The sequence below is a fragment of the Bos taurus genome, chromosome 20 (assembly GCF_002263795.3).
Source record: "Bos taurus isolate L1 Dominette 01449 registration number 42190680 breed Hereford chromosome 20, ARS-UCD2.0, whole genome shotgun sequence".
NCBI classification, from domain to species: domain Eukaryota; kingdom Metazoa; phylum Chordata; class Mammalia; order Artiodactyla; family Bovidae; genus Bos; species Bos taurus.
Window position 1 is genome coordinate 20917430 of NC_037347.1, and position 72089 is coordinate 20989518.

At 39.8% G+C, this 72089-nt stretch overlaps 1 long non-coding RNA gene across 1 annotated transcript; it reads right to left on the bottom strand.

Moving 5' to 3' along the window:
* Window positions 1–2091: 2091 nt before the first annotated feature.
* Window positions 2092–27248, bottom strand: LOC132343183 (uncharacterized). Its single transcript, XR_009491889.1, has 2 exons — window positions 26943–27248; window positions 2092–2472 (listed from the first exon to the last, which is right to left on the bottom strand). It is a non-coding gene; the product is annotated as an uncharacterized lncRNA (long non-coding RNA).
* Between the last annotated feature and the right edge of the window lie 44841 nt (window positions 27249–72089).

Below are 72089 nucleotides of genomic sequence, written 5' to 3' on the forward strand. Positions count from 1 at the left end.
TAATGCTGGGTAACACACAACCGCACAGTCTTGATGAATTGCAACAATAAGCATTTGTTTCTCATATTAGCTGGGATGGCTCTGAGGCTCTCAGATGATTCGGTCCTATGTCTATGCATCAGCTGGAGGTCTGCTGATCTAGAGTAGGTTTGCTAGGTGAGGGTACCTCAAGCTACTGGTCCAGCCAGCTTCAGATAAACTCAGGTAAGCTCCTTGTATAATCATTCTTAGAAGCAAGCTAAGGAAACCTGCAGGCTGGGAGTGATGCCAGAAACCCAAAGAGCAAGTGGAACCATGGCCCCCCTCCAATTTTCTAGGTTGGAACAAGTACACTCTCATCTCTGCCCATTGTCCTTTGACTATAAAACACAAATGGCTGAGTCCAAGGGTGAGGAGTAGGGGGTCCACCCTGACTCTAGTAGGAGGGGCCCCAAAGTCACATGACGAAAGGTGTAGACACAGGGCATCATGCAGGAGTAGGGTCCATGGTTTAATCTGCTACAGAATTCCAACAGGATTGTTCCAGTGCTGTGACTGAGGCACATTCCTTACTCTTTTCTAAATCTTGTCTATACTTTTGAGTTAATAATAATAATAATCTCTACCACATGAGGTTGTTTTGATGATTAGGGTTAAAATACATGTGAAAAGATTAACATACGTTCTAGCACATAGAAATACCAGCAGATGGTAGAGGATGGTGGTGGTGGCATTATTCCCAGTTCTCTTCCCACCTCTCTGAACGCATCCTCTGCAGGCTACTCTTCCCTGGCCTGATCCTCACATATCTGTACTTCCCAGGATTTCAGCCCAAGACCTCTTGTCTTCTCCCGCCATGTGTGCGGCTGGGTGATATCTTTTATATCCATAGTTATCCATAGCATAAAGCCATGTTGATCATTTATCTCAAACCTCTTCCCCAGACCTCTGTGGAAGTCCTTGGGGCATATGCCCGTGTTCTATCTTCCCTCCTGGTTTCCATTTTTCTACCATGGTACTTTTCCTGCAGTTAGAGCAGTGCCTTGTGTCCCCAGCAACCTGTGTTTAAAGTAGATAGAGTCTAATGGAAGAGACTTCAGGGGCAACAACTGGTCCCCTCATTTACCTGCTACTGACAGAAATAAGCACAATCACTCTTTAGATTCACCCAGCACTGTCTACAACTCCTTTGAATGGGCCAGTTTATCCTCCTACTCCACAGGAAGGCTAGCTTTTTGCATTAGGACTGAACTAAAAATGCTGTCTGCCATATCAGTTAAAAGAAGGATGCTGCGGCCCTCAAGTCACACAGTCACACCCCTATGGTGCACCCTGAGGGGACCCAGGATGAGCAGCACAGGATGCTGGCCCCAGATAGCTGAGGTGTACATCAAAGGAGTGATTTTAATAAGCCCAGACTCTTGCACCCTCCTATACATAGAAACGTGCTAAATTCCTTAACTGGAGATATCTGGTTTTCTTTAATTAACAGTAAACTTTTGATATTCCGTCCATCCTGGTCTTTGTTACAAAAACTGTATATCCTGGCTGTGCCCCTCGCCTCTTTGGAGTGGTCCTTCAGAGTTATCTGAGATGCTGCATCTCGGGTTTAAGTCCTGAGTTTTGTCCGCCAAGTAAAACATAACACTCATTTTTATAATTGTGCATTTTTTTTTTCAGTTGACAGGACTGATGAAAATGCCTCTTAAAACACAAACATGGCAAGAAGAAGGAGTAAGACGGAAGTCTATTTTACCCACACAATTCATCACTGAAGATTGGTTTACCTGGCTAGCTTAGTTAAGTGATCAGACCAAGGGGTAAAGGACAGGTCTGGTGTATTTGGACAAGAGAGGTGGAGCCTGAGAGACCTGGGAAGACCGGGATGGAGGAAGCTATGTGAGTGAGTGGGCGCTGGGAACAGTCAGGAATGGAAGAGCTAAGAGCTCCAATAAGCAAATAAATATAATTAATTATAATACATAGTTTCAGGGATTTCCTGATGGTCCAATGGTTAAGAATCCATGCTTCCACTGCAGGGGGCTTTCAGCTGTTCAGAAAAAAAGAAAAAATTAAGAAGAGGACTAAAATTGAAGCTGAGAGAAGCATTAAGGGATTAAAAAAGGCATTGTTTGTAGAGTCTAAGGAGAAAGGAAATATTTGTTAAAAATTAAAATGAAAACTGTTATAGCACAGTCCCAGTTCAGGAATACTTCATGGCAAAAATAGAGGCCAGAGAGGGCTGGAGGAGAGCAGAGGTGCTTCCAAAGCGTGGCTGTGTGAACCCGTCTCCTTATGACAGTTGTCTGTGTCTGATGACAAAGGCGTAACGTGATGTTCTGTCCTTCTAGAGGAGGTTGATGCTGGCTGCCTCAGCTAAGCAGATGGCCCACGTGATTGTTGACACAGGTATTTCTTTCTACTCATCAGGTCTGGAAGAGCATTTAGCAGATGTCTTCCATCAATGTGCTCTGTAGAATTCCATCTTATAACCTATTGAAAGAGGAAAAAGGAAAATTTCTTCAAAAAAGACACATGGGCACTATCTTTATAACCTAGAGATGGTGGTGTTTTAGTTACTAAGTTATGTCTGACTCTTGTAACCCCATGGGCTGTAGCCTGCCAGGCTCCTCTGTCCCTGCGATTTCCCAGGCAAGAATACTGGAGTGTGTTGCCATTTCCTTCTCCAGGGGATCTTCCTGACCCAGGGATTGAACCCGGGTCTCCTGCACTGCAGGTGGATTCTTTACCAACCTAGCCACTAGGGAAGCCCATAATCTCAGGATAAGAAAGAAAATATCTAAAAATATAGAAATCACAAACCATAGATGAAAAGAATAATGATTGGCTCCATTAAAATTAGTAACATTTGTAAAATAAAAGAATCATACAACTCACTGTGACTTTTATTATTTGCTTTGGCAGAAGACAGCATTGTAAAACACTGCTCTGCAAAACTATCTTGGTGTCTTGAATTTACAGACAAACTTGGATTTGAATCAATACAAACTTGAATTACTATGTTGATAATATATCTTTACATTTATGAAGACAATACAGCTTTTCATTTATATAGGTATCTGTTTATGTTTTTTAAATAAAGTTTGATATATTTTTTCATAAGCTCTTATATCTTTTATTAGATTTACTTATTCCTAGGCATAAAATAACTTTTGTTATTACTGTAAATATTTTAAAATATATTTTCTAATTGTTATTGGTATATAGGAATTAAAAATTATATACTGTATACATATAGCATTTTTAGTCCTAGTGGTTTCTTTACAGGTTATTTTAGTTTTTTATTTCACAAACATTGTCTGTGAATAATGACAGTTTTGTTAACGTCTTTCCATGGTAGTTAATGAGGCTTGCCTCTTTCATATGCATTCTATCTTCTGAAATGATAGCTCCCAATTTTGTTCACCAAAACCACAACTGAATTTCCTAAATTCCTTTGTATTGCAATCAGGGGAGGTGCTTGGGTACACAGGCTCCCCAGTGGTAAAGAGACAGAAGCAGGAGACATGGGTTTGATTCCTCAGTCAAGAAGATCCCCTGGAGGAGGAAATGGCAATCCACTCCAGTATTCTTGCCTGGAAAAATTCCATGGTAAGAGGAGACTGGCAGGCTACAGTCCATGGAGTCATATAGGGTTGGACATGACTGAGCATGCACGCATGCACACTCTTGGTATATAGTTCTGAAGTAGAAAATTTCTAAGAATTTTTTGGGTGTTTTAAAAGGGACAGGTTAATTTGGCATCTTAACTTTTGCCTTTTACCCTTTGCCCAGAATGTGTATGTGATGCCTAGGAATGCAGCAATTATCTTGTGAACATGAAGACGAAATCTGCACACTGAGGATGACAGAAAAGAAAGATAAGATGCCTGATGACATTTCATAACTCTGTAAAAACTTTTGACCATCTACTTCTAGACCTCTTCTATAAAGCGAGAAAAATAAACCCACATTTGGTTAAGTGCCTACCCGAGGTTTAAAATAGACAGCTGAACAAATATACTTTTAATTTCTTAGCTTTTATTTATTTTATCCTGTTCTAGTGTTTTGTTCTATTTGGTTTCCCTGTTTCTAAACTGGCTCAATTTCAATTACTTCTTAAGATGGATAGTCACCGTAACCTTTTCAATGTATTTTAAAAATAATTTTTAACAGGCAAACAGTGGGTATAATCTTTACAACAAGGTAAATGCAGAAGAGATATCACATTTTTGTATATGAGTTCATTTATCAATTGAGAATTAAAGCTGGCTGAATATATTTAGTCAGCTTGTACTATTCAAGCCAGTAGGGATTAATTTATTTTTTTAAACAAGAATCAGTAATAAAAAAGTCATAGCCCTTCATCTTCTGTTACGTATATATAAAAATCACATGCACACTTGCTTGGTTATTGATGATCATATAAAAGACAGTAGTGTTAGCTGTTCAGTCTTGTCTGACTCTTTGCAACCCCGTGGGCTGCAGCACTCCAGGCTCCCCTGTCCAGGGAATTCTCCAGGCAGGGATACTGGAGTGGGTAGGCATTCCCTTCTCCAGGAGATCTTCCTGTCCCAGGGATCAAACTCAGGTCTCTTGCATTGCAGGCAGATTCTTTACCATCTGAGCCACCAAGGAAGCCAAGAGTACGGGTTTTGTATTCTGTCAGCTTTGCCCCAAATCCTTGTGCTGCCGTGTTCAACTGTGTGCCCTTAGACAAGTCACCTAGCCACCACTTCCGTGATGATCTCAGAGTCTGTCAGGGAGACTATGCACACTAAAATATGGTTGAATATTGAGTTACGGGAATAAGATAAACTAAGGCTGGAGGTTATGACTTTAGGTGTGATCAGAGTGCTATAGAATAAACAACGTAGGCTTTGGAGCCAAAACAGAACTAGAACCACTACATTAAAATGATCCCATAACCAACAGTATTTGACCTTGATTTTTTTTAACTTTTTCTTCTATTTCCTGTGCCTCTGTTTTTTTATTTTTATTGTGAAGGACAGTTGATTTACAATGTTATGTTAGTCTCAGGTGTCTAGCAAAGTGATTCAGTTCTATACATATATACATATAAATGTGTGTATATTCTTTTTCATATTTTTTTCATTATAGGTTATTATGAGATATTGAACATAGTTCTCTGCACTATGAGAGTAGGTCCCTCATTGGTTATCTGTTTTATATGTAGTAGTATGTCTCTATTAATCCCAAACTCCTCATTTATCTCCCACCCCACCCCCTTTTCCCTTTGGTACCCATAGGTTTTTTCGTTTGTCTGAGTCAGTTTCTATTTTGTAAATAAGTTCATCTGTGGCATGTTTTAGATTACACATATGTGACATTATATGGTATCTGTCTTCCTCTTTCTTACTTCCTCCTGTGCCTCAGTCTTAAAAACTAAGCTAACATATGAATTTATTTTTTTGAGGGTTAATCTTGGCTTGCGTTGGGAGATAGTATGTTCTTCAGGGAAAAGCACAGAATTCTAGCTGGAGTCCTTATTAACCAGAACCCCTTACTGATTCTGGAATCTTGGGCAGGTTATAGAGCTCTTAGAACTTCAATTTATTCATGTATGATTTCTAATATTACTTGCTTTAACTAATGTGTAGAATTTTCATGATGATCAAAGAAAATAATTCCCATGCAAGTTTTTTGGAGCACTACTCAAATGTTACAGAGCCTTTAGCTTCACGATAGGTTTATAGGACATTCTCAATAAAAATCAGATGATTGAATTCTGGATCCTTCCTTGGTTTTATGTTAGAGTTAGTTGCTAAAATAATTTATCTTGAAAGTATACAGATGTAGCATCCTGAAATGTCCAATAGGTTTGACCTCTGTGAACTCTCTATTGCTGCATCATTTTTATTCTACATTGTACTTTCAAGATTCAGGGAATGAGACCTGTAATACTAGAATAACCCACACCCCAGCTCATCAAAGAGGGAAAAAATGTCTTCACCATTTGTCTCAGCTACATTTCACTATCCTATTTCTCATGCAGGCTCAACCAACAATTAAAATATCCAGTGGGTACCTGTCTTGTCAGCACCAGCTGACAGCCAAACTGAGCTCTACTATTCTGAGCTTGCAAAATATTCTCAGCTCTTAGTTTTCTCATTCATATAACACTGTGAAGACTCCTAAAGTGCATATATTAATGTTAGGCATCACCACTATTACTCCACCTGTTTGTTCATAATGATTATTCAGTCTCATGAAAGCTACTGTTCAAATATGTGATAGAACTTCATACCCATGGAAATTATTTGCATATGGAATTATCTTTCAAGTAAAGTATTAGTGTCATTGAAGCTTATAGCTCATAAACTAGCCTGGGATTCTCCCCAGTCACTCACTGCAGGAAATAACCTGGGGTAGATCTCAAAACTGGGCAAAAATATAACTCCTGTGTCTCACATCTTCCATACCTAGGAGAATTAGAAGCAGAGTTTGGAAAGAGAATTTTAAAGTTATTGATTGTGAATGACTGTTCCTTACAGAGGAAAAGAGATTTTAGATGGCTAATGATTTCAAGTAGGTGATTCTTCACTCTACTATGAACGCCAGTCAGATTTAGTTGAAACCATTACTTTCTATTATATCCATGTATCGACTGTCATATTGCTTCTTTCTTTGTCATGTCTTCTGTCTCTTGCTGTTTTAATTTCCAAATTTCTTGTCCACATACTTATCCATTTACCTGTATATTACTGCCTGAAAACCTGCTTCCTTTCTGATTTCCTTACATTAAATCCATACATCTCTAATCTGTTTTATATGTCACTACAGATAATTTTTTTTCTTTAAAAAATCCATTTTGTTGTGTCTCTTGAACATTTAAAAATCCTTAGTGGCTCTTTCTGTTTTTATCATGGGAATGAGAGGGAATGGAGAACCAAAGATGGCTCTGAGGTTTGAGGTACATGAAGCTGACATTCACTCACACAGGGGTCCTGGGAGAAGGAGACAGGTTTGGGACCCAAGGGAGATCATGAAGGCAGTTGAGTTTAAGGAAACTTGTGCAACACAGAGGAAATAAATGGAAACTCAGATCTAAGGCTCAAGAGAGAAAACTAAGCTGGGAAAAAAAAACATATAGGAGTCATCATGATACTGAGAATTATAAAGTCACAGGATAAATGGAACTGTTCAAGGAAAGTATACAAAGTGAGAAAAATAGCCCAAGATGTATCTCTAATAATAGAAAAATTTAAATATCTGAAAAAGTTCACATGTGGAAGAAGAATCAATTTAGCATAATTAGGGCCAATAGGAAAAGGCATAAGAAATCAAATTTTATCTCTTTATTTGAGAGAAATTGTACTAACTGGATCTGTCAATGGCAGTGAATTCACTATCCTAGGAAGCCCAGAAGCCTGGGCTGCCTCAGGATAGTTCATCACTATGTCACAGAGAGAATACCTCCTCTGAGGAACAATGCTGATCAGAGAGCTTCTCAGGTTCTTTCAACCCTCAGATTTTGTGGTTCAACATATGTTACACTCCACCCGCACGGCCCCTCCCACCACCCACCCCCCGCCCCCAGTCTGTAAACAACTTGAGCACCAGGATTAGTTCTGAGAACACTGAGAAGTATTGGGCATTTTGATTGCTAGAACTTTGAAAGGCTTTATAATATAAAATTCACAAATGCTTTTCCAACCATACCTGTTTAAGGAATAGTGGAAAAAACATGTGCAAATAGGAAGAAGGAGCTAGGACTACTGGTGGAAGAGAGGTGAAGTGGACAAATAGTTGAAGGAGAGAGATAAGTGCTAGTAAAGGGGAAATTTGTGGTTGCTTGCTGAAAAAAATCTGCATTCTAATATAAGCACTGGGAGATATTTGAACAGTATAAAATGCCTTTGTTGTGATAGTCTGTGGGAGTGCCTGACATATTATTAGGAGCAAACAATACACACACACAAATGCTTATAGACAAGCACATAGACACTTCTGAGTTTCTCTTTTTCTGCCCTGCAGTAGTCTCCTTATCAAAAAGAAGATAGTCATATTAAAAGAGGGTATCCTCCATGATGTTATTTTAAACCAAATACAAACCAAACCACATGTGCACACATACCCTTAAGCTTTAGTGCAAGGCACAAGGGAAATCACATTTTATAGTTAACTAGGGCTTCAGTCCGGAGAAGGCGATGGCACCCCACTCCAGTACTCTTGCCTGGAAAATCCCATGGACGGAGGAGCCTGGTGGGCTGTAGTCCATGGGGTCGCTGAGAGTCGGACACGACTGAGCAACTTCACTTTCACTTTTCACTTTCATGCATTGGAGAAGGAAATGGCAACCCACTCCAGTGTTCTTGCCTGGAGAATCCCAGGGACGGGGGAGCCTGGTGGGCTGCCGTCTATGGGGTCGCACAGGTCGGACATGACTGACGCGACTTAGCAGCAGTGGCAGCAGGGCTTCAGTCCATGGGGGCACATAGAGTTGAATATAACTGAGTGAGCACACACATGCACAGGAAGCTCTTTTGGCTTTTAGAAGCTGAAAGCATCATAACTGGTCAGTACTTTGGAAAAGAGCAGAGTGCAGTCAATTGGTAAAATAGTTTCTTCAATCAGCACCTTCGGTGACATGTGGTGCCAAAATAAGCAGTTGATTTTTCGTTAAAACCTGAGTTTCCAAAGGAGTTCCTCTAGTTGCATTAACTGAAGCATGCACCAGCTAAGGCAAATTGCAGTTTAGAAATGTGATTTTTCCTGTTTTTTCCTATATTTTAAAAGGCCCATGAAACAATGTAATTTCCCTGCAAAATGGCTGCATTTCTTCCCCGTCTTTGTTTTGTTGAAGACAATTATAGTCACTAAAGCAAACACTTATGCCTTAGATCTTTTGGTGCAGAAATAATCCCTTTGAATTGGGTCATTTTGCATGTGTCTGGCAGTCATTTCTAGGGCTCAGCCAGTAGCTCATTTCAAAGGCAAATGATAATTTGCAGATTCCATGCAATGCAACTGAAATTAGTCTTGTATGTCCTAAATATTTTGTACTTTGTCTGCAGCTGCCAAAAATGATCATCTTTTCTTAATACTGAGCTAAATTGGGCTAAATCCAATTTAACAAATCTACCATGATTGCATTTAGATTAATTGTTTAGAGAAATACCACATTGTCTTCTCAGAAAACTAGGCACTGACAGATCATGGATCCCAACCCTTCTCTGTACCCTAGCTGTAGTTGCAAAATGACTGGGAAGGAAGTAGATTTCCTATGGAGGAAGAGGCAGTCTTTCTTGCTTCATGGACCAGGCTGAGAGCACAGGACATTACTGGTAAATAGCCTGTCATTTCAAAATGCATGCAAATTTTGACTGGTGGTGACAGGCAAGACTGTCAGATGACTGCTTATAAATCAATTCCTTAGAATGAGAAGATTCTCAAAATCACTGACTTGGTCCCAAAGAAAAACTGGAACCTGTTCCCACTCCCTCCATTGACCCCAACAAACAATAAACAAGAAGTACCACCATCTTCTGCTGCTACTGCTGCTGCTAAGTCGCTTCAGTCATGTCCGACTCTGTGCGACCCCATAGACGGCAGCCCACCAGGCTCCCCATCCCTGGGATTCTCCAGGCAAGAACACTGGAGTGGGTTGCCGTTTCCTTCTTCAATGCATGAAAGTGAAAAGTGAAAGTGAATTTGCTCAGTCATGTCTGACTCTTTGCAGCCCCATGGACTGCAGCCTACCAGGCTCCTCTGCCCATGGGATTTTCCAGGCAAGAGTACTGGAGTGGGGTGCCATCGCCTTCTCCAACCACCATCTTCAACAAATTTCAATTCCAATAATAGTAATAAAGAGCCAATATGAAATGATGCTTACGTTGTATCAGGTACTAGTCTAAGGACTCTGTATGTGCAAACATATTTAATCCCCACCAAGCCTAATAACCAGCTTACATGTGGGGATACTGAGGCTCAGAGTAGTTAAGGAAATGGCTCAAGTTCATGCAGCTGTTAACCTGGGGAGTTAGGATCTGAACCAAGGCAGTAGAACTCCAGTATCCTAGCTCTTGACCACTTTATTGAAGTTACTTCCATTTTTTGGTGTCTAATAATTCTCACTATTGAGAAATCGTTGTTTAAATCTTTTTTCAAGCATTTCTATTATTATTCAGGCTGTTTTCTTGTGGGCATATTTTTACCTCCCCGATCTGCTTTTCTCTTTCCTATTTTCTATCCTCCATTTGGTCTTCTATCAATGATTATGCACTAAGTACTTTTCTATGCACAGTTCCCTAACAGACACAGTTTTAAAAGAAGCAAGCTTTGCACACATGCTCCATGTTAGTTCTTTGACAATTAACTCTAGTAACATAATATTCATATTATATGTCATATATTTATAGAGTATTTACATGGTATGAACTTACTTTGAATACATTTTTTACTTCTTCTTAAAAAAAAATCTTAATTTTATACTTCCTGATCTTTTCCCCCTACCCAACCCCACTCCAACAGTGGAGCCCCACTGCCTTATTTTAACTCCTGGTTAATTTCTTGAGTGCTTACCAAGTGTCGTGGATTGTTGTTTTCAGGTCTAATAAATATAAGCACTTCAATTTATCTTTAAGAATTTTCTCTCCTCATTTCCTTTTAAAAACAGTCTCTAAAATCTTAAGTTCCTCTAGACACCAGGTCACATTTCTTATAGGTTTCTGCTCCATCCCCCCCGCCACTTTTGAAGAACTGACCCAAGTCACTCCTTGTCTGAACAACTGCAACAAAGAATAACTAGCTGCCTTACCTCTCTCTGGTTATTACTTTAAACCCATTTTCTACCCAGATATTATAGGAATTTCTCAAAAATACCAATTTGTCTTTGTCATGTTCTAGCCTAAAACCCTTCAGCAGTTCCCTAGTGCTTATCGGGTAAAGCCTCCAATCCTTTCCAGGGATCTTCCGGCCATATTCCCAGACTTGCATCCTCTGTACAGGCCCTGAGACCTTCCTTGCTGTCTCTTTGCTCATGCTTTCTCTCCATGTGAGCAATTTCCCTTCTTCTTCACCGAATTAACTGCCTGTCACCTTTGCAGAGGTAGCTCCCAGGGTATTTCCTCTAGGATGCTTTGGGTCTCTTCCCTAAAGAATCTTAACTGCAGACCTCTCCCACTGGATCAGCTATTTCTTTATTTAAAAAAAAAAAAAAACCTTTTAATTTTATATTGGAGAATAGCTGAATAACAATGTGATAATTTCAGGTGCACAGCAAAGGGACTCAGCCATACACATACATGTATCTATTCTCCCCCAAACTCCCCTCCCATCCAGGCTGCCACATGACATTGAGCAACATTCCCTATGCTACAAAGTAGGTGCTCGTTGATTATCCATTTTAAATATACCAGTGTGTACATCTCATGGGTCAGCTATTTCTTTCTGTGTTTTACCCAATCACACATTTATCACCTGGACTCTAATGATCTGTGTCTTTATCTGTATCCTCCACTATATTAACTCTTAGTCAACTTTCTATCCATTAGGTCGTGTTCATATTCAAGTGCTTAGCTCAGAGTGGTTGTAATAAATATTTGTGGGAACTGATGTTTCCCCATATTCTTCAATAAAGGAGGAGAACAAGAGTAGACACCACAATTCTAGCAAGGATTGATTATTTTGTGACGTGAAAGGAAGATTGTTGGAGTCGCATAGACTCTGTTCCTTTATTGCGCATTTTAAAACTTGACTTTCTTTACCAGTACTGTCACAGGACTAAATCACCCAAGAAAAGATAACAAAATGATGATGTTAAAGCCTCATTCTTTTTAAATTTAAATTTCCTTTTGCCAGAAAGTGTCAGTGCTGATGATAGAATCAGAGACCTAACTTTTGCTCTCTTGCTGAGCTTAAGGGAGTCACAAGTAGGTCAAGTGTCTCACTCCCTGAGTCAATGGCTCTGTTTGAAATAGAATGCAGATGGATAAACTGCTTCTCTCAAGCACTGCTCAGACAAAGCCGACATTTCAATATAAGACCAAACAAAGCTAGAAATCAACAAAGATGCCAATCCTGTTCAGAAAAAAACATTTGTGACAAGGATTTATGATGAGGTAAGGATATGGATGTATTCCAAGTAGGTTTCAAAGAAAGCGATGCGTTACCAATACTAGGGAAAATAATTCAGTTGTGCACGTTTGGCCTAAAGGAATAAACTTTGTCCATAAATATGACTTAATTAATCTTCTGCAAAAATGCTGCTGGCATTCAGTTGTCAATATTTAAAAGTAATATTTTATGTGATGCTTTTTAAATGGCATGACTAAGGAATGGCTGTGAGGAAAATTCAGTTCTCGAGGAGCAAATAAAACAAGTTGGCCTTGCACAATCTGGTTGCCTCCCTCTCTTTCACCCCTAATTCTTATCACTCCTGGCCCAAACCTCTAGATATCAGCCACAGTATGCTATGTCTTGCCCCTATGCCCTTGTTGTTGTTGTTATTCAGTCGCTCAGTCCTGTCTGACTCTTTGCGATCCCATGGACTGCAGCATGCCAGGCTTTCCTGTCCTTCACCGTCTCCTGGAGCTTGCTCAAACTCATGTCCATCGAGCTGGTGATGCCATTCAACCATCTCATCCTCTGTTGGCCCTTTGTCTATGGCCTAGCACATCCTATTCCCCAAATTCTGTCTGTCCTTGTCCATCTTCTGTGCTCTCATTATATCCCTTGCAGCCCATTATTACCATACTTACTGTGTCTGAAAAGATTTTATTTTGTTTTTGCTCTTGTGGTTGTTCAGTTGCTAAGTTGTGTCTGACTCTATGCGACCCCATGAACTGCAGTACGCCAGGCTTCCTTGTCCTTCACTATCTCCTGGAGCTTACTCAAACTCATGTCCATTGAGTTGATGATGTCATCCAGCCATCTCACCCTCTGTCACCCCCACCTCCTCCTGCCCTCAATCTTTCCCAGCATCCAGACCACCTTACATGCTACCTTACGTGTATGCAGGTTTCTCAAGAGGCAGGTAAGGTGGACTGTTATTCCCATCTGTTTAAGAATTTTCCACAGTTTGCTGTGATCCACACAGTCAAAAGCTTTAGCATAACCAGTGAAGCAGAAGTAGATTTTTTTGGGGGAATTACTTTTTATATGATCCAACAGATGTTGCAATTTGATCTCTGGTTCCTCTGCCTTTTCTAAATCCAGCTTGTACATCTGAAAGTTCTCCTTTCATACTGTTGAAGTCTAGTTTGAAGGATTTTGGGCATTACCTTGCTAGCATGTTAATTGAAGTATAGTTAATTTATGATGCTGTACTAATTTCAGATGTATAGACTGATTCAGTGATTATATATATGTATATATATATATACATTATGTAAATTCTATTTTCAGATTCTTTTCCGTTATAGGTTATTATAAGATATTGAGTATAGTTCCCTGTGCTATACAGTATATTCTTGTTGATTATCTATTTTATATACCATAGTGTGTGTTTGTTAAACTCAAACTCTTAATGCATCCCCTTTCCCTTCGACAACCATAAATTTGTTTTCTATGTCTGTGGCATGTATATGTTTATCCCAAACTCTTAATTTATCCCTCCCACCTCCACCTTTTCCCACTGGTAACCATAAGTTTGTTTTCTATGTCTGTGAGTCTATTTCTGTTTTGTATAAAAGTTCATATGTATCATATTTTGGATTCCATATATAAGTGGTATCATATGGTATTTGTCTTGCTCTGTCTGACATACTTCACTTAGTATGATAACCTCTATGTCCATCCATGCTGCTGCAAGTGGCCTTATTTCGTTCATTTTTATGGTTGAGTAATATTCCATTGTATATTTATATACCACATCTTCTTTACCTATTCATCTGTCAAACAGTTAGGTTGCTTTTATGTCTTGGTTATAAATAGTGCTTCAATGAACATAAGGGTACATGTATCTTTTTGAATTATAGTTTTCTCCATATATATGTCCTGGAGTCAGATTGCAGGATCATAAGGTAACTCTACGTTTAGGTTTTTAACAAACCTCCATACTGTTTTCCATAGTGGCTGCACCAATTTTTATTCCCACCAACAGTACCCTGTCCAGTATTTGGGGCTTCCCTGGTGGCTCAGAAGGTAAAGAATATGCCTGCAATACAGGAGACCCACGTTCAATCCCTGATTCGGGAACATTCCTTGGAGAAGGAAATGGCAACCCGCTCTAGTATTCTTGCCTGGAGAATTCCATGGACAGAGGAGCCTATCAGACTACAGTCCATGGGGTTGTAAAGAGTCAGACACAACTGAGCAACTAAAACACACACAGACTTTTTAATGATGGCCTTTCTGACTGGTGATTTTTGATTTTCACAACTGGGTAGGGAGGAGGGGCTTGTGCTATTGACATCTCATGGGTAGAAGTGAGGGATGCTGCTGAATATTTTACAATGTACAGGTCCAATAAAACAATTCACTAAAGCTGATGTTGATAAACTTCAGTTTAGAATATTTGCCACATCAAATAAGCTGGGCTAATGTTTAAGGGAAAAGGAAAGTGAAAGTGAAGTCGCTCAGTCGTGTCCGACCCTCAGCGACCCCATGGACTGCAGCCTTCTAAGCTCTTCTGTCCATGGGATTTGCCAGGCAAGAGTAATGGAGTGGGGTGCCATTGCCTTCTCTGAAGGGAAAAGGAAGGATCTATTTAACCAAAAAGTGTGTTTTTAGCAATTTCAAAACTATAATGATAACATTTTTGAAAGTGATTCTTAATCACTTATAAGGTCTGTTTAGGTTATGACAATTCAGTAAACCCAAGTTTGCAAAAAATTTTTTAAGAAAAAAATCTAGATCAGCTTGATTTTATTTCCAGATATAATACTTAAAAAAAACCTCAGTTTGACGACTGAGTCTAATATATATATATTTAATTTTATTTTTGGCTATGCTGGTCTTTGCTGCTGCACGCAGGCTTTTAGTTGTGGAGAGGGGGGACTACTCTCTAGATGTGGTGCTCAGGCTTCTCATTGCAGTGCTTCTCTTGTTGTGTAGCCCGGGTCCTAAGGCACACAGGCTTCAATAGTTGCAGCACACAGGCTCAGTAGTTGTGGCTTATGGGCTCTAGAGTACAGGCTCAGTAATTGTGGCACACAGACTTAGCTGTTTCATGTCATGTGGAATCTTTCTGGACCAGGGATCAAACATGTCCCCTGCCCTGGCAAGCATATTCTTACCCACTGTACCACCAGGGAAGTACTGATATTTTTTTCCGAGAAGGAAAATGTTAGATTCTAGGAGGACTACACCTGCTAATTACACATTCAATTTGGATAGGATCTGAATTTTTCTAAGGGTTTAAAATATGGCATTTTGCTTTTTTGATAGGTGAAGCTCATTGTTTAAGGAATTTAGTTCAGTAAGTGTATGTACTCTAGGAAGCATTCCTAACACCTTCCACTGGTCTAGGCCAAGGAATGTGGTACATCTGGAATAACTCCCCTCAAAGGAGGAATTCCTTTGCCATTGTATCTCTTTCTTTTCTTCTTCTTCTTTTTTAATCTTTTGAGTTGTTCTTTTGGCTATTGTGCATAGTACTGCTATGAACATTTGTGTACAAGTTTTGTCTGAACACCTGTTTTCAGTTCTTTGGGGTTTATACCTAGGAGTGCAGTTGGTGGATAATATGTTTCTTTTAACTGAAGTATAGTTGATTTACAATGTTATATTAGTTTCAGGTGTACAACATATTGATTCAATATTTTTATAGATTACTTTATTTAAAGTTGTTATAAAATACTGTCTGTATTCCCTGAGCTGTATATTACATCCTTGTATCTAATTGATTTCATACCAGCAGTTCATATCTCAATCTCTTTTCCTTATCTTGCCTCTCTGCCCACCCTCTTCTCCCTGGAAACTACTAGTTTGTTCTCTGAGTCTGTTTCTGGCTTGTTAATATACATTCATTTGTTTTATTTTTCAAATTCCACATATAAGTGAAAACATACAATATTTGTTTTTCTCTGTTTGACTTACTTCACTAAGCCTAATACTCTCTCCAGGTTCATCCATGTTGTTGCAAATGCCAAAATTTCATTATAACTGAGTAGTATTCTATTCAATACTACTATATATATACATATATATATATATGTATATATATATACACACACACACATTTTGCCTATGGTAAATAATGCTGCTATGAACATATGAACATTGGGGTGCAATTTTTCAAATTTGTGTTTTTATCTTCTTTTAGACATATACCCGAGTGGAGTTGCTGGATCATCAGTTCAGTTCAGTTGCTCAGTCATGTCCGACTCTCGTGACCCGATGGACTGCAGCCTGCCAGGCTCCTCCGTCCATGGGATTCTCCAGGCAAGAGTACTGGGGTGGGGTGCCATTTCCTTCTCCAGGGGATCTTCCCGACCCAGGGATCGAACCCGGGTCTCCCGCACTGCAGGCTGGTAGTTCTATTTTTAGTTTTTTGAGACCTCCCTGCTGTTTTCTACAGCGGCTACACTAATTTACCTTCGTATCAACAGTGAACTAGGCTTCTCTTTTCCCCACATCCTTGCCAACATTTATGATTTGTTGTCTTTTTTTGTATTTCTCTGTTCTTGTTTAATCTCCCCTGGGAAAATGGACTCTGTTCTCCTATGTAGAAGCAATACAGGATAAAACCTGTCACTGTTTTATCACAGCTCAAACTGACTAAGTTCTTTGTTATTATGGGCAGGGAACATATTCAGGATGGAGTTGGCCTATTGTACAAATCAGATGTAAGGAATATGTTTAGTTCTGCATATGCTGGTTCTAATCTTCAAATCTGCAGCTATCTTAAAAAAATTCTTCCAGATTTATAAATTAGAACATTATAAAAACTATCTTGCATAGTCATATACCCAACAGAAAGAAAACTCACTATATAGAAAATTTGAGAGTCAATGCCTCTCCAAATTGAAATGCTCTTGAGCGATTATGGAGGCCTTTCCATCTTGCATGCCTATTTAAGATGAAAGAGGAGAAAGGAAAGTTTACAGCAACCTTGCTAGCTAGAATCCTGGATTTTAAAAGCCCTTTAAGAGCATTTAATGTCTATGCTTCTATGAAATAGCCTCTCAGTACACAGGCAAAAGAACTCTTTCTACTGTCCCTTCTTGGATTCTTAAGCCCCTTCAGGCTACAAGGGCATTAGTGAATATCTAATAGTTCTGCTTCGTCACATAGGGAATGGAAAATCCGACAGGCATTAACAGTGCCAAGGCAGGGTGGATGTGGAGGGTGGGGTTACTTGAGGTTGTGTGGGGAAGGGAGAGGCCCAAGATTCTGAGATGTGTTAAAGCAGAATTACCCATCTTGTCCTTTCTGCTTCTTCCATTCTTACTTACAAAGAGCCATGTCTTGATTTGGCCGGAAAGTAAAAGCCAGTCTGAAGGATTATGCTCTGATCAAAGAGGATGCAGGAGGTGGGGAGATTTGGCCCCATTTGCAACTCAAGATTTTTCTCTAGGGGGAAGGCAAGGGAGCACTGAATCTATTTGCCTTCTTTATTAAACATCAGCTACCCAAACAAAATTGGCTTGTCTAAAATTCTGTGTTGGTATAAAACTTCCAAGTTCTAGTTATCATAGCTGGTGATGGGGTAAAAGTAGAAGAGAAATTCTAGAAAAGTCATTCAGTCTAGTTAATATTATAATAAAGTTCTAGTAATAGAAAAGAGCTGCTGCTGCTGCTGCTGCTGCTTAGTCGCTTCAGTCGTGTCCGACTCTGTGTGACCCCATAGACATCAGCCCACCAGGCTCCCCCGTCCCTGGGATTCTCCAGGCAAGAACACTGGAGTGGGTTGCCGTTTCCTCCTCCAATGCATGAAAGTGAAAAGTGAAAGTGAAGTCGCTCAGTCGTGTCCAACTCTTTGTGACCCCATGGACTGCCGCCTACCAGGCTCCTCCGTCCATGGGATTTTCCATGCAAGAGTACTGGAGTGGGGTGCCATTGCCCTCTCCGAATAGAAAAGAGCAAGTGCATGCAAATGAAATTACCTTAGTATAAAAAGCTGGAAATATAGTTTTGAAATATAATTTTGTATTGAGAAAAGTGATAGCCCAGTCCAGTGATGGTATCACTAAGGTGAATGAGATTCCTGGAATGATGTGAGGACTTTTTCTCTCTCTTTCCAGTAGAGAAACCTAGATTAGTTTTTCTATATTCCACTTAGTATAGCCGTTCTAGATAGGAGTTTCTCTTTCAAAATGAATCACTGTACAAGATATCTTGCTGATATGGCGGTTAATAGGAGAGCATTTCATTTTAATATTTCCCAGTAGAAGAAGGCATGCCTTCTTTTCCAAGAATGCATGGCGAAGGTATTTGGGCCTTGCATTGCTGTTCAGTATCCTTAGGCAGAAATATGACAGATTTGCACTCTATTGCTGCCCTTTTCAACAATGCATGCGTCATCTACAGGAATGAGTGAGTCTGGATCACACCACCTTCAATCTTCTTGTTGGCTGTGCATTCTTGGTTTTATACTCACCCAGTCAGGCTGAAGTCATAGCCTTTACATGTTAGGAGGAAAGAACACCTGGATAGTGGCCAACGATAATCTACCTTATCTACTCAACTAAATTCCATGTAATATCCAACAACATATACTCCATCCTCCATAGTTTGACCAGGCTTTGGAGCTATTAAACTCTTTTATGTTCTTTACTTTGAAAGTAGTGTTGATGTGCAAGATTTGTATCTAAGATTTTTCTCTGGGCAGTTGGTCAACTCTGCATATAAGGAATTAGAGTGAATTGACGTGTACCTTCTTGAAATTAATTTTTAATTCTTTATATTTAGCATATCATATATGAATAGAGTGATCATATAATTTATTACAGGGGCTTCCCTTGTGGTGCAGGTGGTAAAGAACTCGCTTGACAATGCAGGAGACCTAAGATATGCGGGTTCGATCCTTGGGTCGGGAAGATCCCCTGGAGGAGGGCATGGCAACCCACTCAGTATTCTTGCCTGGAGAATCCCATGGACAGAGGAGCCTGGCGGGCTACAGTTCACAGGGTCACAAAGAGTCGGATACAACTGAAGTGACTTAGCACGCAGCATGCACGTAATTATGGTATTAGGAAAGCTTTCGTCTGGGAAAATGGTCAAGGAGAAGGAATACTTTGACAACAAACACGCAGTGAGATGGCCCCAGGCAAATTGAAACTATAGGTCATCTTACATATGGGCAGAGGGCCTGGGAGCAAGGGACTGGACTCCAGACATGTATTTTAAATGAAGGGTATGACAGAGAACTGCATCTTCTCCTCAACAAAGGCACAGAGTGTTTTTTAAATGAAATCTATGCCTATGAATTGTCCTAAGTTGTTTGGTCCAAGAAAGAATGAAAGCCAGAAAGTAGAACCTGTAGGATGTTGGCTGACCTCCCAGATCATGGGAGATCTCTGGAGGTATAAGAAAGGTCTCTGCTAGCATTTGATTTCAGTTAGCTTAATGGAGAAAGCTGAATTTGGAAAGATGGGGCTGAAGAAATATATTCTTTCTCATGGTTCAAAGAACATATCACTAGTTCATCTTTAACACCAAAGGAAAAGTGAGATTATAATCTTGTCATTTTCACCAACATCAACCATGGTGTTATGAGTGAATTCTCCCATTCCTTTCTCCTTTTTCTTTTCACAGGACTTGAAGATGTATCACTGATCTTAAAACACCTATAAAACTTACTCTACACCTATTATACCCTATGATAATGAAATTCTTAGCAGCATTAGGACTTTACTGTGAGTGCTTGAATATACATGTGTTTTTACCGGCTTTTTCTACTTTGTTAAACTCATTGGCTACTTGGTGGGTTGGAGCTGTTTCACTGACTTAATTCGGAATTTGAGTTTCTCTCTAATGTTAGTTAGAAGCTATTTGGCATTGATCATTCCCCTGGCAATAATCCTAACTAGAATTTGAGTGGGTCATGTCATGTCAACTTTGCCAAGCTTTGGAGATCTTGTGCTCTGATGTGACTGATTGGTGGTTCCACTGCCTTCTTCCAAATGGCCTGACAGATGACAACCTTCTGCACTTAATAACTTCTCATTTCTCTGCTGGAATAATTTTTAAGGTATTTCAAATGGCAATTGGTGAATGACAATTTTGATTGAAATTTATTCACAGGTAGTACTACAATTGTTAAATATTACTACAAATATCTCAATAGAGGTGATTTTACACGGGCAGGTACCTTTTTACATAATTAAGTTTGCACATGTTCAGGTAGTTATCACAAAGCATAAGTTATGCTTCTAGGGGCTGGCAAGTGGCTTTTCATTTAATTATGCAATGAATACCTGATTTCAAAAAAATCTTAAAATGTTGACAAAATACGCCCATAAAGCAGGAAACTATGGTCGTGTATTTGTCTGGTTAGCTTTGCATAGGAAATAAAAGCCAGTGAAACAACCAAATGGCTAGAATTTTCATAGTGACAAAATAGACAAGGTAACAAAATAAGCCTTCACTTATGCTTTGGTTGTTTTTATCCTGCTTTTTAGAACATGGAATAATTTCAGGTGATTACACATTTTATTTTTAAGAAGCTGGACTATATGGTTATGACTTTGTAAGGTAGTCAAATCAGTTTTAAAATGGTATATTAACAACAGCAACAATGGATAACGTATGAACTGCAAACAGTAATGACACATGGATCTAGGGATAGTGTGAAGCATGTGGTGGGGCCTTGTGACCTGATGGAAAGGATGGCTAGATCTGCTCAGGATCATCACCCTTTCTTCTCCCAAATGATGACATCAATTTGCTTCTCATTATCTTTAAGGGACTCTGCACAATCCTTTTTTAAGAGTTATGCTGAGAGCTTCCTCCCTGTTTACAGAGCCTGTGTGTTGCATTCTGCAGGCTTACCCTCCACCTGCTGTATTGATGTATCTTTGCGTATTTTACAAACTTAGAATGGCATTTGTGCTGCTTGGCTTCAAACCTTGCTTGGTGATTATGACAACAGAGTTGCTGCTGGAGAACTAGTGGGAGCTTCTTGTTTGCAACTGAGTAGGAGGTGGCACCTGCTGGGCAGGACAGTGAGGGACAGTGAGGACAAGGAGGCACTCCCCCACATTTCTATTTCTAATGAGTCGTCTTCATGCCGCAGAGCCTATTACTGCAGAATATTCTGCCTTGTTCATGCTCCCCTACTAGTTACTGGATGTTTTAAGAGGAGGCAACTCAGCATTGCCAAAACAATGTGGCCACCTATTTAAAAATCAACTGTCTCTTTGGGTGATCGCATGACATCTATCATCTGGAACATATATGCTCCTGTATATTAAGAATGTACTCAAATATATCAGGCCCAAATGTGCCAAGAACAGACACCATAGGATAAAGATGTCCCATGACGTTGTAGTGTCTTAGCCTGTCGCGTGTCTCAACAAGAGCAACCTTGAGGCTGCCTGTAGATTCAGAAGCTAGATGGCATCTCAGGGAGGTTGGGTACACAGGTCAAGCTGAAGAGTGGGTGTGTCTGAATAGGAATGAACACAGCAAAATCTTTGTATCTAAAAATGAAATAAAAATGGAAGATTAAATAGAACTGAAATAAAGACCCTCCTCCTGTGAGGCTCGAGTTCACTAGACAGAGAGAGGGCTCAACGTAGAGTGATGGGCTGGCCAGAGACAGAGCAAAAACAGCCCCCTGAACAATGGAGGAGGTGGAGGGTCAGTTTGATGCGGGTCCCTAATGGTGTAATTTAAGTTCACCATATGAACAAAAGCTTATGAAACTCCCAGAATTATGTGGAGTCATAAAAACATGCACACACACACGTCCCAGCTTCGAGCAGTCTCGCTCATCATTCTTTAAAGACACTTTAGATGCTGAAAGTCCTAGCAGTTGGAAAAGCCACCATTTGCACACAGCACTCACCAGAGCTGTCTCTCACTGACTGGATGTCCGTCCAGATACATGCATTCTTCACGGGATTCTTGTTGATGCTACAACGAACCGCACCATATCCCCACGCCTGTGGAATTGCATTTGCCACTTCTGCTTTTACAGATGAAGATAATGACCCCTGAAGAGTGATGTGCCAGTTAAAACCTGAGGGGAAAATGGTCATTGGAATCCAAGACCTGACTTGCTTTTCTTCGGCCCTGCCTGCTGTTTTGGGCTGTGCTATTCACAGCTCTCACACTTCACTTCCAGGATCTAGTGAATCTTGATATCGAAGTCTATAGAAACTTCAGGAAAGAAGACCTTTTTAGTTTATTTTTAGAGATTTACTGCAGATGAAGAACGACCAGCCCCAGATGTGTTTTCTGAGTTGGCAGACCACTGCCTGCAGGCGGGTGCTTTTGTAGTCTCGGTCACTCTGTTCATGTTTTTTTCTGTTTCCTCCCTTCCTTGCTTTGTTCCTTTCCCCAAATTAAACCTAGACATGACATACGCTGATGAGAACAGGAAGAGGAGGAAAAGGAAATGCTTTTGATGCTTTTCCCTTGGAAGGTCTCATCCACATGAAGCTCTCACTCCACTGGGGTTGGAAGGTCTATGAAATAGCCTTTTTGGGAAGGCTGGTCCCCAGGGAGGCATCTTCTGGCTTCTCTGGTAGTCACTGGACAGGCCGCATCACTCTGGTGCTGCAAATCAACGTGCCCTGCCCCTAACAGAGAGAAGCTCACAGCGTGGGATAGAAGTGTTGGTGAGGAGATGGAGCTGAAGGAGCTCACCGAGAAAGAGGAGTGAGAATGCAGGGCCTACTTTCCTGCTGCGAGGAGTAATACTGGAAGCCTGGGGCAGGCTGCTCTGGGGTGGGGTGAGCTGGGGGAGTGTCTGGATGCTAAGACACTCATCCTGCTGCTCTGCACTGGTCCACCCAGAACCTGCCTTTAGTTTAAAGGGGAGTATGCTGGGTTTTACATTGAACGGCTTCTACTTCCTCCATTGCTTTGAATGGATATCATCTTACATTTTCCCCCCAGGGTAGCTTCTGGTGTTCTCTTGGCATGATTATCTTAATTTCACACTGATTCTAAACTCAAAGTAGGAAATGTTTTAGGCTTTATTAGTTTTAAAAAGCCTCTTTTTAACATCCTGTATGTTTCAAGATTCCTTTGTTTTTCTGTGGGTAGCCAGAGCATTTAGAGAAGAAAAGAAAGTTGTAGCTGGCTGTGTTAGCTGGTACCATCACATTATTAGACAAAATCATAATTAAAACACTTACTCCAACACTATACTCTCTGCTTTGATTTGTGCACTAACATGTAGTTAATCTATTGGCTCCCAACACATGCATGATTAAAATGATCATCACTCTTTTCAGTATGAGAAAGTGACGTAAGTTAGATATTGCAGAGAATTTGCAAAGAATAATCAAACAGAAGCTTATAAAATGGTTAAAAGATTTAAAAGAAAAAATCACTAAAAAATGGTATGATTAGAAAAAAGAGAGGAAGCAACATATTTAAATAACTCCGTATGCTTTTCAAATTATAGACTTTGAAAGGTCACAGTGGAATTTAACAGGCTTGTGTTGAATACTAATGCATTATGCTGGTTGGTTTTCCAGCTGGAAAAGAGTTGGTTCATTTTGCAGTTCTGAGATGAAGTAGCTGGAAGCCAACCCCATGAGCATGCATGAGTGTGTGCAGACAAGTTTTACTGGTATGGGCATTGTTGTGATAGCCTACATAAGGTGTATCAACAGATGAAGGAGCAAGTAATTGACAGCAACAAAACAAAGCCAGACCAATCCCTGGAATCATGTCTGTCCACAAGAACTTTTCAAAGGGCTGATATGCTGGGGTTTTCATTACTGGCCAGAGGGTGATGGTACTGGCAGTTTTACCCATCTCAGTGTTATTCATGTAAGACACTCAGGGTTACCTTGTGGTAAAATATTACAGAATAATTGCCCTAAAGAGAGTGCATTCCTAAAGTCAGATCCTGTTTCAGAAGGAGTTAGTGAGATCCACTAATAAAAAGAAGTGTTTGATTCTTAATTTCTTCTTACCAAAGAGCAGTGTCCAATAGAACCAGGGTTTACATTCTGTTTGTACCACTCAGAGTAACCTTGAGCAAATCCCTTAACCTCTCTGAGCCTCAGTTTTTCTCACCCATAAATGAAATTAGTGATAGCATTTCACACAATCATTGTGAACTTAGAATTTTAGATGCATGACCCATGCTTAATATAATATTTTAAGAAAGCTTATAAGCGACCTCTAAGTGAGGTCTGTGAATTTGACTCCATAGACATTTACTGCGCACCTATCACTATTGTGAGGTAGTGAATAAAGATTTTGGACAGAAAGATGAATTATACAGATTCCACTTTCAAGGAGCTTGCAGTCTAGTGCAGTGGAAGAATGATGCATGGTCTCGACACGGTTGATGACAAAAGTGAAGTACAAGCAAAGTGGTACTGGATGGTCGATAGGGGAGCAATAGATTCTGATGGGTGGGACTGGAGAAGACTTCACTGGGGAGGTGGCATTTGAAGTGATGTATGACTAATGGGTGTGTATTTTTCCCTAGTTCAATTTGTCAGCTCAATTTATTCCTGATCAGTTTGTCATGATAATTACGATGGCAGTGAATGGCACACCCTGGCCTAGGTGTCTAATTTGGGACATAGAAATCATATTCCTTCTTCCATATATTTTGTCTATTTCATCATCATCAATTGTATTGATTATCCATGAAGTAATATGGGCTCGAAGAGGGAAGATGGTCTGCAAAGTCATTTTGGGGGGATAGGAAAGAAAAGGAACAAGCAAAGATTTTCCATTCTCATCCAAGATTCACTGCTACCTAGCAACTAAACACTCAAAGACAATAACTTGAAGGGTGTTTTAAAAAGAAAATTAATTGAAAGGCAAGGTCAGTCAGTTCAGTTTAGTTCAGTTGCTTAGTCGTGTCTGACTCTTCGCGACCTCATGAATTGCAGCACACCAGGCCTCCCTGTCTATCACCAACACCGGAGTTCACCCAAACTCATGTCCATCGAGTCGGTGATGCCATCCAGCCATCTCATCCTCTGTTGTCCCCTTCTCCTCCTGCCCCCTATCCCTCCCAGCATCAGGGTCTTTTCCAATGAGTCAACTCTTCACATGAGGTGGCCAAAGTATTGGAGTTTCAGCCTCAGGGAAGGTGGTAAGTAATAATAGCTAATGTCTACAGAGTTCTATGTGGCAGTTGCTTTTTTAAACAATTTAAATATATAAATTTATCTATTCCTCATAACATCCTTGTGAGTTATATATCATTATGCTGCCCATATCATAGCTCAGGAAACTGAATTAAGAAAAAGTTCAATAAACTGTTCCTGAGACCACACTGCTAAGTAGAAAGAATTGTGCTCATGCTCAGTCGTGTCAGACTCTTTGTGACTCTGTGGACTGTGCTCCTCTGTCCATGCAATTTTCTGGGCAAGAATACTGGAGTGGGTTGCCATTTCCTCCTCTGTGGGATTTTCCTAACTCAGGGATCAAACCCATGTCTCCTGTGTCTTCTGTATTGCAGGTGGATTCTTAACCTCTGAGCCATCAGGAAAGCTCAGTAGAAAGAATATTAATTTGCAAATTTGGAGACTGTGTCATTTTCAGATCTGAGTAAGAGATCTTGGACAGATCAGCTAGATTTGCAAAGGAAAGCAATGAAGTGAATTTTCTTCTTCTAATTGTGCTAAAGCTTTTTATAATCATTGTTAGATGTTTTAAATATTTTTATATGTCATGCATTTAATATTTTGATTTAAAGAAATTTAATTGAAAGTAGTGAGGGAGGAAACAGAACAGGCTCTATCTTGAAAGCAGGACTCCATCTTGGGCCGGGCTGTGGACTTTGAGCCATATGCCCAGTATCTATGGAAACGACATACCATCTGCAAAACCAGGCCCCCAGTAGGAAGAGCCCCAGGGCTCTCCATTGCCTAAAAGAATACACTAATTATCTGTGTAATCCAACAGAATCATACATTCTATTATGCTTATTGGGGTATGACCACAAGCCTATTGATAATTCTCCACTGTTAATTACCTAGGCTTAAGGCATATGAATCACAGGTTAACTTTGATTGTATCTTTCTTTTTCTTTTGTTCAGACTAGTTTCAGGGAATTTGAGGAGGTGGGTTTGGGCACCTACACTTAGGGTATATACTGCTGCTAAGTCATGTTCGACTCTGTGCAATCCCATAGATGGCAGCCCACAGGCTCCACCATCCCTGGGATTCTCCAGGTAAGAACACTGGAGTGGGTTGCCATTTCCTTCTCCAATGCATGAAAGTGAAAAATGAAAGTGAAGTCACTTAGTCGTGTCCAACTCCCTGCGACCCCACGGACTGCAGCCTACCAGGCTCCTCTGCCCACGGGATTTTCCAGGCAAGAGTACTGGAGTGGGGCAAAAACTGGCCGGGGTCCTTGGCTAAGAGAAGATTCTGCGTTGGGCCCGCCGGTGTAATAAACTGCACTCCACTATCTGCATTTTCCTTCTGAGTGAGTTTGTTTCCTGGGAGGCGTGGCTACAACAGTAGCTCTTCATATTTCTTTGCTTTCCATTGCAGGACAGTTAAGAACATTCATACAAAAAGGTTTTATTAAGAAAAATTAATAAGAACTTCAGTTAGCAGAAGACAAAATGGAAAATATACCCATAACGAGGGATGTGAGAATCATACCTATTGATTTTTTCCCCCTTGCATCTCTGCTTCCTATTTGTTTGCCTACATTTCTCTCTTGCTTCAGAGTGTCTCCTGGGGATAATTTTTGTACTCAAATACATTAGAATTTACATATATATACTCTTAGTTAATATAGGACAACGTGGTCATTATTTTTATGCCATCTTTTCCTTAAAATTACATCCCTATTTTCATTGGGTCCTAACAAGACAAGTTAAAGAACTGTATTTTATCATCTGTATGAATGAGCAATTGAAACAGAAAGCTGAAGGGGACAGGTGAAAGATACTCACATGATGAGAAAACATTAAAAAATTGCCTGAGTCAAAATGGCAGCTCTCTTCTAGGCTTTCTCAGAAGGCTTCACGTCAGTGAACTGGAGAAGAAAGGGTCACACAGTCTGGCTGCCGCTCCGATGGAAACCAGCCTTCCTGTAGACTGGGCTGGCTGAGTTACTCGGCCTCTGGCTTCCCCACACAGGCTGTGTTGTCAGAAAGAAGCCCAGAAAATTGATGGATCAGAGTTGTCTCACTCTGCAAGACTCCAGGGAAGGCTTCTGGGGTCCCACTTGGTGTCATTTCAGCTCATCCTGGAGGCAATATTCTCCTCAGAAGAACTTTAGAATAGAGCATTGTTTGAAAACAAAGGCTTGGAATTGGCCCCAAACAAATGCATGAGATTTGGAGAGGAAATTTAAAAACTCCATGGGACATGATATTTTGCCAGCTTGTTTTCCTGAGAAGCCTTTAGCCTAACACAGCCATCTCTCCTGTACTGAGATATGAGAAGTTAATAGAAATTCTTGACGTCTTACATTTGGATGGACAGTCTTCTCCCTGACTTACTCTTAAAATGCACTTTCTGATTTTAATCATGCGTCTTTCCTTCTGAAATGTCTGGCTTCCTTAAGGTCATTCCCTCAATGTAAACCATTCATACTTTGTGTTTTTTTTTCTGCTTCTCAGAGTGTTTTGATTAGTCAGGACAGCTATCCCTTCCCTTTGTGATTCACTTGTTATCCCTCCTCTTGTTTCCATTTCTGGCACACTTTAAACTTTGCTTCTTGACCCAGGTTATATTCCGTTCCTCACTTCAGTGCTGGGGAGGGATCCTGTTTTATGCACCTTGTTCCAACTGGTGGCTGCTCAGCCATTAGGAGTGATGAGGAATGTCATGAGTGAGACTCCCATGGTCAGCCCATGAACTCACATGGTGCCTGGGCCAGTCCATGGCTGGGTGTAATTTTCCACTGCAGCTGACAGTGTACTGCAGACACATGCACAGTGCCCCTGGGCTGTGGCCACATCTGTAATGGAGGTGGGAGTAGGACCAACCCAACTGCAGGGCCACTGCAATTCTAGAGCTCTAGTACCAATGAAATTGATCATGCTTTGATGAAGAAATGGGAAATAGGCAAGTCCTCAATTCCTTTCAGACTAACATCCCTCTCCTACATACACTCTGCCTTTGATGATGCTCTGGAACAGTCAGCAGCTATCACCACATCTGCTTCTCTTTTGCTTTTCATCCTCGTGCCTTAAAACCCCCCACAATCACCAGCAGTAGAAATGGAAATTGAGTTACCTATATTTGTTGATTTTACCTTTTTCTTTTTTTCTATCTCCCTGTCTTTCTTCCTTCCTTCTGCTCTTTCTTTCATTTTTATTCTGCCTTTCTTTCTGTCTCTCCTCACTCCCTTTCTTCCTTTCTTTTTATTTAATGGAATGTGGAATACTTTTTCTTAATAATAATTAAAAGATTTATTTAATCTCTTTATTTAAGATAAGCTTGTTTTAAGCCATTAAAAAAAAAATCCAACGTTGTAATCCACTCTGTTTCATGTTACTTTTGAAATGGAGCTATCTGTTGCTTTTATGACTATCCCTAGTATTGCTTGTTTTTGACAGAATGTCAATTACATGAAGTTTTTGTAGCTTCTGGGACTTGAGACACAAGATAGAATACCAAAGCTTAGAAAATTCTATAAAGTGTAAAAATACCTGTTTCTCTGGATACTGACATGTCCTTCCACATTTCAAGAATGCCTTTCATATTTAAATCCTTTTAAAGAGTTATTCATTATTTAAAACGGCAACATTAATACCTTTCTATTGTACCTGTTCAACAATATTGAGCTCCACATCCAAAGCTAGCACACAGTCACCAACTCTTATTATCTACATCCTTGAGTAATCACATTATAAGAAACAAAAACTTAATGTGGTCCATTTTCAAGGACAACTAGCCCAGAGTGACAGCCTGCTGAAGAAATAGCCCTTAGGATACTTGCCTGGGAAATCTAAACAAAGAGAGAGTGGAATGCCTAGGACTTTTTCATGGGCTCATTCTATTGGTGAATTCAAAACATAAGACTGGGAAGAAGTGCATGGCAAGGTTAATAAATCCAGGTGACATTCTGGAAAGGTTATTAACCCTGTAGTACTCAGCCAGTGAGGAACTGGGGGAGGAACTTGCCTGTGGAGAGGATAAAAAACCCATTGTAATGACGCTGAGTGTGCCTGCCCACCAGACATCAGCTCTTGCAAGACCATCAGTCATTAAGGCCTCACTTCTTGCTGCGCCTGGTTTGTCCCCAAGTCTATTTCTTGGATTTGGGCCGGTGGGCTTTATTTCCCACAACATAAAAGGATTGGCGTTTATTTTCTATAACTTTCTCTAGGTGGCTCAGTTGGTAAAAAATCTGCCTGTAGTTCAGGAGACTTCCTGCAGTGTAGGAGACCTGGGTTTGATCCCTCAGTTGGGAAGATTCCCTGGAGAAGGAAATGGCAACCAACTCCAGTATTCTTGCCTGGGAAATCATGGATAGAGGAGCCTGGTGGGCCACAGTCCACGGTGTTGGGTTGCAAGAGTTGGACACACTTACTGATTAAATTACTACATAAAATAACACATAAGACATTAAAATGTATATTCACAAATATAGGGAGTTTGCTTTGTATTTTTTTGGATTTTAGTTTTGTTTGTTTTTACAAATATGTGTGTATAATTTATTTAACCACTTCCCTATTCATAGACATTAGATGTTTTTTGTTTTGTTTTACTTCCTTTTGTAACTACAAGCAATGCTGCAATAAATATCCGTCTATATTATATACATTTAAAAAATCTATTATTGCCTGGCTTCCAGATTTGGGTGATGGATTCAGAAAGTTGGTCCTTATATAAATCTGTTATGATACTTTTTCCTTACATAAAAAATTAAATAAAACCAAATCTCTGTGACCTTCTTGATAGAAGATTATAGCAGAGGATGGCATGACTTCAAATCATTTTAAATTTTATTTAGGTACACAATCTTCTTCTTAGGACAAATTACGGCAGACTTCCACTCCTCTACCTCCATCTTTGAAAAATGTAAAATCTCCTGAAAATGAATAGATTTAAGAGATAATAATAAATTATATGTTCAAACTTTAAACATGAAGACAGAATGTCAAGTAAATAGGGATAAATGTGTTAATGCAAGAAATCTATGATTTTCTAAAAGCAGATGTCAAAGCTTTATTCAGCCTAATTAAATTTTGTTTTATTCAGTCTTGCTTATTGTACTGCATGAGACCTGCTGTGTGTTGAGAACTCTTAGGAGTATATGGGACTCAGTAGGAAAGATAATGATTATTTCATTCTTCCATCTAAATTTAACTTCACTAAATCAAGCAAATATTGTAACTTTATCCAGCCTTGCTGTATTTGCCACCAGTGACTAGGTGAACAACTTGTCATTTAATCATCAATACCCTCTGGAAGATCAAACCAACCCTTAAGTACTGAATAGCCCAGCCTGGAAAGGGAAGTACCTTTGGCCTACATAGCAGCACAATGGTCTATCGCTAATTATCTGTTTAGACACACACCAGCCTAATACAAAGTCCTTACATGCTCTAATCTAAAATCTTAAATCCTTGCCAGGGCAGAAGTTCTAAGAGTTCAAAGAATATTATGAAATATTCTTTTAAAATCTTCTTTAGCTTGTCTCTGCTCTTTAAACACCTCCTGTTGACTGCTACCTCCACTCATAAGCTTATTTCCCATATTAAAAAATTTCTACTACAACTGTTGTAGTTAGGGCATAAAAATGAATTTTTCAATGCCATTTTTCTGGGCTCTCTTGGAATATAACTTCTGCTTGTCAAGAACTAATTCTAAACACACACGTGAGTAGTACTGAACAGGTAGTCACTGAGTGCCTGGTTGCAGTCATGCACTTATTCTTACAAAAAAATGATGGAGGCAGTTGCTATAATTATCTCCATTTTACAGACGAGGAAGTTGAGCCTCAGAGAAATTAAGTAACTTGCCTTAGATCACATTTTTTGGTTATTGTGGCAGAGCTAAGTATTAAACCCAGCTCAAGCTCTTTCTCCTAGAATTACTGGATATCATAGAATGACTGCTAGCTGCTATAACAAGTAGAACCACCGATACGTGACAGCTCAAAAACAGCTGACGTTTGTTTCATGCTTTCGTAATAGTCCAAGGCAGATGTTCCTGGTCTGTGGGCAGTTTTCTCAACAACATGATTTCAAGACCTAAGCTCCTTCCATCTTGTGGTTTTATTATCCCTAAGAACTCCTTCTTGGGCTTCCCAGGTAGTCCTAATGGTTAAAAAAAAACAACCCATCTGCCAGTGCAGACGATGCGGGTTCAATCTCTGTGTCAGGAAGATTCCCTGGAGGAGGAAATGGCAATTCACTCTAGTTATTCTTGCCTGGACAATCCCATGGACAGAGGAGCCTGGCAGGCTACAGTCCATAGCATTGCGAAGAGTCAGACACAATTGAGGTGACTTAGCATGCACACACAGACTCCTTCTTGCCAGGAAAAGGAGAAAGAAGCATGGAAAGGGCAACATAAGAGGTGTAAAAGGAGCCGGTCCGAGTGTTGCACAGTCTGTTATGGGGCTTGATTTCCCTGTTGAGGAGGCTGGGATATGAAATCCAGCTATTTGTCTAGAAAGAAGAGAAAGCAGATTTGAAAGAACAAGCTAGTAGTCTCTGCCACAACCTCCCTATTGATTCACTGGGTGTTGACAAAATGCATGTGTGGTGGAGTATAAGGAGGCAAAGATACAGAGAACAGAACTGTGCCCTTCAGGAATTCCTAATTGAGTTTTGGAATGAGAAAAACAGTCTATAATGAAAAACAAAGGACAAGTTGACATAATACGAGACAATTGTGCTGTAGGAATTCAAAGAATGGAAATTTGATTATGGGAGGGACTAGACAGGATTTCAATTATATCTTGAAGGGAAAAAGCAAGGAAGATTTAGTTCCTGAGGGGAAGACAAAATTATCTTATAGTGAGGAAATAGTCCATATTTCAACTGAAGTCGAGGCCTCATGTCAGACTTTATTTTTTTGGGCTCCAAAATCACTGCAGATGGTGACCGCAGCCATGAAATTAAAAGACGCTTACTCCTTGGAAGGAAAGTTATGACCAACCTAGATAGCATATTCAAAAGCAGAGACATTACTTTGCCAACAAAGGTCCATCTAGTCAAGGCTATGGTTTTTCCAGTGGTCATGTATGGATGTGAGAGTTGGACTGTGAAGAAGGCTGAGCACTGAAGAATTGATGCTTTTGAACTGTGGTGTTGGAGAAGACTCTTGGGAGTCCCTTGGACTGCAAGGAGATCCAGCCAGTCCATTCTGAAGGAGATCAGCCCTGGGATTTCTTTGGAAGGAATGATGCTAAAGCTGAAACTCCAGTACTTTGGCCACCTCATGCAAAGAGTTGACTCATTGGAAAAGACTCTGATGCTGGGAGGGATTGGGGGCAGGAGGAGAAGAGGACGACAGAGGATGAGATGGCTGGATGGCATCACTGACTCGATGGACATGAGTCTGGGTGAACTCCGGGAGTTGGTGATGGACAGGGAGGCCTGGCGTGCTGCGATTCATGGGGTCGCAAAGAATCGGACACGACTCAGTGACTGATCTGATCTGATCTGAACCACCATTTTGGAGAAGGCAATGGCACCCCAGTCCAGTACTCTTGCCTTTAAAATCCCATGGGCGGAGGAGCCTGGTGGGCTGCAGTCCATGGGGTCGCTAGGAGTCGGACAGGACTGAGCGACTTCACTTTCAGTTTTCACTTTCATGCATTGGAGAAGGAAATGGCAACCCACTCCAATGTTCTTGCCTGGAGAATCCCAGGGATGGGGAGCCTGGTGGGCTGCCGTCTATGGGGTTGCACAGAGTCGGACACGACTGAAGAGACTTAGCAGCAGCAGCAGCATACCTGGATGATAATAAAAATATTAAACTACTTACTAGTAGGATACACAACCAGTGACCACAGTGCTGAAACAACGTCTGTGATAGTCAGTGTAGCTAGTCTGACTATAAAATAGTCCCCAGTTATGCAAACACTAATTTAGGTGTTGCTATGAATGTGTTTTGCAGAGGTAATTAACATTCATGATCAGTTGATTTTGAGTAAAGGAGATATTCTATACAATCTTAGTGAGTTTGATTCAATCAGCCAAAAGGCCTTAAGAGCAGAACTGAAGCTTTTCGAAAGAAAAGTTCTGCTATGGACTGCAGCTTCAGTTCATTCCGACCCTTCTAGTTTGCCCTTCCTGCCCTACAGATTTGTGGCTTATCTGGCCAAACCCCACAAGTGTATAACACAGATCCTCGCTATAAATCCCTTATTATACGTCTCCTGCTGGCTTTGTTTCTCTGGTTGAATCCTGACCAATGTAGGGTTTACAGGCCTCGCATAGAGTCAGGCATTACGTCTTTAGGAGTGTGGAGATCTAGGGCATTCCAGGAAAGGGGCAGGATGGATGAATGTGGGAGTGGGTAGGGACATGGGGTACTATCACTTCCCAAGAGGGTAGCAAGGTATTTCCCTGCTTTCATGACCAATGCAAGTGTATGAGAGTATGCTGGTTGAATATCAGCTATTTCAAAAAGAGGGAAAAGAATGTATTTGACCCTGAAGACAGAAAGTAGCTGGAATATTCAGAGAAACTAAAAGGAGGGCAGAGAGGCTGGATATTGTAAGCAAGAGAGAGTGGAAGGAAATGAAGGAAGACAGGGCCAGGTGGTACAGGGCTGAGAAGTACAATGGCTTTTATCTCAAAGCTCAGTGGAGCATTGCAAACAATTGAGAGGCTGCTTCCTGGGTAATAAATTAGCTTGGGGCTAGAGTGAAGCCAGGTGCAGGAGGACATAGAGTGCCTAGGCAAGAGTTTATAGTGGTTTAGGTAAACGTGACAACAGCGAAGATGCAGAGAAATGGATGGTTTCAAGATACATTTGGGAGATAACAATGCGAGTCATGTGAGTGCTTGCTGATAAACAAAAAAAAAACCAAAACAGTGGAGGGAGCAGATGAGCCCCCGTTTCTATAGGGGGTGATAAAGAGATGAGTATCTGTGAATGTCAAGGGAAGGCTTTGCAAGTCCCAGTTGGTAATCCACTAAGTGTAGGTTGAGGAGTGGTGTTGTTTAGGGTTGGGGGTGTGACACAAGAGCCTCCTGCACTGTGACCAGGCATCTTGTGATTATGGGATGGAGATTTCACCTCCCCTTCAGATTTCCACTCATTCTTGCCCACACCCAGTCTTTGCTCCTCTAACCCATTTCCTTCTGCCTTGCGTGTAAAGTGCTCGTTTCCCCACGGTGATTTCCATGTTGTTGTGAAGGAGTGTGTTGTATGCTTGATTGCTGGACTTGTTTCATGCTATGGAATTTTTGAAATACCAAGGTTGTTTCTATATGACTGCCAGAAATATTGGACCAGGCCCAAGAAATGTGTTTTGTCTTCATGCAAAATGAGTGAGGGAATCTTTGACATCCTCCAGAAGAATGTTTTGTGCTGAGGCTTTAAATACACCTTAACTAATCCTCGAAAAAGATTAGAAGCACAGGGTTAGTTGACATGGACCTGCTTAAGAAAAACATCAGTGAGGCCAATAGAGTGATGTTTTTTAAGGGTCTGTGGCTACTATTGTGATTTATACTCAAATATTAAGCATTATGTGCTGAATTACGTTACTCTAAAAAAAAAATAGATGTGTTGGAGTTCCAACTCTCAGTACCTAAGAATGTAATCTTATATGGTGATAAGATTTTTATAGAGGTTATTACATTAAAACAAGGTCATTAGGAAGGACCTTAGTCCAATATGACTGGTGTTTTCAGAAGAGGGCAAATCTGAACACAGGTGTGCATAGAGGGAAGATGAAGGGAAGAGATAGAGAGAAGACTGCTGTCTACAAGCCAAGGAGAGGGGTCAAGAGCAGTCCTTCCCTCCCAGCTCTCAGAAAGGGACTACCCTGGTGACACCTTCAGCTTGAACATCTGTCCTCTAAGCCATGAGACAATAAATTTCAGTTATCGAAGCTACCCAGTTTGTGGTACTTTATTAAGGCAGCCCTAGAAGACTGATTTTGTTAAGTCTATACATTAAACATTCAAAAAGATAGGCCAATGCTTGGGCTAATCAAATTCAGCCTCTTTAACCTAGAATATCTAGATCAGTGCTGATTTAGAAAAGAAGTGCATTCATGTAGTGTTATTTTGCTGAATGAATTTAGATAAATGTTCTATAAAAATTGGCTTCATCTGATGTAAATTATATAATTACTATGTATGATTAAGGACATTTCTGGATTTTCTATATGGTCATACAGATCAACTTTGGTAGTGATGCTGTATCGTTTCAACATCTGTTGTCTTACAATATTAAGATGAGTGTCTTCTTTTTTGTGGTTTTCCTTTCACATGTCATTATCTGATACAGCCCAGTGTCAGGCTGAGTATTCAGTCTTTGTGTATCCTGATTAGCCTTGTGGACTTAGGCAGATTCCTTTAACCTCTTGGTGCGTGTACTCCTTGAAGGGTTGCTATGAAGAAAAATAAATAAATAGAAAGTAATTAGAACAATGCCTCATGCATAATAAACACCCAGTTAATGTTACCTATCATTGTTACCATAAGCCAAGCATTATTCTAAGGTCTTTGCAACTCTAATAGATGGTACAATAAAACACCTGTTTATAGATGAGGCAGTTGAAGCCATAGGCTCAGTAGTGAGCGATTTGGGATCCAGAATTTACCTGGGCTGTTTAGAGGCCATTATCCTCACCAATATACAGTAAGTCCTCATGAACAGTCTCAACAAAGCTAGCTATTTTTTTTTTATCATATCCTTATATATTTATTTTCCCAAATTAACTGTAGATTTTTCTAGAGTTCTAAAATGCCCTGGTTGAATTTCTATTGGTTTAGTTTTAAATTCATGAATTAACTTGGAAAGTATTGATATCACAGTATTTGTGTCTTCTTTTGTATCCCTCAACAAAATTATTCGGTTTTTTATGCACATCCTTTTCTAAATGCATTCCTAAATATTTTATGTTTTTGTTATGTCGAATATTTCCTTTTCCCTTTTGTATTTCCTAGAGAATGAAATTGAAGGAAAAATAAATCATTAAGTGTGAAATTACCTGATGCATGCATTATTTGACACATTAAATCTCAATTAACCCTCACAAAACGTTGGCTAAGCACAGCTCATCGCTTCCTTGGTGCATCACCTGCCTGTGCGGTGGCTTCATGGTGTCAGAAAACGCACACAGCTCTTTTGCCTGAGTTGTTTCCAGACTCACAAGCAATCATTCCCAATGGAACCACAAATCTGTGCTTTTTAATCAAACTCCCAATACCTCTTCCCTATCCACCTTCTCATTTCTATTTATCAGAGAAAATGGAGAACTCAGAAGAGACCATCCACATCTTTTCCAATCCATCTACCAAGTACCCGCCTGTGGTCCACACACTCCTCTTTCATTCCTGTTCCCCTGGATGCACTGCCATGCTCTGAGTTAGAGACCTTCTTCTCTTTGCGTACTAGGCCCATTACCTCTCACCTACTCTTGGGAATTGTTCCAATAATTCATTGCTCTTCCTCTGTTCTGCATCATCGATTTCCCCTTCTCCACTGGATCACTGTCAGCACACATAAAGCATACTGTAACATCTCCTGTATTGAAACAAACAAAACAAGAAAACAAACTTCTTTTTACTCCACACTCTCCCTCCAGCAATCACAGGGTTTCTCTTCAAGGGACTGTGTATTTTTATTGTTTCCAGTTTCTCTCCAGTTTGTATTCTCTTTCTTAAGTATATTATAAATCTAAAGATGTTTATATATTACATGGTTTTCCATCTATTGCAGCTGCTATTCTTTTTGATTTTAATATTGTCCCTCTTTCTTCCACAGTGAGAGCCCTTTCAACGTGGCTACTCTGTTCTTTTGATAATAATCCATTACTCTTTTCGAGTTTTTGTTTTTTTTTTTAAGGTTCGTGACATTGTACAGGAGACAGGGATCAAGACCATCCCCATGGAAAAGAAATGCAAAAAAGCAAAATGGCTGTCTGGGGAAGCCTTACAAATAGCTGTGAAAAGAAGAGAAGCTAAAAGCAAAGGAGAAAAGGAAAGATACAAACATCTGAATGCAGAGTTCCAAAGAATAGCAAGAAGAGATAAGAAAGCCTTCTTCAGCGATCAATGCAAAGAAATAGAGGAAAACAACAGAATGGGAAAGACTAGGGATCTCTTCAAGAAAATCAGAGATACCAAAGGAACATTTCATGCAAAGATGAGCTCGATAAAGGAGAGAAATGGTATGGACCTAACAGAAGCAGAAGATATTAAGAAGAGATGGCAAGAATACACAGAAGAATGGTACAAAAAAGATCTTCACCACCAAGATAATCACAATGGTGTGATCACTGACCTAGAGCCAGACATCCTGGAATGTGAAGTCAAGTGGGCCTTAGAAAGCATCACTATGAACAAAGCTAGTGGAGGTGATGGAATTCCAGTTGAGCTATTCCAAATCCTGAAAGATGATGCTGTGAAAGTGCTGCACTCAATATGCCAGCAAATTTGGAAAACTGAGCAGTGGCCACAGGACTGGAAAAGGTCAGTTTTCATTCCCATCCCAAAGAAAGGCAATGCCAAAGAATGCTCAAACTACTGCACAATTGCACTCATCTCACATGCTAGTAAAGCAATGCTCAAAATTCTCCAAGCCAGGCTTCAGCAATATGTGAACCATGAACTTCCTGATGTTCAAGCTGGTTTTAGAAAAGGCAGAGGAACCAGAGATCAAATTGCCAACATCCGCTGGATCATGGAAAAAGCAAGAGAGTTCCAGAAAAACATCTATTTCTGCTTTATTGACTATGCCAAAGCCTTTGACTGTGTGGATCACAATAAACTGTGGAAAATTCTGAAAGAGATGGGAATACCAGACCACCTGATCTGCCTCTTGAGAAATTTGTATGCAGGTCAGGAAGCAACAGTTAGAACTGGACATGGAACAACAGACTGGTTCCAAATAGGAAAAGGAGTTTGTCAAGGCTGTATATTGTCACCCTGTTTATTTAACTTATATGCAGAGTTTATCATGAGAAACTCTGGACTGGAAGAAACACAAACTGGAATCAAGATTGCCGGGAGAAATATCAATAACCTCAGATATGCAGATGACACCACCCTTATGGCAGAAAGTGAAGAGGAACTCAAAAGCCTCTTGATGAAAGTGAAAGTGGAGAGTGAAAAAGTTGGCTTAAAGCTCAACATTCAGAAAACGAAGATCATGGCATCCGGTCCCGCGACTTCATGGGAAATAGATGGGGAAACAGTGGAAAGAGTGTCAGACTTTATTTTTCTGGGCTCCAAAATCACTACAGATGGTGACTGCAGCCATGAAATTAAAAGACGCTTACTCCTTGGAAGGAAAGTTATGACCAACCTAGATAGCATATTCAAAAGCAGAGACATTACTTTGCCAACTAAGGTCCCTCTAGTCAAGGCTATGGTTTTTCCAGTGGTCATGTATGGATGTGAGAGTTGGACTGTGAAGAAGGCTGAGCACTGAAGAATTGATGCTTTTGAACTGTGGTGTTGGAGAAGACTCTTGAGAGTCCCTTAGACTGCAAGGAGATCCAGCCAGTCCATTCTGAAGGAGATCAGCCCTGGGAGTTCTTTGGAAGGAATGATGCTAAAGCTGAAACTCCAGTACTTTGGCCACCTCATGCAAAGAGTTGACTCATTGGAAAAGACTCTGATGCTGGGAGGGATTGAGGGCAGGAGGAGAAGGGGACGACAGAGGATGACATGGCTGGATGGCATCACTGACTCGATGGACCTGGGTCTGGGTGAACTCCGGGAGTTGGTGATGGACAGGGAGGCCTGGCGTGCTGCGATTCATGGGGTCTCAAAGAGTCGGACACGACTGAGCGACTGATCTGATCTGAAGATGTTTTTGGCTCACTTCATGTATTTCCTGCCTCGATTTGAAATGAGCCTTTTCTATAATGGGCTTGGTTCTTTCATGGGAAATGGTACCTTGAGAATCACAATTTGGTGGCTGCTGCTGCTGCCGCTAAGTCGCTGCAGTCGTGTCCGACTCTGTGCAACCCCATAGACGGCAGCCCACTAGGCTCCTCTGTCCCTGGGATTCTCCAGGCAAGAACACGAGTGGGTTGCCATTTCCTTCTCCAATGCGTGAAAGTGAAAAGTAAAAGTGAAGTTGCTCAGTCGTGCTGGACTCTTAGCGACCCCATGGACTGCAGCCTACCGGGCTTTTCTGTCCGTGGGATTTTCCAGGCAAGAGTACTGGAGTGGGGTGCCATCCCCTTCTCCGATTTGGTGACTAGAAGTTATGAGACACTGGTAGTAATTCGTACCCCTTTGGTGACTAGGGGTACGAATTACTACCAGTGTCTCATAACTTCTAGGCTTCTATAGTGAACAAAGCTAGGAAATGTGTTTTTGTTGTTGGTTTTTAAAGAGGAAAAAATTATATCATGAGTCCATACTGTTTTTACAAATTCAAATGTAAGATTACAGACTTTTAATTGGCTTCTTTGACTTTTTATTTGTATCCCATTTCTCTTAAATTGAAAAATGTTGATTCCTAGTAGTAATATTGACCTACTTATCTCACAATATATAATTTTTATTTCAAAGAGAATATAAATACTTTCAAATAAAAATATAAATAATTAATATAAAATAGTAAACCAACATTAATACTAATGAATGCAATTTAAGCTTTATCTGTCACTCATTTTGCTCTTCAGTTCAGTTCAGTTGCTCAGTCATGTCTGACTCTTTGCAACCCCATGGACTGCACTATGCCAGGTTTCCCTGTCCATCACCAATTCCCAGAGTTTACTCAAACTCATCTCCATCGAGTCGGTATTGCCAACCAACCCTCTCATCCTCTGTCATCACCTTTTCCTCCCGCCTTCAATCTTTCCCAGCATCAGGGTCTTTTCCAATGAGTTAATTGTTCAGCTTCAGCATCAGTCCTTCCAGTGAATATTGAGGACTGATTTTCTTTAGGATTGACTGGTTGGATCTCCTTGCAGTCCAAGGGACTCTCAAGAGTCTTCTCTAACACCACAGTTCAAAAGCATCAGTTCTTTGGCCCTCAGGTTTCCTTATGGTCCAGTTCTCACATCCATACATGACTACTGGAAAAACTATAGCTTTGACTAGGTGGACCTTTGTTGGAAAAGTAATGTCTCTGCTTTTTGATATGCTGTCTAGGTTGGTCATAGTTTTTCTTCCAAGGAGCAAGCATCTTTTAATTTCATGGCAACAGACACCATCTGCAGTGATTTTGGAGCCCAAAGAAATAAAGTCTCTCACTGTTTCCACTGTTTCTCCATCTATTTGCCATGAAGTGATGGGACCAGATGCCACGATTTTAGTGTTCTGAATGTTGAGATTTAAACCAACTTTTTCACTCTCCTCTTTCACTTTCATCAAGAGGTTCTTTAGTTCTTCACTTTCTGCCAGAAGGGTGGTGTCATCTGAGTAACTGAGGTTATTGATATTTCTCCCGGCAATCTTGATTCCAGCTTGTGCTTCATACTGCCCAGCATTTCTCATGATGTACTCTGTATAAAAGTTAAATAAGCAGGGTGACAATATACAGCCTTGACATACTCCTTTCCCTATTTGGAACCAGTGTATTGTTACATGTTCAGTTCTAACTGTTGCTTCTTGACCTGCATACAGATTTTTCAGGAGGCAGGTTAGGTTGTCTGGTATTTCCATCTCTTGAAGAATTTTCCACAGTTTGTTGTGATCCACACAGTCAAAGACTTTAGCATAGTCAATAAAGCAGAAATAGATGTTTTTCTGGAATTCTCTTGCTTTTTTTATGATCCAATGGATGTTGGCAATTTGATCTTTGGATCCTGTGCCTTTTCTAAATCCAATTCGAATATCTGGAAGTTACGGTTCATGTACTGTTGAAGTCCAGCTTGGAGAATTTTGAGCATTACTTTGCTAGCATGTGAGATGAATGTAATTGTGTGGTAGTTTGAACATTCTTTGGATTGCCTTTCTTTGGGGTTGAAATGAAAACTGACCTTCCAGTCCTGTGCCCTCTGCTGTGTTTTCCAAATTTGCTGGCATATTGAGTGCAGCATTTCCATAGCATCATCTTTTAGTATTTGAAATAGCTCAACTGGAATTTCATCGCCTCTACTAGCTTTTTCATAGTGATGCTTCCTAAGGCTCACATAACTTCGCATTCCAGGATATCTGGCTCTAGGTGAGTGATCACATTGTCATCATTATCTGTGTCATGAAGATCTTTTTGGAATAATTCTTCTGTGTATTCTTGTCACCTCTTCTTAATATCTTCTGCTTCTATTAGGTCCATACCATTTCTGTCCTTTATTGTGCCCATCTTTGTGTGAAATGTTCCCTTGGTATCTCTAATTTTCTTGAAGAGAGCTCTAGTCTTTTCCATTCTATTGTTTTCCTCTATTTCTTTGCATTGATCACTGAGGAAGGTTTTCTTATTTCTTCTTCCTTTTCTTTGGAACTCTGCATTCAAATGGGTATATCTTTCCTTTTCTCCTTTACCATTAGCTTCTTTTCTTTTCTCAGCTATTTTTAAGTCCTTCTCAGACAATCACTTTGCATTTTTTCATTTCTTTTTCTTTGGGATGGTCTTGATCACTTTCTCCTGTACAGTGTCATGTACCCCCATCCATAGTTCTCAGGCACTCTCTCTATCAGATATAATCCCTTGAATCTGTTTTTCACTTCCACTGTATAATCATAAAGGATTTGATTTAGGTCACACCTGAATGGTCTAGTGGTTTTCCCTACTTTCTTCAATTTAAGTCTGAATGTGACAATAAGGAGTTCATGATCTGAGCCCTAGTCATGTCCCACTGTTGTTTTTGCTGACTGTATAGAGCTTCCCCATCTTTGGCTGCAAATAATATAATCAATATGATTTTGGTGTTGACCATCTGGTGATGTCCACGTGTAGAGTCTTCTCTTGTGTTGTTGGAAGAGGGTGTTTGCTATGACCAGTGTGTTCTCTTGGCAAAACTCTGTTAGCCTTTGCCCTGTTTCATTTTGTACTCCAAGGCCAAATTTGCCTGTTACTTCAGGTATCTCTTGACTTCCTGCTTTTGCATTCCAGTCCCCTATAATGAAAAGGACATTTTTTGGGGGTCTTAGTTCTAGAGGGTCTTGTCAGTCTTCATAGAACCATTCAACTTCAGCTTCTTCAGTGTTACTGGTTGGGGCATAGACTTGGATTACTGTGATATTGAATGGTTTGCCTTGGAAATGAACAGAGATCATTCTGTCATTTTTGAGATTGCATCTGAGTAGTGCGTTTTGGACTCTTCTGTTGACTCTGAGGGCTACTCCATTTGTTCTAAGGGATTCTTGCCCACAGTAGTAGACATAATGGTCATCTGTGTTAAATTCACCCATTCCAGTCCATTTTAGTTCACTGATTCCTAAAATGTTGATGTTCACTCTTGCCATCTTCTGTTTGACCACTTCCAATTTCCCTTGATGCATGGCCCTAACATTCCAGGTTCCTATGCAATATTGCTCTTTACAGCATCAGACTTTACTTCTATCACTAGTCACATTCACAACTGGGCATTGTTTTCACTTCGGCTCCATCTCTTCATTCTTTCTGGAGTTATTTCTCCACTCTTCTCCAGTAGCATATTGGGCACCTACTGACCTGGGGAGTTCATCTTTCAGTGTCCTATCTTTTTGCCTTTTTATACTGTTCATGGGGTTCTCAAGGCAAGAATACTGAAGTGGTTTGCCATTCCCTTCTCCAATGGACCATGTTTTGTCAGAACTCTCCACCATGACCCATCCATCTTGGGTGACCCTACCACCCATGGCTTAGTTTCATTGAATTATACAAGGCTGTGGTCCATGTGATCAGTTTGATTAGTTTTCTGTGATTGTGGTTTTCATTCTGTCTGCCCTCTGATGGATAAGGACAAGAGGCTTATATAAGCTTCTGGATGGGTGAGACTGACTAGGAGAAAACTGGGTCTTGTTCTCATGGGCAGAGAGATCCAAGATGGTGGAGTAGAAGGACGAGTGCTCATCTTCTCCTCTGAGAACTCCAAAATTACCACTTGCTGCTAAAAAATCATGAACAGGAGAATGTTGGATCCCACCAAAAAAATAATCCCTGTTCCAAGGGCAAAGGAGAAGCCCCAGTAGACAGTATGGGGGTGAAATCATGTTTAGAATCAAACCCTATACTCGTCAGTGATGCTTGGATGGCTCAAACCAACTCTTGTGTGCACCAGGAGAACCCACAGAGACTGAGCCAGACCTGCTTTTGAGTGTTTGAGTGTCTCCTGCAGAGGTGTGTGTCAGCAGTGGCCTGCTGCAGGGACAGGGGCTCTGGGTGCACCAGAGCTGGGTATGGCATAAGCCCTCTTGGAGGAGGTCACCACTAACCCCACATAAAGCCATCAGAATTTACATAGGACTGGGGGAACAGATTCTTAGAGGGCACAAACAAAGCCTCGTGTGCACCAGGACCCAGGAGAAAGAAGCAGTGACCCCACAGAGACTGGCTCAACACTCAGTTGCCCATGAGTGTCCAGGAGTCTCCAGCAGAGGCATTCCTTGGTGGTGGCCTGCTGCAGGGTTGGTGGCAGTGAGTGTGGCAGTGCAAGGGACCTTTTGAAGGAGGGCACCATTATCTTCATAACCTTCACCATAGTTTGGCCTCAGGTCAAGCAACAGGGAGGAAACACAGCCCCTCCCAGCAATAGAAAATTGGGTTAAAGATTTACTGAGCATGGCCCTGCCCATCAGAACAAAACCCAGTTCTGAGGGGGAACCTCAGTCAGTCTCTCCCATGAGGATGCTTCCATAAGCTTCTTATCCTTATCCATTTTGCTCTTAAAATGTATTTTACTGCTGCTACTGCTGCTAAGTCGCTTCAGCCGTGTCCGACTCTGTGCGACCCCAGAGACGGGAGCCCACCAGGCTCCCACGTCCCTGGGATTCTCCAGGCGAGAACACTGGAGTGGGTTGCCATTTCCTTCTCCAATGCATGAAAATGAAAAGTGAAGGTGAAGTCAGTCAGTGGTTTTCTACTCTTAGGGACCCCATGGACTGCAGCCTACCAGGCTCCTCTGCCCATGGGATCTTCCAGGCAAGAATACTGGAGTGGGTTGCCATTGCCTTCTCTGGTATTTTACTAGAGATACACTAATGATGTTCTCTGAACATTACATTCAAAAGTCATTTGAAAGAACTGTCTGTGTGAGATCTTAATATGCATTTGGGCTCTTCCCCCCTCACCCCCTACATTATTTTGTAAAATTGTTTTAATCTAAATTTCTTTTCTTATGATTCTTTCTATTTATTATATTAATATTTAATTTAAATTTCATTTCACTTAATTTCTTTTGAATTTTTAATTTATAATTATGTAAAACATTTAAATGGCTCAAAATCAAAATTATGCATAAATTTGAAATTGTACAGGGCACATTCATGTAAGTCTAACTAGGATCCTGTCTCTTCTATGGTATTGCCTTCCTCTAGCTATAGGTAACTATTTTATAGTTTTATTTTTGTTTTCTGTTGTTGCTCTCTTTAAATTATAAGCATTATCTTACCTCTTCCACAAGTAGTATTACATGATAGACTACAGTATAACACTCTTCCACATGTTGCTTATTAACTGAACACTGAATCCTGGAGATCTCCCTTAGTAGACAGAGATCTTTCTCACTCCTTTTTATACCTGCATAGCTCTCCAGCCTGGTGGGAGTTCATGGGGCCACAAAGAGTCAGACATGACTGAGTGACTGAAGACACACACAGCATTCCAGCCACTGTTAATGAGCACTTAGATTCTTTTCAGTCTTGGCTTTTTCAAGTATTGCTGCAATGAAAACATCTTACGCATCTATCATTTCCTCCTTTTGTCAGATTATGTTTGAGATAGAGTCCTCAAGCCTATTCCTATGTTTGAGATAGATTTATAGATTGAGATTTCGAGGTTAAAGAGGTGAGAATAAATAAGTAAATAAACACACACACACACTATAAATATATATATATATATTTATATATATAAATTTGGACATATATATTTATGTCCATAAATATATATAAATATATATATAGGAATAGCTACTCATTCCATTCTTGTCTGGAGAATTCTGCTAACAGGGAAGTCTGGCAGGCTATAGTCCATGAGGTCACAGAGACTTGCACAGGGCTGAGAGACTTTCATATATATATATATGTCTGTTTCTCCATAGCTTTGCAATGGAGTTTTTGGTTTTAAATTTTTAGAATTTCACTAAACTGATAAATGGTATCTGAATACGGTTTTATTTTGTACTTCTCTTATTGTGAGTGAAGTTGAACATATTTTCTCTGCTTTGTATTTTGTTCACTACATGCACTTCTTCTTCTGTGAGCTTTTTCATGTCCATTTTTCTCATTTTGCTATTAATTTGCTAGTTTTCCCCTAATGCTCACCCTTATCCTTTGAGCACACGCCATGTGGTCCTTTGCATCCATCAGTCCCCCACTGCCTCCATTTAGCTAAACTCAAGGATTATTTGCTAGGTCTCGTCTTATCTGAGCTCTCACCAACACTGGACACAGCTGACTTACTCCCTTCCTACCGGCACTGATTCAGCCTAGTTATACTCCCTCCCAGAAGCGTTCAGTCAGTCTCATGGCCTTCAATATCGTCTATAGCCTGATGACTTTCCAGTGTAGAGCCTCTATCCTGAACTCTACCTCCATGTGGCCAATTGCCATCTCAAAATTAACATGTCTTAAGTCCATCTTCTCTTTACACCCAGCCTCCCGAGGTTTTTTTTTTTTTTTATCCTTCTAGTAATGTGAACAAAGAATTTGAATTCATGTTTGATTTTTTTCTTTCTTTCAGTGAAAGTGAATGTGCTAGTTGCTCAGCTGTTGGACCCCATGGACTAGATAGCCTGCCAGGATCCTCTGTCCATGAAATTCTCCAGGCAAGAATATGGAAGGTTGCCATTCTCTTCTCCAGGGGATCTTCCTAACCCAAGGATCAAACCCGGATCTCCCATATCGAAGGCAGATTCTTTACTGTCTGAACTACCAGGGAGAGTCTATAATCCAATCTCTCAGCAAAACTCATTGAGTATTTCTTCAATCATATCTGGCTTGTTTTAATGATCATCTCTCCTAGGTTATTGCAAAATCATCTTAACTGGTTTTCTAACTTCCACTCTCACTGCCTTTATACTTTATTCCAACATGACAGCCAGAGTGATCCTTTTAAAATATGGCCCTCCTCTGCTCAAAGCATTGCCGTAGCTTCTCATTTTATTTAAGAAGAAGCTAATGTGTTTTCAGTGGTTACAAATCTTAGAGGATATCCCCCTGGGTCCCCTCCCTGGGCCCAATCTCACTCTCCTGCTTTGAGTCTGGTTTACTTCTCTCCAGCCACATCACCCCTGAGCTGTTATTCCAACACACTGAGTATGTTTTCCTTCAAGGGGGTTTGACTTGCCATTTTTCTGGAATGTTCTTACCCCTCACTTTCTTCACATATCTGTTCAACTATGCTTTTATCAGTAATGCCTTCCTGCTGCTACTGCTGCTAAGTCACTTCAGTCGCGTCTGACTCTGTGCGACCCCATAGACGGCAGCCCACCAGGCTCCCCCGTCCCTGAGATTCTCCAGGCAAGAACACTGGAGTGGGTTGCCATTTCCTTTTCCAAATGCCTTCCTAGGTTACCTTATTTAAATACAAACCTATCTGCCCCTATCTCTTCGAGCTGGTAATACTACTCCCATTCTCCATTTTTCTCTGTAGTACCCAACATACTATATATTTACCATTTATTCATTTATTGTCCCTGTGTGCTCACTGCCTGGAAAATCCCACAGACGGAGGAGCCTGGAAAGCTGCAGTCCATGGGGTCACGAAGAGCCGGACACGACTGAGCGACTTCACTTTCACTTTTCACTTTCATGCATTGGAGAAGGAAGTGGCAACCCACTCCAGTGTTCTTGCCTGGAGAATCCCAGCGACGGGGGAGCCTGGTGGGCTGGCATCTATGGGGTCACACAGAGTTGGACACGACTGAAGTGACTTAGCAGCAGCAGCAGCAGTGTGTTCACTCGGATACAAACTCCATGATGGCAAGGATTCTCATCTTGTTCATTGCTGTATTCCCAGTGCCTTAAAAGAGTGATGAGCTCCACGTAGCTGCTCAAATATTTGTTGAACAAACCACTACGGACACAAATGTTATCCTCATTTTCAACTTCGGAGAATGGGGCTCAGACAGTTTAAATAACTTTCCCAAGGTCTTACAAACAGAGTCGGGATCTGTGCTCAGGTACAGCAGGCTCCCAGATGCTCCCTCCTTGTTTGGTACTGTGCCACCTCTCAGGGGGAGGGCTTTGTATGTATAGTTTAATTTTGAGGAAACAGAGTACAATAGATAAATCTTCAGAGAATTTGGGCTCTGGTCCTAGCTTGGCCACTAAATGATGATGACATCCTGGGGAAGCAATTTAAACTTTTTGGTTCTCAGTGATCACTTTAGTCTTGAGTAATCTGAAGATAAGAAAAATGTCTATAGTCACTTAAGTTTCTTCCAGAAAGCATAGTCTACAACCCTTGGCATTTACACCAGGCTTAAGTGGATAATATACCCAATTCTTTAGTTCTTAAGGTAAAAAGTACAGAGAGATCTTACTTTAGTTTTGTTTGCTTTGGTTTAAATCCTTTTGCTAAATGAAATGGCAATATACAACAAGGGTTTCATTGTTTTTCTCTGAAGCTAAAGATACAACTGAGATGCAGCTTAAAAAAAATAATAATAACTTGCTCCATATCCTTGTCAGTGTTTGATAGGGTCAGTCTCTCTCTGTCTCTCTGAAATAAGACATAACTTCCTATCACTACCCTCAAAAGTTGGTGCATGCTTTAGAAAATCTGTAAATAATATATAATACCTTGCCAGAAGAAAGGTCTTTTACAAAATTTGTTTAAAATGTAGGCATGCAAGCATAGCACAATAATTATAACTTGAAAAGCTTCTTTAAGAACATGTGGAAGATTAAAAAGACTATAAAGGTGACACATGTAGCAACAGATTGGCTGGTCTCTTAGCAGTTACTAGATTCTTCCTCTGTTTCCAGGTCTCCACTCTGCTAGTTAAAAACAAAGAGATGCTCACAGAGAAATCTCAGAACTGACAAGCTGGTTCCTGCCACCACTGGAGAGTGGCACTTGGAATTGGAATGTGTTAGGTGAATTATAAAGGAAATGAATCTCATTTGTAGTATCTCCAGTCTTTCAATTAGAGAAGAAAGAGCAAAAGCACAACAAGCTGTCCTAGGCCCCACGAACTACAGCTGGCAGAAAGTGATTATTCTTGGAGCCTGTGCAAGTGCTTAGAGGCCAGGTATGAAACCAGCTGCAAACAAGCACACACAGCATTAAGTAGCATCAGAGGGCTTGGTGCAGTGATCAAGTTTTACTTTCAGAGAACTGGCTTCTTGTTCATTCTTCCCGTATTTGAGAGGGCCAAATGGGAAGCCCCTTCCTCACCTCAGTTTCTAGAGTTTCTTGTGATTTATCCAGGGTAGGATTTCTGTTCTAGAATAATTTCTGGATGAACGTGAAAAAAAAAAATCCTCTCACTTGTCCACTGCAATGACCCAATAGGCTAGGGGGACTCACACCATGTAAAATTAGTTTCTAAGCTCCTATTTCCTCACTGAAATTGTCACTGCTATCAATAACACAGATGCTCACGGTGCCAGGCATGTCGTTTTCTGGATAATTGGTCAATTCCTTTTGTTTCCTAGTGAGCATCAGGATCACTGGTTCATATATTCAAAATTCAGATTCCTAGGCATGTCCCTTAGAGATTACAGGATATTTAGTCTTGTATAGTGCCAGGCATCTGCACTTATACAAGCAACCTAGGGGCTGGAGGTCACACTGGCTGCACCCTTCTCCCAGACCCTGTGTTGGGTTGGAAGAGGGGGTGAGAACCACTAAAAAACAAATCAAGAAGTCCCTCTCAGGTCTTCCTGGAGCTCAGTCCAAGTCCTCGCTTAAGAATGTATCTCTCTGATGTTTCTTTTCTCTTGCCAGTTGCTTCTAACATGTGGGCACTTGGAATTTCTATCTCTGCCCCTTTCTCCACACCAGCACTTATGCACAGTGGGACAGACGCCCCCAGGTGCCCCTTCCTTGCATCATCAAGATAAGCAAACATATTCTTTCCACTGTTAAAACTTGTGTCAAAAATTCTATGGATAACAAACTGGACACAGATGCAGGGAAATTAAAAACATCCTGAGTTTTATCAAAGGCCTTGTAAGCTTTATAAAGCTCCAAGTCTGCTTCCCACCTGAAGGGACTGAAGAAACTTAGGGTTTTAACCTTTAATTCTTGGGCTAGTGGCAAAGAACCCATCTGCCAACACCGGAAATGTAGGAGAAGCAGGTTTGATCCCTGTCTTGTGAAGATCACCGGGAGGAGGGCATGGCAACCCACTCTAGTATTCTTACCTGGAGAATCCCATGGACAGAGGAGTCTGGCAGGCTGTGGTTTGTAGGGTTGCAAAGAGTTGGACATGACAAACAATTTAGCATGCACACTTTAATTCTTACTCCTGAAACTTGAAATTGCCAGCCTTTTCTTCCTTCCTGCCCTGCTCCTTGCTCCAACTTTGGTACAGTCCCTAAGATCTGCAGTGTTTCAGGGATCTCTGCCAACTGAATCAGTCATTCTCTTTATTTCAACTGTTGGAGCAGTAAGACAAATACAACCAATTTTCATGTTCTTAGGAGACAAATTTCCTTAGTCAGAGGAGATTTTAATACTGGAAAAATGAGAACTATCAGGAAGAAATAACTTCTTTTAGAAATTGGCCATCATTTGTAACTGGCACTTCTCTTTATGGTTCTGAAAACAAGAGCCCATTGGGACAAGCCTTTATGTTCCTTGAAAATCTTAACAAGTCCAGATTTTTTAAAGTTAACTTGGCATTTTAAAGCTCAAACATGCCCAGGGGGTTTAAAATGCCAGTTACTTGCTATGCCATAAGGAACTCTTTCTCTTCTTCCCTCCACCCATGGTTTTTTTTTTTTTTTTTTTTTTGCATTCACATTATGTTAGGCCCCAGAGGAACAGAATTCAACAGGCCAGAAAGGATTCCTAAATTAATGGCCAATTTTAAAATATGCATAATTAAATAATATTTTTCATAATTATATGTACTTAGTCCCTTAGACTGCAAGGAGATCCAACCGGTCCATTCTAAAGGAGATCAGTCCTGGGTGTTCTTTGGAAGGACTGATGCTAAAGCTGTAACTCCAATACTTTGGCCACCTCATGCGAAGAGTTGACTCATTGGAAAAGACTCGGATGCTGGGAGGGATTGGGGGCAGGAGGAGAAGGGGATGACAGAGGATGAGATGGCTGGATGGCATCACCGACTTGATGGACATGAGTTTGAGTGGACTCTGGGAGTTGGTGATGGACAGGGAAGCCTGGTGTACTGTGATTCATGGGGTCGCAAAGAGTTGGACACGACTGAGCGACTGAACTGAACTGAACTGAAAGATAGGAAAATGGGATGGAGAACGATGGACATATCAGTCCATTAAGATATGCAGAAAGTGGAGTTTTAATTGGGAAATACTTATTTTAGAGAAAGGGCACTGCTGGAGAAGAGAGACATGGGAATAGCTATAAAATGCAGGTAAAGACTTAACGGAACTGAGGCTTGTGCGAAGGAGGGGTGAGGGTAAGCAGAGAGGAGAAAAGATGTGGAATGAAGCTATTTAAAAAAACTACTTTTGATTTTGTTTGGTTTGCAATGTCACTTGGATTCCTTATGATAATTATCTCATAAATAAACATCCCTCTGTAAAGAAACATCAAACCTGAAATGATCAGCTCTTCAGTCTGGATTTACCAGACTCCCAGCTCCATGTCCCCAGCAAGGAAAGTCCACTGAGCTCTGCCTGGGATCTCCTAACTCAGCTGTGCCCTGGTAACTCTCTCCAGATGATAAACTGGGTCGATTGTAGGGCTCCTCTGATTTTTTCCCCTCCATAAGAATTCACTGTCTTTCACCAGCTGATAATCTAATGTCTGGACATTATTATTTCACATGTTGTGCCTATTAAAAAAAAAACCAAAACTTATTTTAGGCAGGAGAATAAATCTGGTCCATTGTGGCCATGAATAAAAATGAGGCCTCATGCTTGTGTCAGGAGCCAAGACCCACTTTGCATCTGGCCACACACAACTGATTCTACTTGAGGTCTCTTCCTGAGCCTAGGATGGCACCTATGAGCTGGCTAGGGAACAACGTCTAATGTTTCTTATACTTTCATCCTCTGAGGACAGTGAATATGCAATATCCAAGAAGACGGTGGGAACAGAAGGATCAGAAGTCATGGACACAGAAATAACCCCAAAGCCAAGAGGCACAAAGAAAGTGGCAATCAGAAACCAAGTGGGAGAAGAAGCCTCAGATAAGGAAGAAGCATGGAGTAGAGAAAAGGGGAGACAGCTGGCAGCGGGCAGCTTGAGTAGAAACAGAGACAGAAATCTAAGGAAGGAAGAACCATGCGAAAGGCAGACTAGGGATTCTGTTGTGTTCTACATGATTTTCCCATTTTCTCTAAAGCTTGGTTAAACTGCTTATAAGATCTTCCAATGCTTCCTTACGTTCTTCTGAATTTTGCTAGTAATGGTCATCAGTTGAGGTAATCCAACCCCCAGCTCTTAAACTCAAAAGAGCTTGAACTCCCCTGTTGGATCACTGGTCATGGCCACTGGTTGAAACATGAGACAGGATACCAGCTATGTATACACACCAGTTACCTGTTATAAAGCCATAGAGTGGAGATCCGTGGAATGGGGGATAGAAATATGTGCCATTTCATCTCATTAATCATCCTTTCTTTGATAATTAATTATCTCTTTCTTTGATAATTCTATATTTCTATCAAAGAAAGGAAGAAAAAACTGTTTCAGGACAGATGACAGGATATGCTAGTCAAAGTGTATTCATTCCTCAGATGACAGCTGAAGCATCCCTTCCTCAGAGATACTTCATCTGATCCCTCACTCTAGGTGGGGTATCCTGTGGTGTACTCTCACACACTTGGTCCCTTTACTCCAATCATTTGTGTGACTATATAATTCGTATGCCTCTTCCCAACTAGATTGTAAGCAATTGTGGGAAGGGAACCCATAAACACACTGAATAAACAAATTGATATTTTAGTGCCATGGGAGAGCAGGATCCATATAACAGAAACTGTTAGTTTTCACCAAAATCCATTGTGGTTTTATCCTGGAGATACCTAACTCTGTATCTCAGGCTCCCTTACTCATAGAAGTGGCCATATGCTTAAGAGCAAGTCAGGTGGTCATTGTCAGGCATGGTTTATTAAAATCTCCCATATGCCCTCTCTTCCCTATATTTCCTTATTTTGAATGATTTGAATAATAAACTCTGACTTCCCTCCACTACTTTCCTTCCTTGTTCCCTTCCCTAGGAAAACCTTGGGAGACACATGGTGAAGATGATGGAGCCACAATACGAAAGGAGCCTGGGTATATGAGTCCCCACATGGCATGGAGTTACCTCATGGTAAGGGGCACCTGATTTGAACTATTAAGTAAATGAGAAACAAGCTTTCATTGTGTTTGAGTCAATGTACATTTGTGATTCTATTAATTATAGCTTAACCTGCTGCTGCTGCTAAGTCGCTTCAGTCGTGTCCAACTCTGTGCGACCCCATAGACGGCAGCCCACCATGCTCCTCAGTCACTGGGATTCTCCAGGCAAGAATACTGGAGTGGGTTGCCATTTCCTTCTCCATAGCTTAACCTACCCTATCACAATCCATATACATGAAGGTATTGGGGAGATAATAGGATGGGAAATGCATCAAACATGAAGAGCTGCAATGGCCCTTCCATAAGTAAATGTTTGGAATTAGAAATTAGAGATGCCAAGGTTCAGACAGTGCTGGATGGTAAGTTAGAGATTACTTAAGGTCCAAGGGCTTTAAAGCCTCATTTGGCAGAGTACTGGTGAATGAATCAGTGATTTCTTGATATCTCTTACAACTTTATTATTCTGTCTACCACTGCTACTTAGAGGAAAATAATTCATCCCTGTTTACAAAGGGGTACATTGTCATGGCATCATGAATGGCATCAGGCTCTCTGGAATAATTGAGAAATCTATTATCTTATTGGATGAAGTGCCAGATTCCATGCCAACAGAGCTCTTGCGGGAGTTTTATTGACTTCATAAAAAAAAAAGGCAAGAAAAAAAATACCCAGGCATATTCCCCAAATATGTTTTCAAAACTAACTTTAATAAAAATTCTTATGGCTGAAGGACATAGGAGTCCACCTATCAAATAGGAAGGATCCATTCAATCTACCTGTACCAAAAGGAATCTTCATTTTACGTCAAACTTATTTCATGCTACTATGGGGTAAAACAATATGCCATGCTCTGCTTTGGGAAACAAAACATAAATTCAGTCATTATTTATTCTTAGCAAGCAAATGATGAAATGCCTATGTATGCGGTCTTTTAAAAAATACAAAACAGCAAAAATAGCCTACTAACTCAGCCTAAAACTCTTAGATGTCTGTGCCTTACATTAATTACATAATTCAGTTTGCCTATATCTTTCAGATCATGAAAACTTTTATTAGAGAAAATAACATCTTATTTTTAAAAAATATATACTTTAAATTTGAAAAAGAATGGATACTTGTATGGGTATAAGTGAATCACTTTGCTGTATTCCTGTAACTAACACATCTTTGTTAATCAGATATACTTCAATATAAAGTAGGTATTAAAAAATAAACTACATAATCTAAAAAAGTACATGCTTTATATCAGTCAGTCCACAACTATCTCTAGCACAATATACTGTGGACCCCATAGGCAAATGGAATATGGTCCCTCATATAGTTTATAATCCTGTCAGAGAAATCCATGATGAATGTAACAAGGGATAAACAATGTTTAAATTGCAAATTAGAGGTAAGCATAAAATGAATAATATAAGAATTCAAAGGAAGGAGAGAGAGGTGCTGACTCAACTGAAAAAAGAGTTGGAGAGAGGACCTTTTAAAAGATTTGAATTTGAGATGGACTTTGACTTTGGTGAACTTCCCTGGTGGCTCAGATGGTAAAAGCGTCTGTGTACAATGCAGGAGAGCCGGGTTCGATCCCTGGTTTGGGAAGATCCCCTGGAGAAGGAAATGGCAACCCACTCCAGTACTCTTGCCTGGAAAATCCCATGGACAGAGGAGCCTGGTAGGCTACAGTCCATGGGGTCGCAAAGAGTCGCACACAACTGAGTGACTTGACTTGACTTGGATACACTATTTTATCGGTTAAGGGTCAAGTTTAGCTGCATGTAACAAAAATATTTAAGTAAGGTAGCTTAAATAAGATAGATTTTTTTCCTCTCCCACACTAAGCAATATGAAGATAGGTAATCCAGGGCTGGCACAGTAGCCCAGGAATATCAGGGCCAGTGTTGCTGTGATGGATGCTCTTGACCTGCCGTTATGGTTGCAATGCCTACATTTCAGCTCCAGCCATCTCTTCCTCAGTAATAGGCCCCTGGGCATTTGGGTCAGTCTGTTAAGGCCGGTGTTATCATCTTTTAAAAATATATATTGGAAAATAACCACGGGGCAGTTAAATATTTTCCCCAAGAAAATACAGAGTGCAGCAGCAGCCTTGGGAATCACATGAGTGTATGAATAGTTTGCTTTCAGAAACCATGCTATTAACCATTGTACTATATTGTCCTATATACTAGTCTTGGGAAAGATCACGTGGGCCCAAGGTGGTAGTGAGGATAGAAGGTAGAATAAGGTAGAAACAGAAGTTTCTACCAAAATTTCGACTTTAAACAGGAACATGGCCTAAAGATGAAGTTTATAGTGTTTGTAATTAAACATCAAAAAAAAAATCTCATGGGATTAGAGAAAGACCAAGCAAGGAAGTCATTGAAATATGATGTTCGTTTACGTCAAAGCAAAAGAGGAAAATGTAAAGAGGAAGAGGGGGAAAGACTGTCCAAGGTACTTAAACTATAACCCAAACACTGTTGCCATGGGATTTCAATTTTCTCTGCAAGTTTCTTCTATCTATCCCACCGAGTTTATAATTATTCATCACCAAAAGCTTGGCCTTTTTTTAAAAAAAAAAAAATCATTCTCCTTAGTTTTCTTCCAGTTTATCCTGAATCTCAAGGAATTTCCTTTTGTTCATTCCTTATTTCCTGTTTCTCCTCATCATCCTTCAACCTAGAGATCTCCCCAGCCTCCCGGGATCTTTTATTTTATTTAGTTAATTAATGTAATTATTTATCTTATTGAAATATACTTGACATTTAATATTATATTAGTTTCAGGTTATAAAATAATTATTTGATATTTGTATACACTGTGAAGTTATTACCACAGTAAGTAATTAACATCTATCATCACATAAAATTGCACAATTTTTTTTCTTGTAATGAGAACTTTTAAGATGTACTCTCTTTGCACTTTTCAAATATATTGTCCAGCATTGTTATCTATAGATACCATGCTGCATCTCCAGAGAATCTATCTTTGAACTATTTCACAATTTTTAATTTGGGGTTTTATCTGTCCTCAATTACCACCATATCGCTTTCCTGTGCATCCACTTGTGTCTTTTCCTGACATTACATCTGTCTGACCACTGGAGTGAGTCATTTTTATTTTGGGTAGAGGTGGAAAGATATTTGATTCATCTGGACCATGAAGTTTGGGGTTTTATGTTCTTAGTATGCATAAGAAGGGAGCTTCCTTGTTAGCTCAGCTGGTAAAGAATCCTCCTACAATGCAGGAGACCCCAGTTTTACTCCTGAGTTGGGAAGATCCCCTGGAGAAAGGATAGGCTACTCACTTCAGCATTCATGGGCTTACCTGGTGGCTCAGACAGTCAAGAATCTTCCTGCAATGCAGGATACCTGGGTTCAGTCCCTGGGTTGGGAAGAGCCCTTGAAGGAGGGCATGGCAACCCACTCTAGTATTCTTCCTGGAGAATCCCATGGACAGAGGAGCCTGGTGGGCTACAGTCCATGGGGTACCAAAGAGTCGGGCACGACTGAGCGACTAAGGAGAAGCACACAAGTGCGTAAAAAGGAATACAGGAGTAATCTCATATGTATATGTTTTTGTAGGCTTCAAGAATGCCGAATCCAGACAAGTTACATGTTTTATCAGATAATTTGTGTCAGGACTGTTAAAACTTGTCCTAAAGAAGCCAAAGTTTAGCTTCTTTGATATGTCCCTAACATGGCACCCAAAATGATTCATGATCTTGAACTTGCTTCCCTCTCCAAGTTCATGTTTTAGCCTGCTGCTTTTCTCCCCTGCATCTCCAGTTACTATGAACCATTCAGACCAAAACCCAGTGTCGGTTTATTTATTTATATTGCTGCTTTGGCATCCTGTCAATTATTGCCACCATACCACATTGCCATTGATTACATATTTGTTTGCCCAGTGGACTGTGAGCTTTTGGAGGAAGAGTACATTTGATCTTTGTATCCCTAACCAAGCATAATGCTTGACACCTGAATGACCTATGAAGCTCTTACCATGAAATATCAGTTAGCTTCACACAGGGAGAGCCCAAAGGGTGGATTTCAATTATTGTTCAGGGACAAAGTTTACCCAGTCAAAGCATAATTATATTCCAAGAAAGAACCCTGAAAACCAATGGGGAAAAATGTACTTATTCCTATTTCAATTATTTTCAAACTTAATCCTGAGAATATCATTGCTCTCATCCTCATGGAGGTATCATTTTGATTCTGAAAATCATTACACTTTGAAGTCAGAAGTATTATCACCTCAAATTCACTTACTGATATATAAAAGAATAGAAAGAAAATTTAGTAAAATAGGAGGGAAAAAACCCTCAGGCTAACGTGCAGTCTTTATATGGCTTTTTGCTGAAAATGACAGAACAACTCCCAAACTATGTCTTTCTGGTAGGAATTCAGGAGTACATTCAAAGGATAATGCAAACTGAGAGTACTTTCCAAGTTCTATTTTAACCTTTTTGTGAGGTTTAACCACAAAGAAGAGAGATTCTGTGAAATAAAAAGCCAGTTTGGCTTTTCTTTTCTTTTATTCACTATTTTCTAGGCTTCTTTTCTACTTATCACTTCACTGAATTTGTTGACAAAAGATAGGGCATAGCTGAAGAACAGTGGCCTCCAACATAATTCACAATTTATACAGCTACAGTACTTTCCGATCTCAGTAGGCAGCAAAGATCTAGAGCTGGGCCATTAAGGAAGATGAATGATTATTTAATGCATTTTAAAGGGCTGCTGGTTGGCAACCTCACATAGCTGCTTTCAAAAGTGGAGCCTTGGCAGACTTGGAGAACAGTAGCTCCAGGTCATTGCAAATCGAAGATGGTGTTGAATTCCCTTGAATCATTGTCTTTTGACGCATTTGGAGATGTTACTGCAGCAACAGAGTATGTTACCTGAAGTTTAGAAGAACGTTTGAAAATGTCAGAGGAAATGAGTAATTTTTACCTGGAGAATTAAAGCAGGTAGCCACACCTCTTACCAGAAAGTGACAGTGGTAACTACAGCACTAATTACCCCTGTCTTTTATTTAAAAGATATACACAGTCATAGCATTTGATATTAATGAGCACCCATAGAAAATCCATAAGAATCACATTTTAGGCCTTCCTCTCTTCTTTTTAAAGCACACATAAAGTTCTAATTTGGACATTCTTCTTACTTTAAAAAATGGCCACTAATCTTTTTTTCTATTTTGGTCTCTTGTGGTTCACTTTACAGACTTGTTTGCCAATGCATATGCTATAATTTTAACGTATCAATATTTTAAGAGATGGAAATTATTATGCAAACTATCTTTCGTTGGAAAGGTAAGGTGAATTAGAATAACTTTTATTAAATTGTGATTGATGATTTTCACTACAAAGTGTTTGAGATAACTGAAAGTGATGTGTAAGATGCTAGGATAGTCTTAAAAACAGAGTTACTAACGGTGATAGACATACATATACATAAATACGTACACACATATTTGTATATTTACAGACCTAAAAAGGAAAATTTGTTTCAAAAGTAGGTTGCCTTTATTTGTATGAGTGTTTCTTAACTTCATAGGTTCAAAGCCAATGATGCATTCTTCATTCAATTCTACTTCAGTTTCTTAAGTTTTGAAATCTGTCACTTACAGATAGCTCTCAAATAGAAAATACAAATTCAGCTTCTTTGAAAAAGTTGGATTGGCGACTGCAAGATATTTCTGGAGGCCACAGAGCAACTCTTGATTAGCACCTAAGTAGAACATCAGTAACTGATCACTATTGGGATATTTTGTCACGCCAAACTTTATTCTGGGGAAATTGTTAAACCTTTATATAATTTTGAAGCAGTTATGTCCTAGTTTCCTGGACCATGGTGACTTGTATGTCTAGACCTTTTTGTAGCATTCTAAATTATGTCAGCACTGCTTTCATGGAAAAATAAGGATACCTGTTGAAAAACGTGCTTCTGAATTTTCACTTAGGCCAACCAGTAAAGACAGACAGGAAGGTTAAAAACATTCCTCAGGGTTAGGTTCATATATGACCCCAAAGCTAACCACTTAAGTCTTGGGGTCAGTGGTGAATAATGCTTATTGTGTTTTTTTTTCCAGCAGCAAAGCCATTTTCTCCTCCCACTATTACCAAGTTCCCACCCATAAGACTGGGTTAGGTGTCCCATTTGTGAGCATTCATAGTACTCTGTGCCGGTCTGATGTGGTCTTCTTAACCTATGCTGTAATTATCTGATAACTTGCCCCCAGCACATACTTGTCATTTATGACAATTCAAAGATTGATTTATTAATACTGTATTTCAGTTCTAATAGATACATTTTAACATCACTGATATGTCTTGAAATCAGTGATGTCCCGTCATTGCTCTTGACCGGTGGACCATGATCATAATTGAAATAAAAGTTGTTTATGCAGACCAGCGGAGTATAATTTGGTTTTAGTGAAGCATTTATTCATTATATGAGGAATAATCACAATGTTCTCTATTCTTGCAAAGCAACCACTGATGGCTTCTATGGCCTTGCTCCTGCAGCATGTGGTCCATAGACGGCAGCGCATCAGCCCTGAATGCTCGAGAGGAACGCAGACTCTCAGGCCCCACCCCAGACTTCTTGAATCAGAATTTGCCTTTTAGAAGGTACCAAGTATTGCTTTAAGGGACCTAATAAGTGGGGATTCTTGGTAGCTCAGCGGTTAAAGCGTCTGCTTGCAATGTGAGAGACCCAGGTTCGATCCCTGGGTTGGGAAGTTCCCCTGGAGAAGGAAACGGCAACCCATCCAAATATTTTTCCCTGGAGAATCCCATGGACGGAGGAGCCTGGTGGGCTACAGTCCACGGGGTCACAAAGAGTCGGACACGACTGACTTCACTTTCACTTTCACAAGTTGATGAGGCTGTTATGAGTTCGTTGAAGTGAGGTATGGAGAAGAGTTTGCCTTTCTCCCATGCTGGAAACCATAGCCAAAGGCAGGGGAATGGCTGCAAGCCCTCAGATTACAAGGAAGAAAATTCAAGGACAAACTAAGCTGGTAACAGCAATTTATAAGGCGAGAATACCTTCTTTAAGGCACTGCTATACTGTTCAGTTAAAAGTCATGCTTTCTTTTTCAGTGATATTTAAATTATTTTTCTATCTTTGAATTCATGATATCATACAATTTGATGACACAAGGCATTTCTTCCCTCTGATGACCAGCTTTCTGAGGTAGGGATTTCTTCCCTCTGATGACCAGCTTTCTGAGGTAGGGACAGGGTCTTGGCTGAGCACCTAGCTGTGCCTCTAGCACCCAGCACAGAATGTCTGGCTAATAGAGAGCACACAATAGCTATTTATAAGGAGAGGAGTTTACACTTTTTAAACCTTTTCCTTTCTTTGAAAAAGACGTGGTAAATGTTTCTGTTGTGAATCACTAAATCCTGTGAATAAGATGGGTATGATATTATAGTTTATAGGTCTCAAAGATTAGCTAGGACATGGAGAAACATTAACTAAAATATGATTCAGTTAATCATACAGGTTCAAGCATAGGAGTTATATAGATTACGGGACAGAGATCCAGAACCTAAGTTCCAGTTCTGGGCCCATAGCTTTCTGCAAAGCTCCACCTGCTGCCCCTGTGTTTCCTGTCCTTCTAAGGAATGAGACCACCTGAGGTTTGCAAGATGAGCTCTCTACCTTTCTCCAGACCCAGCCCAGGTGTGTTGTCTGGCCTTCTAAAGCTCCCATTGTCCATCCTCACCCTACTTGGTGTATTTCCCTGCCTGTGTATAAATTCAAACTTCTTAGTGAGATAAAAAGATAATACTTGAGAAGGTAAAAGTCATGTTTTTGTCCATATTGTTTTTCAGCAATACCTACAAGTTTGCAGGGCAGCTAGTTGAAAATTAAATACAGAATTGAATTAATAAATGAAAATTGAGCTAAATAGAAAATTTGAGCCATCTTTTTTGCTCTGTTTCTATAAGCTTTAATCTTGGCATATTTAGCTCTAAGATTTTTTGATTCTGACACTAATGGCTTTCTGTCTTTAAACAAGATATTGTTTCTTTTATACTCTTTTAACTTTTTACAGACTGGGAAATAATGACAACTTTATTTCTAGAATTTTCCAAAGATCAAACAGTTCATCTATGCTTATAAAGATGAAGCATAGCTGGGATGACATTGAAAAGAAAAACAGAATTGAACTTAAGTTTCAATCAGAAGAACAATCAATAAAGATAAGTCATACAGGTGTTGGTTATGCTGAATTCTCCACAACTCTAGTTAATATTCTGATTATTTTCTTCAAAAGATGACTTCATTTTCCTTTGTTTTGTGAATTGCATACTTTTCACTAAATTGATTGGACTGTGAAAAGGATTGACAAATGTACATCTAGAATGGATATAGATGACAAGCACTCTCTTTCAGCTTCCAACAACTTTGATTCTGTGTTCCCGTTTCTGGCTTGGATTTCCAGATGTAATTGTTACACATATGTTTGGGGCACTTGAAGTAAGTCTAAAGTAACAAGTGTGTTAGGATTGTGTTCAAAACCCCATTTTAGCTGGTTTGTAGCCTCACCTTCTTAGAAGTTGATTATTACAACTGTAATTACCCACTCTTCATGACTTAGCATATGTGGAATACAATCTATTTCCAGATAAATGTAAATTAACATGCATTTGGTATTTTCAAAAGAAGATTTTTGAAATATGCAAGTATCCTTCAGAAACCCTGAAGGACTGTAAAGTCATCAGAGGATTTCCGGCATTGCCTCTTCTCTATGGCACTTCATCTGGATTTTTTTTTTTCTTGCCTCACTCTTGTATTTTAAAATGTTATTGGCTTCTTACTTCAGTCTTTTTCCTTTGCTGGACGTACACTTCTTATTTCTTTGTCAATTAGTTTACCTAAAGTCTTTTAGCCTAGGCCTGAAAGCATGGATTTATTATTAGATTATAGTGTTTTTCCTCAGAGAAGTCACTTCTGAAAGCATACTTCTTCCCCAGATACAAATGCTAAAAACTTCAAGACAGATGTAGGAGAAAGAAAGGCTAGAGTAGCAGCACTAAAAAGAACCTTAAAAATCAAAATAGTCCATACGATTAAAAAAAAAAAAATCAAAATAGTCCAGAAATTGCAAACTGATGACCCTCAGGCTCACGCTTTAAGAGTTTTATTGAAATGTGATTTACATATCTTAAAATTCACTTGACTCACAGTATTTTCTAATGAATTTGGTTTCAACACTCATAAAATCTAAATTGTTGGTTTATATTGGAAATTTAAAGCATTTAGGAACACAGGGTCTGAATTTGCATCAGGATGAATTGCATTGCCTGGAGCTGAGTTCATTTATTTTTTCTGGGTGGGACATAAAGTGTCCAGTTTGACGGTTTCCTCTGTACCTTTTCGTCTTACACTCAGCCTGCTTCATTCTTTCAGTTGCCCTCAGAATCCTCTAGGCCTTTTGCCTGTGATACCAGTAGGTCTAGTCCAGTTCCCATTTAATAAATAATGCACTTGGGCCAGAGAGGTAAAGGGAGTTGCCCAAGTAAATTAAAAACAACTTATCTATTTGGTACCTACTGTAAATTACTTTAGACATATTTAGTTAAACAGGTTTTGATTATAATTCTTACTGACAAAAATAGAATTCATGTAACAATGCTTGTATATCACTAAATTACTTCCATGAGCCACTAATGGATTTCAATCTGCAGTCTGAAAAGCGTTGCTCAAAATAATGCCTACATATTTGAATCCATCACAACAGATCCTCAAAATATTCTAATAATCTTAAGTTTTTAAGAATTAATTTAAGGTCATAGGTAGGTAGTATATTAGTTATAATAGCATCAACAGTTAACATTTATTGAGTACCTCCTACTCTGTGTAGAGATGAGAATAAGAGAGACAACTTGAAAAGATGAGAATAAGAGAGAAAACTTGAAAAGAGTACATAACAAGATAGGACAAAAAAATCACTCTTATGTGATTTAATTTTAGGTCATTAATAGAAAAGTGGGTGCTTCATTTGGTTTGAATTACAGAGATTAAAGATTTCAGAATGTGCTGGCCAGTATCTTAGTGACTAGTCGTATGTAGCTTTTTAAATTTCTATTTAAATTAATCAAAATGAAATAAAATAAAAAATTCATTTTCTTTGTTACATTGGCCACTTTTAAAATACCCAAAAAAGCTGTGTGTGGCTAGTGGCTACCATTTGGACAACACAAGTATAAAACTTTTCCATTATCACAGAAAGTTGTGTTGGACAGTACTGCTCTAGAATAATTATATCTTTTGAAGTATTTGAATCATATTTAGACAAAAATTTAAATTGCCACTCGTCACTGTTTACAATAGCCGAGACATGGAAGCAAACTAAATGTCCATCAATAGAGGAATGGATAAGGAAAACACACATGCATATCGTGGGCATTACTCAGCCATTAAAAAGAATGAATGATGCCACCGTAGCAACGTGGATGGACCCTAAGATTATCATAGTAAGTCAGCCAGAGAAAAGTAAATGCCATATGCTCTCACAAATATCATATGCTACCACTCGTATGTGGGATCTGATTAAAAAAAAGATTAAACACATGAGCATATTTGCAAAACAGAAACAGACTTACAGATACTGAAAATAAACTCACGGTTATCAAAGGGTTAACAGTGTGGGGAGAGATAAATCAGGAGCTTGGGATTAACATACATACATTACTATATATAAGCTGGATAACCAACAAGGATCTACTGTATAACTACTGGGAAATATGATCAATATTCTGTGCTGTGCGCTTAGTCGGTCAGCTGTGTCCGACTCTTTGTGACCCTAAGGAGTGTAGCCCGCCAGGCTCCTCTGTCCTTGGGGATTCTCCAGGCAAGAACACTGGAGTGGGTAGCCTATCCCTTCTCCAGGGGATATTCCCAACCAGGAATTGAACTGGGGTCTCCTGCATTGCAGGCGGTTTCTTTACCAGCTGAACTATCAGGGAAGTCCCATTCAATATTCTGGGATAACTTAAATGAGAAAAGAATCTAAAAAATAGCAATTATATGAATATGTATAATTGAATCACTTTGCTGTACACCCCTAACACAATACTGTACAGCCCTAACACAATCTCAAAAATGACAGAATGATCTCTGTTCGTTTCCAAGGCAAACCATTCAATATCACAGTAATCCAAGTCTATGCCCCAACCAGTAACTCTGAAGAAGCTAAAGTTGAACGGATCTATGAAGACCTACAAGACCTTTTAGAACTAACACCCAAAAAAGATGTCCTTTTCATTATAGGGGACTGGAATGCAAAAGTAGGAAGTCAAGAAACACCTGGAGTAACAGGCAAATTTGGCCTTGGAATACAGAATGAAGCAGGGCAAAGACTAATAGAGTTTTGCCAAGAAAATGCACTGGTCATAACAAACACCCTCTTCCAACAACACAAGAGAAGACTCTATACATGGACATCACCAGATGGTCAACACCGAAATCAGACTGATAATATTCTTTGCAGCCAAAGATGGAAAAGCTCTATACAGTCAGCAAAAACAAGACCAGGAGCTGACTGTGGCTCAGATCATCAACTCCTTATTGCCAAATTCAGATTTAAATTGAAGAAAGTAGGGAAAACCACTAGACCATTCAGGTATGACCTAAATCAAATCCCTTATGATTATACAGTAGAAGTGAGAAATAGATTTAAGGGCCTAGATCTCATAGATAGAGTGCCTGATGAGCTATGGAATGAGGTTCGTGACATTGTACAGGAGACAGGGATCAAGACCATCCCCATGGAAAAGAAATGCAAAAAAGCAAAATGGCTGTCTGGAGAGGCCTTACACATAGCTGTGAAAAGAAGAGAAGTGAAAAGCAAAGGAGAAAAGGAAAGATATAAGCATCTGAATGCAGAGTTCCAAAGAATAGCAAGAAGAGATAAGAAAGCCTTCTTCTGCCATCAATGCAAAGAAATAGAGGAAAACAACAGAATGGGAAAGACTAGAGATCTCTTCAAGAAAATTAGAGATACCAAGGGAACATTTCATGCAAAGATGGGCTCGATAAAGGACAGAAATGGTATGGACCTAACAGAAGCAGAAGATATTAAGAAGAGGTGGCAAGAATACACAGAAGAACTGTACAAAAAAGATCTTCATGACCCAGATAATCACGATGGTGTGATCACTGACCTAGAGCCAGACATCCTGGAATGTGAAGTCAAGTGGGCCTTAGAAAGCATCACTACGAACAAAGCTAGTGGAGGTGATGGAATTCCAGTTGAGCTCTTTCAAATCCTGAAAGCTGATGCTGTGAAAGTGCTGCACTCAATATGCCAGCAAATTTGGAAAACTGAGCAGTGGCCACAGGACTGGAAAAGGTCAGTTTTCATTCCCATCCCAAAGAAAGGCAATGCCAAAGAATGCTCAAACTACCGCACAATTGCACTCATCTCACATGCTAGTAAAGTAATGCTCAAAATTCTCCAAGCCAGGCTTCAGCAATATGTGAACCATGAACTTCCTGATGTTCAAGCTGGTTTTAGAAAAGGCAGAGGAACCAGAGATCAAATTTCCAACATCCGCTGGATCATGGAAAAAGCAAGAGAGTTCCAGAAAAACATCTATTTCTGCTTTACTGACTATGCCAAAGCCTTTGACTGTGTGGATCACAATAAACTGTGGGAAATTCTGAAAGAGATCGGAATACCGGAACACCTGATCTGCCTCTTGAGAAATTTGTATGCAGGTCAGGAAGCAACAGTTAGAACTGGACATGGAACAACAGACTGGTTCCAAATAGGAAAAGGAGTACGTCAAGCCTGTATATTGTCACCCTGTTTATTTAACTTATATGCAGAGTTTATCATGAGAAATGCTGGACTGGAAGAAGCACAAGCTGGAATCAAGATTGCCGGCAGAAATATCAATAACCTCAGATATGCAGATGACACCACCCTTATGGCAGAAACCGAAGAGGAACTCAAAAGCCTCTTGATGAAAGTGAAAGTGGAGAATGAAAAAGTTGGCTTAAAGTTCAACATTCAGAAAACGAAGATCATGGCACCTGGTCCCATCACTTCATGGGAAATAGATGGGGAAACAGTGGAAAGAGTGTCAGACTTTATTTTTCTGGGCTCCAAAATCACTGCAGATGGTGATTGCAGCCATGAAATTAAAAGACGCTTACTCCTTGGAAGGAAAGTTATGACCAACCTAGATAGCATATTCAAAAGCAGAGACATTACTTTGCCAACAAAGGTCCGTCTAGTCAAGGCTATGGTTTTTCCTGTGGTCATGTATGGATGTGAGAGTTGGACTGTGAAGAAGGCTGAGCCCCGAAGAATTGATGCTTTTGAACTGTGGTGTTGGAGAAGACTCTTGAGAGTCCCTTGGACTGCAAGGAGATCCAACCAGTCCATTTTGAAGGAGATCAGCCCTGGGATCTTTGGAAGGAATGATGCTAAAGCTGAAACTCCAGTACTTTGGCCACCCTATGCGAAGAGTTGACTCATTGGAAAAGACTCTGATGCTTGGAGGGATTGGGGGCAGGAGGAGAAGGGGACGACAGAGGATGAGATGGCTGGATGGCATCACTGACTTGATGGACATGAGTCTGAGTGAACTCCGGGAGTTGGTGATGGACAGGGAGGCCTGGCGTGCTGCGATTCATGGGGTCTCAAAGAGTCGGACACGACTGAGCGACTGAACTGAACTGAACTGAATTGAACACAATATTGTACTGTATAAATCAAATTCCAATAAAATTAAAAAAACAAAAATTGCTATGTGCCAGCTGTATACAAATTAACCCATGCATATTTTATAGTCTTTTTAAAAACTGATTGTTAGCTGTCATCAGCCAGCCAATATTCATTTCTTTTAGAGAAGTTTAAAAGTAAACTAATGTGGAGTTATCTTAAATGGGTTTCTTTAAGCCTATATTTCAAGCTTTCCTCCACCTTAAGAAGTTCAAGCGTTTGACATGATTAACGATCATTAATGTCAAGTAATTCTCATTTTATGAGAAGTACTTGGAGCAAAGGCAAGTGTTGATAACTTTCATGGAATTTTCCTAGAAGCTTAAAATATAAGCTGCAAGACAATGCAAGCCTCTCTGGTCTATCAGAATACTAAATCTCTTGCAGTAGGTTCTGAAGGTGAAAGCTAAAGTGGCAGATTGACACATGCCTTGTCTCACTGCAATTTTCAAGCCCCCATTGGCTTGTTAGAGGGAAAAAAACATTACTTTGGTCCTAACGTCAGGAACAGAAGAAACGATCTTAAAGCTACTAGAATTCTTCTGCTTAAGGCAAGTGATGTAGAAAACCTGATCCATCTCACCATTTTCCCCTAATATGTTATCCTGATTTGGAGAACAAGGGGCTAGATGTACTGAAATTCTGCAAAGTTTCCCTGGCTCCAGCTTCAGACTCAAGGCTCTTTCTCTTTTCATCTTTATTGGAATCTAGTTAGAACTCACAACCCCAGACCAATGCTTCTCTGCCTTTTCAACTACTGCTCTCAAAAAGAAATACCTTCTCCATTGGGATCAAGCAAAAGCACACACCTGGAACAGAAGTTTCACAAATAATATTTGTCTTTAATACTAGATGCTCGCTGACATTTTATATTTATTTGGTGTCATTATTTTAAAATGCTGGTTAAGACCCATAAATGGCTTTCATGACCACAAATGGGTTGCCAGCTGCAGTTTGAAAAATATTGCCTTGAGCAATACTGGAGTCATCTTTATCCATTCTTGGATATGAAGCCTTCTTGAAAATTGGCTAAAATATGCACAAACGTGATAGCTCATGCCGATAGGTTGATCTTTCTGAAACATGGATGGAAATACTTCACTGCAGCTGCACTTTTGACCTGAGCTTTTCTGATGATTTGTTGGGACTGATGTTTCCACTTGCCAGAAGTTCAAAAGCTCTTCTTGAAACCGGCCTGTTAATGTTTCCACTTGCCAGAAGCAAGTTCAAAGGCCTTTCTCAAACCAGCTCATTATGACTCGGGAGATAAATGGGCCCGCCTTTTGTAGAGAGCTATTACCATGAATTATTTTCCCCTCTCCTTATAGTTTATTCCAGTATAGTTATGGTAAAATTAGAAAAACAAACGTTGTTTTTTTGAGAGGCATGGAAAACATATCATCTGAAAGATTCTGTTGAATATGACACAAAGAAAATATACTATCTGATTTTAGAGAATAAAATTCTTTCTAAAATCATTTGTATTCAAATAATCTGTAGCTAAAAATATATTAATCTAACAACAATATCCATTTTAAAAATTATTCCCAAAGTTCAGTTACTATCTGGTTTATTTCCTATAAATATTATAACAAATTTTCAAAAAAGAAAAATGCTTTATAGGTCTTTGTAGTTCTCTATTATATTAACACTTTGTTTATGGTACCTTGTGGTCTATAACATAATTTTTATATTGATTAATATGATCAAATAATAGTAATAATATTCTCAAAATTATCCCAAGGCTTCAAAGGGCAGGTATTTTTGTGTCTGTTATGAAGTAGAGGAAAGACAGGAATTGACTATGGCAAATGAAGATCCTTTTAAACTTTGCCAGTTACCAGGTAGGTGGGTGGTACTGGACAAGTCACTTGATTTCCCTACTAAATATGCAGGGTGTTCTGTAATTTAAAGGAGATAATTTAAATTGCTAAGCTCAGCAGAAGGAGTGTGGTAGGTCCTGAGATATTTGTTGTCCTGAATCTGAATGTGGGGCAAGTGGATTTTTAAAGCTTCACAACCTTCTTTCTTTCCCTTTTTTAAGGCTTCCTCTGTCTTCAATGACATTTGTAACATAATTTAATGAAGAAAATCCACAAGCTAAGTCTACATATAAGTTAAGAAAATGAGAAATCAATAAAAACTGTATATTTTTTTACAGAAGGAGAAGTAAAGAAAGATTATTTCATTAATCTTCATTGATTTGGGTAATGTGGTTTTCTAGTTTGCTGAACTCAAGTTGATTTCAAACTGTTGTCTTGATTTGCATTCTATTGAGAATAGATGGCAGAGAGAGCCAGGAGTAAGAATCACAGATGGAAAAATAATATGCGGAATCCACCCTGCAATGTGGGAAAACTGGGTTTGATCCCTGGGTTGGGAAGATCCCCTGGAGAAGGAAATGGCAACCCACTCCAGTATTCTTGCCCGGAGAATCCCATGGACAGAGGAGCCTGGTGGTCTACAGTTCATGGGGTCCCAAAAGAATTAGACCAACTGAGCAAATAACACTAATGCTTCCCCAAATATATCATTGATTCCTGACAAAGAAAAAGGAAAGTATATTCATTAAATAAAAACCCAAATGGGGTTATTAACAAATCAATGTGTACATACTTCATATTGGGCATATCACTATTTGCTCTTACATAATAATGGTGATTTCAATTGCTCAGTTGTGTCTGACTTTTTGCGACCTCATGGACTGCAGCACGCCAGGCTTCTCTGTCCATCACTAACTCCCAGAACTTGCTCAAACTCATGTCCATTGAGTTGGTGATTGAATTCTTACTATGTCCAAGGCAGCATCCTAAATGTGCATAGATACTGTTGATACTGGTATTGTTTAGTTACTAAGTCATGTCTGACTCTTTTGTGACCCCAAGGATTGCAACCCACCAGGCTCCTCTGTCCATGGGATTTCCCAGGCAAGAATATTGGAATGGATTGCCATTTCCTTCTCCAGGGGATCTTCCTGATCCAGGGACTGAACCGTGTCTCCTGCATTGCAGGCAGATTCTTTACTGCTGAGCCACCAGGGAAGCCCATATGGATATTAAAAAAGTTAAATCCCCCAGTGATTTATAAATGGCCATTATTTTTATCTTGATGAGGAAATTGAGGCAGAGAAAAGTTAAATATCTTGCCCAAGTTACACAGTAGTAAGTAAAGAAGCTGAAATCAGGCCCCTAAATCTGACTTCAGAGACCAAATTTTTCACCACTAGTATAGGTGTGCTTAATCCTTGTAATAGCCCTCTAAGATAAAGTCTAAAAGACTTTTTTTACCACTCTACAGGTAAGGAAACTGAGGCTTAGAGAGGATATGAACCTGAAATATCGTTAAAAATTTTTTTGTAAGAGCTTAGCTAGAACTTAAGCCAAGATTCTCTGACTTTAATTCCCACATTTTTTTTCATATAGCATATTCACACACATGCACATAAATATATACATACATCTATATATCATATACATATATTTGTAGTATATGTATATATTCACTGGTAGAACACAGAAGAAACTTAAAGAAACCCAAATAATGAGACAAATGGAATATTTTCTTCTATAATTTAAGAAATTTCTTAATTTATTTTATTATTCTTCTTTTATTAGAGAGTATTTTTGTTCATTTCATTTCTGAGATAGGACTTCAGACTCAGAGACAAAGGTACATCTTGTTTTTATTTTTTTCCTGCTCTTGATCTGAACATCTTACAACCCGAATTCTGAGACACCCTTTATCATTTCTAGGCTAAAGATATCAAATACATTTTAAAATATACCTGAATAATAAAATAGTTGCTTTTTTTGACAATTTTATCACAATTCAGTTCTAAATTGAACTACTCTGATTTAATTGATTTCTTTTTATAACTCAAATAAAGGTGTAAACATTTGGTTTTTACCTTTTACATACAGCATATAGCTGACATCCATGATACTGAATATAGACCGTTTCAGTTAGAACTATAATCTTAAGGGATCAGCCACAGCAAGTCTGACACCCAGATATGAACATGCTCCATAAAATCATGAGACATATTTTGTTTCTAGAAGTTTATCTGTGAAATGGAATGAATGTATACGTAAGAACAAAGAGGACATAGTATGGATGACCTCTCCCTCACCCCTAAATATTTTCTGAAGTAGATTGATTTCTAGTCAAGGACGTTCTGCTCTTTTTACTGCCTAACCCATCTTTTTTGTCTTACATCTTTCTCTTAACTTTCCCTTAAACTCTCTTGCCTCGAAATTGTAACACTTGACAGGCAGTGGCAATAATTCTGGGAGAAATGACTGGTGTGCTGAAAAAATTTCATGAAGGTCACACTGTTCGCCTGAGAGATGAATTTTAATATTTTTGTTGAGAAGTTCTTTCCACTCGTTGGTGAGGATAGAAGGGGAAATGATACTGCGATTCATGATTTGTTTTTCTGCTTAGAAATGTTCACAGAATAAATGCTGTATTGCTTCCCAGTTTACTTCTTCCTGGTAGTGTCCCTAGGGAGAAGCCAGAGGAGCATGTGATTTCTTGGCAATCTTGTTACCTGTCTGGAAAACCTCTTTTCCCTTTGCTTTATTTACAACTTTTCTTTGTTAAGACAACAGTGTGAAGTGACTATAGGGCTGTTTTGTCGCTCTTCCTAAGGTTTGAAGCAGGTTCCGTTTGACTTGGAGTCCGCTTTGTTCAGAGCAGGTTGCGCAGGGAAATTTTTGCTGCGCGTGCGTGTGTGCGCTCAGTCGCATTCAACTCTGTGACTCCATGGACTGTAACCCCTGGTCTCCTCTGTTCATGGGATTTCCCAAGCAACAATACTGCAGTGATATGCCATTTCCTTCTCGAGGGGGTCTTCCCCATCCAGGGATTGAACCTGCATCTTCTGTGTCACCTGCATTGGCAGGTGAGTGTTTGCTAAGGAGCTGTCAAATTCAGAGTGTTAATAAAGCAATTTAGACTGATCCTCTAGTTGAGTTATCTCATTCAGATGAATAGCTAAACTCACAGGGAAATCTAGCTCTTGTACAACTAGATTAATCTAATAATGGTCAAGGAACTAACTTTCCTTCAGCTCCTTCCCTTACTTTTTCCCCTCCTTTCTAGCCATTAGTCAGAGCAGAGCAGAATATGGCTAATGAGAGAAACATTGACACAGAGTTGAGAAGACAAGATTGATAGACTATTAGGTATTAATTTTGTAATAGAGCTTTAGGGTTATCTTAACTTCACCAGGATGATCATAGCCATCCTTCTTTAATTTGAAAGATCTAAATTTCCTTTCCCCAGGAATACACCAGAAGAAATACTGGTAAATCAGAAACATATATTAACACAGCTTGCAAACTGTTGAATAAATATTAAAAGTTCAGTGACATGATACCAAGTTTCCCTAGGCTTAAGTAAAATGATATCCTAATAGAGATAATAAAATATGTCATTACTTGTCAAAAAAGCTAAGAAAAAAGGAAAAAAATACAACATAACCTCTAAAACTTATTATCCTCCGATCTAAAATTCCTCTCTTTACTCTGTAGCCTGTAGGAGAATGATATAGATCTGTATGCAGAAAAAGATTAACATAAATAATAAGTGAAAAGTCCAGACAATATGCATAGTATCAATTCAGCTTTCCAATAAGAGCAATA